Here is a 72,089-nt window from a genome sequence, read left to right as displayed (position 1 = left end):
ATGCATCAGTGGGATATCAAAATAAAGATCGTGGAAATCAACATGTGAGTTCTAAAGCTCAAGTAACTTCCGTCTCGAGCGTTGGCAGTGTAAGAAATAACAAACTCGAGTGCCAATAGTGTGGGAGACGTTATTTTGGAGAGTCCTGGAATAAGAATGTTAAAGCTTGTTTCAAATGTGGCTTGCCAGATCACTTTATCCAAGGCTGCCTAGAGTTATCCGAGAAAAATAAATTTCAGAATGCAAGAATAAGTAATAAGGCTGTGAAAGGGAGACCACCAAGAAATACGGGGAATGTGTCCAGTGGTAGAGGTGTGACTAGGGATTCAACTGTGAGATCCGAAGCTAAAGCACCTACCAGAGCTTACTCTATTCGGGCTCGTGATGAAGTGTCATCGCTAGGTGTTATTACGAGTACATTATCTCTTTACAACACTAATGTGATTGCTTTAATTGATCCTGAATTGACACATTCATATGTTTGTGAGAATTTAGTGTCTAGTAAGAAATTGCCTGCTGAAATTACTAAGTTTATGATTAAAGTATCGAACCCCTTAGGCAAGTATGTTCTAGTTGACAAAGTATGCAAGAACTGTCCTTTAATGACTCGGGGTTACTATTTTCTGGATGACTTGATTCTTTTACCATTTGATAAGTTCAATGTGATTCTGGGTATGGATTGGTTAACTCTACATGACGCCATTGTGAATTGTAGATGAAAGATTATAGAATTGAAGTGTCAGAATAATGAAATTCTTCGGATTGAATCTGATGAGTTGGATGGATTGTCTATATTGATTTCATCGATGTCGACTTAAAGATATGTCAAAAATAGTTGAATGCGTACCTAGCATATGTTTTAGATACCAAGGTGTCTAAAAAGAAGATTGAATTGGTGCTTGTAGTTTGTGAATATCCGGATGTATATCTAGAAGAATTGCAAGGGTTGCCACTAGTTAGAGAGGCTGAGTTTGCTATTGAGTTAGTATCGGGAACTTCGCCAATATCTATAGCTCCGTACAAAATGGCTTCAACAGAGTTGAAAGAGTTGAAAGCTTAGTTGCAAGAGTTAACATATAGAGGTTTTGCATGGCAAAGTTCTTTGCCCCGGGGTGCACTTGTATTGTTAGTAAAGAAGAAAGATGGGTCATTGAGAATGTTTATTGACTATCGTCAGCTCAATAAGGTTACGGTAACGAAAATGTATGTGTTACCGAGAATAGACGATTTGTTTGATCAGTTGAAAAGTGCAACAGTGTTTTCAGAGATTGATTTGAGATCGGGTTATTATCAGTTGCAAGTTAAGTTATGCCTTTTGGACTAATTAATGCTCCTTCCATTTTTATAGATTTGATGAATAGGATCTTTAGACCGTATTTAGACAGATTTGTTGTTGTGTCCATTGACGACATTCTGATCTATTCACAAGATGAGTCTGTGCATGCCGAGCACTTGAGGATTGTGTTGTAAACCTTAAGAGATAAGCAAATATATGCTAAATTCAGAAAATGTGAGTTTTGGCTTCGGGAATTCAATTTTTTGGGACATATTGTCTCGAGGGATGGCATTCGAATTGATCCGAGCAAGATTTCTGCAGTTGTTGAATGGACACTACCTAGAAATGTATCCGAGGTCAAAAGCTTTCTGGGATTAGCTGGTTACTATAAACACTTTGTAAAAGGGTTCTCGATAATTGCTACATTGATGACTAGACTGCTACAGAAAGATGTAAAGTTTGAATGGTCCGAGAAATGTCAACAAAGTTTTGATCAACTGAAACATTTGTTAACTAAGGCACCACTGTTGGTTCAAACTGAGTCGGGTAAAGAATTTTTTATTAACATTGATGCGTAATTGAATGGTTTAGGTTACGTATTGATGCAAGAGGGAAAAGTGATAGCTTATGCTTCTAGATAGTTGAAGACGCAAGAAAAGAATTATCCGATGCATGAATTAGAATTGGCTGCTATAGTTTTTGCATTGAAAATATGGCGTCATCATTTGTATGGTGAAAAATGTCACATCTTTACTTATCATAAAAGCTTAAAGTATATTATGACTCAAAAATATTTGAATATGTGACAATGGAGATGGCTTGAATTACTAAAAGACTATAAGTTAGTAATTGATTATCAACCGGGGAAAGAAAATGTGGTCGCAGATGGTTTGAATAGAAAGTCATTGTTTTCCTTGAGAGCAATGAATATACAGTTGACATTATCCGATGATGGTTCGATCTTAGCTAAGTTAAAAGCTAAACCAATATTTCTTCAGCAAATTTGTAAAGCTCAGAAATGTGATAGTGAAGCTAAAAGAGTGCAATGCGAGTCGACTAGTGATTCAGAGATCCAAATCGGATCTGATGATTGTTTGATGTTTCGAGATAAATTCTGCATACCGAAAAATTCAGAGTTGATTCAAAAAAATTTACACTAGGCACATAGTGGTTGTTTATCCGTTCATCTTGGAAGTACTAAAATGTACAACGATTTGAAACAAATGTATTGGTTGTCGGGTATGAAACGAGACATTTTTGAATTTGTAACGAGATGTTTAGTGTGTCAGCAAGTTAAAGCTGAAGATCAAATACCTTCGGGTTTGCTTCAACCAGTGATGATAACAGAGTGGAAATGGGATAGAGTTACGATGGATTTCGTATCAGGATTGCCTTTTTCTCTAAAAAAGAAAGATGGTATTTGGGTTGTCGTTGATCGATTAACGAAATAAGAATATTTCATTTCGGTACGTACTGACTATTCACTCGATAGATTAGATGAATTGTACATTGCTGAGACCGTTAGTTTGCATGGGGTGCCAATTTCAATTATTTCAGATAGAGATCCAAGGTTTAAGTAATGGTTTTAGAAGAAATAATAGGAAGCTTTAGGTACGAAGTTGAATTTCAGTATAGCTTTTCATCTGCAAATCAATGGTCAGTCTAAGAGAGTAATTCAGATTCTTTAAGATATGCTCAGATGTTTTGTTTTAAAGTTTAAAGGCAACTGGGAGAAATATTTGCTGCTGATTGAATTTGCATATAATAACAACTTTCAATCGAGCATAATGATGGCTCCATATGAAGCATTGTATGGTCAAAAATACCAAACTCCATTGTACTGGACTGAGCTTAGCGAGAAACAGATTCACGGGGTTGATTTGGTTAGAGAAATCGAAGAGAAAGTGAAAATAATTTGCGACTATTTGAAAGTAGATTTTGATTGACAGAAATCATATGCAGATTTGAAACGGAAAGACATTGAATTTTAGATCGGTGATAGAGTGCTCTTAAAAGTATCTCCGTGGAAGAAAATACTTCGTTTCGGTCGCAAAGGCAAATTGAGTCCAAGTTTTATTGGACCGTTTGAGATTATTGAATGAATAGGGCAGTTGTGACACCCCTAATGTGACCCTAGTCGGAGAGTGGTTTCGGGACCACGAAACCGAGTCACAAGAATAATTAAGTGTTATATTCCGTGCTTATTGTATGAGGAATTGGTATGCGTAAATATTTCGTGTCTCGATTTTTATTTAATTAGGTGCTAATTTATAAGAAAGGACCCATGTGCTAGGACTTGAAAATGTGATAGGTGTATTTTTAAGTGGCCTAATAATGCATAAAGTGAAATAAGTGGAGTTGCATGTCAATTATCCCTTTCCTAAGGTGGATGGCCGCCATGACAAATTATGGGCAAGGAAAACATGTTCCCAACATGTTTTACTAATGGATGATGTTAGAAATGATAAAATAAGAGTATGAAAAAAAAGAGAAAAAAATGTTCATTCTTCTCCATAGGCTTGGCCGAATGTCCTAAGGAAAGAAAAGAAAAATTTGTTCATCCTTTCTCATCTTCTTGGCCGAAAATACTAAGGGAAAAGGGGGAGGATTTTTGCTTCATGCTTGGGTTGGAAGAGACCTAGAAGGAGATTTGGCTAAGTTTACATCAAGATTAAGGTATGTATGAGGTTGTGTTGGGAGTTTCATGCATGTTTTGGTTGCTAACTTGATGTGCATGTTAGCCATGGCTCAAATCTTTGGTATGCCATGGAAATGGTATTTGGCCAAAGTTGTTATAGTGATAAAGCCATTGCATGCTAAGTGTGAAGCTTGATGATGATGCATTCTTGAGCATGATTCATGCTTTTTGCATGTTAGTTAAAAATTTGTGTTTTGGATGGCTATGGACACCTTGAAAATTCGGCCATGCTCATATATGCTTATATGTGATTGCACATTATGTTTGGTTATGAACTAAGTGATGAATATATTGGTTTGAAGAAGAAAATGTGGAAGAATGCTTGTGAAATTGCAAGCACAATTCGGCCTAGCACACCTATAAGTGCTTGATGCTATATTATAAGTTTTGGGCCACAATGTGCAAAGCATTAATTAGTAAATTGCATGCTGTTTTTGTGAGGTATTAAGTGCAAAATTGACCTCAACATGTACATGAATATTCGGCCTTGGGTAGCCTATTGAAGGCCTTAGCATTTCCTTGATGCTCAAATAAATTGTATTGAATTGTTTGATGTAGTATAAAATGTGCATGACCATTGTGTATTCAAGCTAAAGAGTGGCCATATGACCATTTAAAATCCTTGTCATATTCGGCCATAAGCAAGCACAATGAGGTTTTAATAAATTGAATTTGTTTGAATTAGCTCAAGAGCTAAGAGGGCCACAATTGGACAAGGGGAAGGAAAAGGTGATCGAATAGCCGAAAAAGCCGCTCGACAACATCCGAGGTAAGTCCTCAAGAAGTGACCTTACTTGAATTATGTGAGATGAAATATGGATGTGTATGATTATTGATTATGTGTGTATGAGCATTTGAATTCCACCCGGCTAAGTCCCAAGGCGAATATGCTAATGATTATAATTGTGTTTGAGCCTTAGTAACGAAAATGAAATATGTATGTCCAATGATTATTGATGTATGTGTGCATGAGAAATTGAATGATATCCGGCTAAGCCCAAGACAATTATGCTGAAATTATATCCGGTTAAGACCAAGGCAAATGTGCTAGTGGCTATATCCGGCTAAGACCAAGGCATTCGTGCGAGTTATTCTATCCGGGCTAAGACCAAGGCATTTGTGCACGTGATTATATCCGGTTATATTCGAAGAATCTTGGGCTGGAGGTGAGTGTTGGTTGCTGTAATGAATTCAATTAGTACACTCGGAAAGCCCAAAGGATAAGGTACGTTATATGTGCATTGGAAAGTCGACATGTTTGAGCAACATTCGCTCAATCGACTAATGAATTTCAGTTATTGAATTGATTGATGCTTTGTGAACTTATATAATGATGAAGTATGAAGTAAGAATGTGTATTAATGAAATGATGCATTTGGCTATGTGAATGTATTGCTGTAATTAGAGTTGATTATATTCCTTGAGACTTACTAAGCATAAAAATGCTTACCCCATTTGCTTTGGCTCTCAGTTTTCTAGATTTCGCTCGAAGCAATCGGATTTGGGATCGTTGAAGTCGAAGTCATCCACACTATCAACGCCTCTATTTTGGTATAAATTTTGGTTGAACTTTGAAATGGCATGTATAGGACTACCCCTTGTTGGTTTGAAAATGTGGTGATGTATATGTATACGGCCATGCGAAAATGGCTCGAAAAGGGAAGCATGAACTTAGACTAATTGTGGGTTGCATGTATATATTTTGTGTCATGATGTGGCTATGGCTTGGAAATGGGAATGTTGGTCATATGATCAGCCATTGGCATGGTTAAAATGATCATATATGAACCTATGTATGGCAAGACTAGTTGAATCATGGAGACTACCAAATAGGTAAGTCCTACCTTAAAACAGACGCTGCCAGCTGCAGTGGCGTGAATGTGAAAAATCACCAAAATTCATAGGAATGGAATTAAATAGTGAATAAGCTATGTAAATGAAGCTTGATGAGTCTATTTTCATATGGAAGAAACGAAATGGTCATAGGAGTTACATGTTAAGAGATATTAAAGCTATTGTGAGACAGGGCCCGAATGGTTTCTGGGTTCCCTGTCGCAACTTTAAAAATTCACTATAAATTATCCAAAAATAATTAGGAGACATACCTTATATGTACAGATTCCATTTTGAGTCTAGTTTCATTAGAAACAAACGACACCAGCATTAAATCCCTGTACAGAGAGATATTCAAGTTATACCGCGCGAAGGTCAGAGCAGTCGATCCCTGTAACATGGGTGACTTTAACTAATAAACTGTACCAATTGGCCCGACCAAAAATTCTAGAAATAAATCCATGGATGGATATATGAGTCTAAATTCAGGGAAAATTTACGAAACCAGTTTCCGAGTTTTGAAACTCGAGATATGATTTTTAAGGCCACAGTGACGCAGTTTTTCCAGCCTGACTGGAAATGTCCAATGGACGGGCAAAACAAGTGAACTTGGCTTGCTAACCCCTCGCGTCCGACACCGGCGATGGTCTCGGGTTCGGGGTGTTACAGCAGTGGCATATCGACTAGCTTTATCAACTGAGTTAGAAAAGATCCACAATGTATTTCATGTGTCGATGTTGCGCTGATATAGATTTGATCTGTCACATGTGATTTCTCTGTCAGAGATTGAAATTTAACCTGATATGATATACTGATTAGAGTTCTAGCTCGAGAAGTCAAAGAATTGAGAAATAAATGCATAGCTTTAGTAAAAGTCCTATGGCATCATCACCGTATCGAAAAGGCTACATGGGAGTCCGAAGAAGCTAGGAGAAAACAATACCCTAATCTATTAACTGGTAAGATTTTCAGGGACGAAAATTACTAAGGGAGAGAGTTGTAACAACCATTTTTATGCAAATTAGAATAGTGGTTTTGAGACCACAAATCTGAGTTTGAAAATTTATTTTAACATTATTTTAAGTGTTTACAGCATGATAGTATATATGTGTGAAAGTTTCGTGAAGAAATTTTATCGTTTGAATAGTTAATTTGATAAAAAGAACTAAATCGCGTAAAGCGTAAATATTGAGTTCTAATAGCTATTGTCTATTAAAGTGAAGTTCCTTATGTTGTAATTATACCATTATAATGATGGGTGGAAAATATGGGCTTATAATAATTGTTTTAAGTGATTAATATTAAAGGTTAAAATAGTAATTATAAAATAACTTAAGTTAAATAACAAAAACATTATGTTTTAACCTTCATTAAGCCACCACCACCGATTTAAGGATAGAAAAACACCATTTTAAAGCTTGAAATTTCAGCAACTTCACTTAGTTATTAAGGTATGATTTTTGACTCGGTTTTTGATGATTTCTATCTTTTTGTGATTGCTGCAATTAGTATTATCTAGCACAGGGACTATTTTGCAAAACTGTTAAAATTTGTGAGAATTGCCATTGATGAATATATGAGTATTTTCATGTTTAATGATAGATTATGAATGTTTGTTGTTAGTTAAACAAGTTTTGTTAAGTGATTTTTAGTGACAATGCAAATTAGGGGCTAATTTCTAAAAAATGTGAACTGTGTAGGGCAAAAGTGTAAATGTGTATTAAAGTGTGTTTTAGATTAAATTGAATGAATAGATGATTAAATAAGTTAATTCTAAATATATTTAGATCAAGAAAAGAGAAATACAGATTTGGATTCGGGAAAAGATAAAGTTATCGACTAATTGACTCGATTCACCATTTTAATATCTGAAGTAAATTCGTATGTTATAATTTCATTTCAAATGTATTTTATGTGCTTTGATATAGCATGAATTATGATTATGTGATTACAAAAAAGTTAGGAAATGATTTGACGAAGATTCGACAACTAGAATCTCAGTTCAACCTTAGGAATAGTTTAGGATGCTAGTGACATAGGGATATCTTGAGTTGGCTCCGGGCCATGATTTAGCACTTCGGGTGCAAGATAAATCGATTTGGCTTCGGGCCATGCATATAGGCTGATTTGGCTTTGGGCCATGATATCAAAATTTCAGATAAGTTACTTTGATTTGGCTTCAGGCCATGGTATAGGTACTTATCGTGTAAGATCCTTGAGTATCCGATTTCTATTCTGAATGGTTCAATGGGTAAATGAAAGATGTGGTTGAGTATGAAGCTGGTACGATATGGTACATGTACGTACGGTAATGAATTGAGTTTTAAAACTATGGAATTGATAAGTTCTTTGGTAAGTTATGCGAATGATCATTTGATAGCTTTGAGATTTAATAGAATTGTTGTATATTGTTTTCTATTATTTAAATGACTAATGAATGGTGATAGTTGCTTATTGTTAACATATGAGCTTACTAAGGTTTAAAGCTTACATTGTTTATTTTTTTCTATGTTTTATAGTGAATTTAAAGCTAACTCGGATTTGGAGATCGTCGGAGACATCGTCACACTATCTACCTATCACTTGGTACCTATGAACTTTGGTATATTAAGTATATGGCATGTATAGGGACTTTGACTCATGTAAATTATCTTTTAGTAATGATTTTGAACAACTGAATTGACTTGTAAATGTTTATATTTTGGTTTGTATATATATAGCCATGTGTGATGGATTATTTTGGTTTGTTTGATATATTTGAATAATGTACATATATGTATAGTTATGTGTTGTGAATTGAGTTGGTTGATAGTTATGTGACGATTGTTGATAATAGGTACTATGAATGGTAAATTAATGAATTATGGTTATTGGTATGCTTGCAAATTTAGGTCAAATAATGCATATTTAATAATGGTCATTCTGATGATTTGAGAAGTCAAGGATTGGTGTGGAATGAGATAGCATATTGTGGTATTTATGTGCCTTGAATTGGTTAGTATGGAAATGGTAGGATTTAGGCTTAGCTTAGTTGTTTTGGATTGCATAATTTGCTATGGTTTGGTGTCATTTGTGTAGGTGAAGATGTGTACCAAACGGGGTGGTAAAATGGCTTGGTAAATAGCCTATTTTTGTCCGCACGAGTAGAGACACGGGCCTGTGTCTCAACCGTTTTTGACACAGGGTCATGTTACACGGCCATGAGTACCCTGGTGTGGTCTTAAAAATCAAGTCAGTATGCTCCACATGGCTTTATACATGGACGTGTGACTTGACTGTGTGGCATAAGTTAGTATACCCTACAGGATTGGCACGACCTAGCACACAGCCTGGTACACGAGTGTGTGTGGCCATTTTTAGGGCATTTGGGCTAGCCACACGAGAGTGTGTGTTGGCCGTGTGACCTAAGTCAGAGAGTTACATGGGGTTGGACACAGACTGGGACATGGCCATGTGCTCCCATTTCGAATGTCTACACGGCCTGTGGCACTCACATAGCCTGGCCACAAGGGCGTGTGTCCCCTGTTTTGAGAAAAATTTTCAAAGTTTTGTGAAAGTTTCTTGAACTATCGGTTTAGTCCCCAACCACTTCCAGAGCATGTTTTCGGCCTTATTGGCTCGTATGAGGGACGATTTGATCTAAATTGAATAATGATTGTGTGAATTGGTTTACATGTATGTGAAAAGTATGATTAAATGTATTATAAGTCCGGTAATGCTCCGTGACCCTATTCCGACATTGAATACGGGTGAGGGGTGTTACATTGTAGAAGTTGGACTAGGGTCCTTGTCCACTCCTATTTTCATGTTGGTTCCCCACATAATACACTGACATAGGATTTGATGGAAAATTCTTAAAACAATGACCTTCCCCACAGTACACACAAGAAACTTCTTCAAACAGACTTGGTGGCTAAGCTGTAAAATTATTAGCACTATTAATGGTAAATTGTTTTAACAAAGAGGAAATAGACGATACCTGAGCTGATAACAAAGTGAGGGCGTCAACTTCATGAACTCTGACTACACGTCTTCCTGAAGCTGTTCGATTTGTAACACCCCTTAGCCGTATTTGACGCCAGAATAGGGTATGAGGTATTACTAGACTTAAACACAAACAAACATACATTTCGAAATCATAATTTTTTGTCCAAACTAAAACCATTCATATACAATCACAGTATCTCTAATACGAGCTATGAGGCCCAAAAATTAGTTTGGAGGTGGTTCGGGACTAAATTGAGAATTGTAGAAAATTTCACATCACTTAGAAAATTTTCCACTAAACAGGGGTCACATGCCCGTGTGGATATGGGAGACGCCCGTGAGGGCAGGCCGTGTGGTGACACACACCCGTGTCCTAACCCCATGTAACTCTCTTTTTGTCACCCAAGAACAAATTGAAGACACACGGCCAAGTCACACGCCCATGTGCTAGGCCATATGGTTGATTTAAAAATTATGATTTTTCATGAAATAGGAGCAAACTTCACATGCCCAGGACACATGCCCGTGCCTAAGGCCATGTCATCCACACGGCTGAGACACACGCCCGTGTCTTCGCCCATGTGCTCAATTCTGAGCATTTTGTTTTGCAAAAATTAGGGTGCAGGGGACACACGGCCTAACACATGCCCGTAGGGTAGACTGTGTGTCACAGACGACCTAGACACACGCCCATATGCCTACCCGTGTGGACAAAAATAAGGCTATTTACCAACCCATATTTCTACCCTTTATTGCACACACATACACAACACAACATAGCACCAATCCAATTGTTTACATACAACCAAATCAGCCACAACCAAGACATCAACACATCATTTACATGCTACTATCTATCATGCACAAATATCATATACTTATCAACTCAATCAAGTAAATTCCCACATCCAAGAAAAGCATCATCATGTAAATTGATTATACCAAAAGTAGCCAATTTTGAATGGCCTATACAAAATGAACTTTCAACCAACAAAAGCTAACACATTTGGCCAAATCAATTATGACACATAACAAAATAACCAAGTCCCCTATATATGCCATAACTCAAAATGTTGAATTCATTTGTACCAAAATATTTTATGATAGTGTGAGTAGATCTCTAACGGTCACCGATCCCCGCTAGCTTGGTGACATTATAAGACAAGGGAAAGGAAAACGGAGTAAGCTTTATCGCTTAGTAAGTCCCTATGTAAATAATAAGCATCATAACCACACATCTAACGTACAATTAGCATGATAAAAATTAACATGAATGATATCAAAATGTTTAGTCTTAACTTACTCAATCATAACCATACCAAGGGTTCATCACTTATCGAGCTCATTACGTATGAGTTTTACGTACATATCTGTACCGATTCGTAACATACCATAGTCTTTCACAACTTTGACATTCCCATTGAACACTCAAAAATCTTGCACATAAGTTCCACATATGCAGCCAAGCTACCACATATCTCGTAGTACATATAGACTCGTTTTCGAGCTACTCACTGGCCTGTTCACACAAGCTGTCAGTCAAGAAATAGCTACACAGTACTGCTCACACAAGCTGTCAGGTATCTACAACTCATGCTGAACTACCCAACCATTAGTAGGACGTACGAGACCAGCACCCGGATCACATAAACACATGGGTTCCTAGTGACATGTCACTCGTATCCTATTCTATTCCTAAGGCTCAACTGAGAATTCTCACTTGTTGAAACTTGCTGATACGTCCAAGCAGTCAATCACAATTCATACAATATTAAAGTATTTAAAACATAAATATAACAATGCATTATTTACATGCGAACTTACCTCGATACAAAAATAATAGAATTTGACCTAATCGTCAAACACTTTGTTTTTCCCCCAATCTAGTTCTGAACCTCGTTTATCTCGATCTATAATAACAAATTTAACTTATTTAATACACACATTATTCAATTCAGTCCAAAAATCATATCATGGCAAAATTATATTTTTGCCCCTAATGTTTTACATTTTTACAATTTAGTCTCTAGTCTCGTAAATTGAAATGTATTCAATTTCTTCAAAACCCAAGCCTAGCTGAACCATTTTCATACTTATAACAGCCCACATTTTCCACTCAATCACACTATTACTACTTATTTTATAACTTTTATAAATAGGTCCTTTTTGACATTTTTATCGAAAATCACTTAGCAAAAGTTGTTTATCTAACACTGATAAACACCAAATTATACATATTTTTACCCTAAATACTTAGCATATTTATGGATGTTTATTACTAGATTTTTGAATTTTGGTGCTCTTAATCCGGTTATTTCATATTTTGTACTCAAGAGAGCACCAAGACTCAAAATGAGCCAAAAACGAGAAAAAAAAGGGACAAAATGGACCAAATCGAGAAGATGACACGGCTTAAGCCTTGCCACACGGGCAGCTCACACGCTCGTGTCTTTCGAGGGTGTCGACCAAGGCTTTCATGATTTACACGGCCTGGCCATTGACCCACACGACCGTGTGCAATTTAACGGATCGAACATGGCCTGGCAATCACGTCACATAGCCGTGGCACACGGGCGTGTCCCTTTTTCAAGAAGCTATATTTTACACAGAAAAGGATACTTAGGGAGGAAGAAAGCCAATCCAAAGCCTATATAAACACCCTAAGTATGACTTAGAAAGGGGGCCTCCCTCTAGAACTTTTTTGGAGTACAAAACCGCATGCCGGGAATTACTTGAAGGAAGCCAGACGATCTATCCAAAAAGCCAGAGCTACTTCAAGACTGAAGATCTCTCTCAGAATTCATTCAGGGGTTTTAAAGTTTTCTTTATGTTTTGTTATTTTCATACTTTTGAGATGTACTCTTATTTTATTATGAACTAAACCCCTTAGATACCTAAGGGGGCTGAAACCTATGATGGATCTTGTTATTATTATCTGAACTGTATGATAAATACTTGATTTGTTCTTAATTATGTGTTCTTAATGCTTGAGTTAATATTCCGGGTATTGATTCATGATTTAATGTGCTTATGTAGAGGAGTAAAAGTCCTTGTCTAAGAGTAGATTTGGCATAATTAAGCGGAGTTGATCGAACGCCTGGAAATAGGGTTACTAGATTTTGCCGGATTAGGGTGAAACCTAATATGGGAGTCCATAGATCGATTTACTGCTTCCCTAGGGGTTTTAATTAAGAAAAAGATTTCAATTAATTCAATTAAGGGTTAGACGTTATTAGTCTCGAAAGAGATAATAATATAGGTTAGGGAATCTCACGGATCAAGTCAAGTGAATAAATCGTCTGGTTTAGAGTCAGATAACAAGTGAAATCTAGGTGGATTCCTCCTTGGGTGTCGTCTTTATCAATTACTCTTCTTCAAGTCTTTTTCCAAATTTTCTCTTTGCTTTAGTTTAATTAGTTAAATAGTTTAGTTAATTAGTTTAATAAACAACCCCTATTTATTTCTAGGTTAAATAATAAAAAGATAGTTATTTCTAGTACTTTTGGTTCCCTTGGGTACGATATCCCGGTCTTGCCATTACTATACTATTGTTCGATAGGTGTGCTTGCCTTTTCGTCGTGATAATAGTTAGTCTAGGTTTGATCTTCATTATAAATATCTATTACTTGTTACGAATCACGCGATCAAACACCAAACATTCATTTTCTACCATTAGACATAAAAATACAAGAATATCTATGATGGTTCAAACCTTAAACCTTAATCATACCTCAAATTAGTGCTAAAATAGGTAGATCGAGTTACAACGACTTCAAAAATGTAAAGAGCATTAAAAACGGGGCAAGAACAGACTTACAATCGAGCTTAAAAGCTTGAAAAACCCTAGATATGTCTTCCTCTTATAAATTTTGGCCAAGGGGTAGAAGATGAGCAAAAATTGGCTTTTAATTTGCTTATTAATTCATTTAATTACCAAAAGACCAAAATGCCCTTTTCTTAAAACACTAAAATTTCTTTTAGTTCATGTCCATTTTTGTCCAATAACTTAACAAATGGTCTATTTACCATCTAATGACCTTCAATTTAAATTTCATAGCAATTAGACACGTCTAGCTTCTAGAACTCAAGTTTTGTACTTTTTGCAATTTAGTCCTTTTTACTAAATTGAGTGCTCAAATGTCAAAATTTTCAAATGAAATTTTCACAGAATCATTCCATAAAACTGTAGACCATAAAAATACAAGAAAAATAAAATTTTCTAGGTCAGATTCCTGGTCTCGAAATCACTATTCTGATTAGGCCCAAAACTGGGTTGTGACAGCCCAAAATTGACCCTAGTCGGAAGGTGGTCTCGGGACCACAAAACCGAGGCATAAAAATAATTAAAAATTTATTTTGATGCCTATAATATGTGTGTGCTCATGTATGACATTTTATGATGATTGATTTAGTGTTATAAGGGTGAATTCCACAAGAAAGGACTTAGTAATGAACTTTGAAAGTATGATAGGAAATGTGTGATGACTAATTAAAGCATGCATGCAAAATAATGGACTTGCATGTCAAATTCCCCTTTTATAGGTGGTGGCGGCCATGACAAGGAGGATGGGCTAAACATGTCATGAAACATGTTTTGTTGGTGCATTAGGGTGAAATAATAAACAAAGGTGTATGGGTGATAAAAAATGAAAAAAAAATGTGTGTGAGTGTGGTAATCCCCCATTGCCGTGAGTTGTAGAGAAGGAAAGAAAAAATTTTGTTCATCCTTTCTTTGAGCCAAAACTAAGGAAGAAGGAGGATTTTTGCTTCATGCTTGGTTTGGAAGAGATCTAGAAGGAGATTTGGCCAAGTTTGCATCAAGATTAAGGTATGTATGAGGTTGTGTTAGGAGTTTCATGCATGTTTTGGTTGCTAACTTGATGTGCATGTTAGCCATGGCTCAAATCTTTGTTAAGCCATGGAAATGGTATTTGGCCAAAGTTGTTATGGTGATAAAGCCATTGCATGCTAAGTGTGAAGCTTGATGATGATGCATGCAATGATGGATTGTCTACTCTTGAGCAAGATTTTGAGCCTTCTTTTGATTTATCATGATTGAAGTTGAAAAGGAGCATGATTGTCATATTCGCCATTCATGAGCATGGTTCATGCTTCTTGCATGTTAGTTAAAATTTGTATTTTGGATGGCTATGGACACCTTGAAAATTCGCCATGCTCATATTGTATATATATGTTTGCACATGATGTTTTGGCTATGAAGTAAGTGATGAATAAGTTGGTTTAAAGAAGAAGATGTTGAAGAATAATTGTGAAATTTCAAGCACAATTCGCCTAGCACACATATAAGTGCTTGATGCTATATTATAAGTTTTGAGCCACAATATGCAAAGCATTAACTAGTAAAATGCATGCTGTTTTTGTGAGGTATTAAGTGCAAAATTGACCTCAACATGTACATGAATATTCGCCTTGGGTAGCCTATTGAAGGCCTTAGCTTTTCCTTGATGCTCGAATAAATTGTATTGAATTGCTTGATGTAGTATAAAATGTGCATGACCATTGTGTATTCAAGCTAAAGGGTGGCCATATGACCATTTAAATTCCTTGTCATATTCGCCATAAGCTAGCACAATGAGGTTTTGATAAATTGAATTTGTTTGAATTAGCTCAAGAGCTAAGAGGGCCACAATTGGACAAGGGAAGGAAAAAGTAATCGAATAGCCGTAAAAGCCGTTCGACAACATCCGAGGTAAGTCCTCAAGAAGTGATCTTACTTGAATTATGTAAGATGAAACATGGATGTGTATGATTATTGATCATGTGTGTATGAGTATTTGAATTCCACCCGGCTAAGTCCCAAGGCGAATATGCTAATGATTATAATTGTGTTTGAGCCTTAGTAACGAAAATGAAATATGTATGTCCAATGATTATTGATGTATGTGTGCATGAGAAATTGAATGATATCCGGCTAAGCCCGAAGACAATTATGCTGAAATTTATATCCGGTTAAGACCAAGGCAATTGTGCTAGTAGCTATATCCGGCTAAGACCAAGGCATTCGTGCAAGTTGTTAAATCCGGGCTAAGACCAAGGCATTTGTGCAAATCGTGATATCCGGGTAAAGTCCCGTTGGCCTTGGTGCGGGTTACCATAACCGGCTATGTCCCAAGGCGATTGAACGAGTACCGACATCCGGATAAACTCCGAAGGTATGTGATTTGAAAATTATGAGCTTGCTGGAAAATTTCAGCTAATGCACTTGTGAAATTTCCCAATGATAAGGTAAGTGCGGTGTGTGCTTATGCTGCGCTAGGAGTAAGAGCGTATGAATATCCGCTCCTATGATGGAGCTAGTTATCGGCCTTAATGAAGCCGTTATTTGTGTATGAACATAAGAGTTGGGATGGTAAAGTAAGTATGATTATGTGAATGTGCATTAATGAAATGATGCATTTAACTATGTGAATGTATTGCTGTAATTAGAGTTGATTATATTCCTTGAGACTTACTAAGCATAAAAATGCTTACTCATTGCTTTGGCTCTCGCTTTTCTAGATTTCGCTCGATAGCAATCGGATTCGGGATCGTTGAAGTCGAAGTCATCCACACTATCAAGCCCCCATTTTGGTATAAATTCTTGGTTGAACTTGAAATGGCATGTATAGGACTACCCTTGTTTGTTAAATATGTGGTGATGTAAGTATGTACGGCCATGCGAAAATGGCTCGAAAAGGAACATGAACTTAGAATAATTGTGGTTTGTATGTATATATTTGGTGTCATGATGTGGCTATGGCTTGAAATGGGAATGTTGGTCATATGATCAGCCATTGGCATGGTTAAAATGATCATATATGAACCTATGTATGGCAAAGACTAGTTGGTTCATGGAGACTACCAAATAGGTAAGACCTACGTTAAAAACAGATGCTGCCAGCTGCAGTGACGTGAATGTGAAAAATCACCAAAATTCGTAGAAATGGAATTAAATAGTGAATAAGCTATGTAAATGAACCTTGATGAGTCTATTTTCATATGGAAGAAACGAAATGGTCATAGGAGTTACATGTTAAGAGATATTAATGCTATTGTGAGACAGGGCCAGAACGGTTTCTGGGTTCCCTGTCGCAACTTTAAAATTTACTATAAATTATCCAGAAAGAATTAGGCGACATACCTTATATGTACAGATTCCATTTTGAGTCTAGTTTCATTAGAAACAAACGAAACCAGTATTAAAGCCCTGTACAGAGAGATATTCAAGTTATACCGCGCGAAGGTCAGAGCAGTCGATCCCTGTAACATGGGTGACTTTAACTAATAAACTGTACCAATTGGCCCGACCAAAAATTCTAGAAATAAATCCATGGATGGATATATGAGTCTAAATTCAGGAAAATTTACGAAACCAGTTTCCGAGTTTTGAAACTCGAGATATGATTTTAAGGCGACAGTGACGCAGTTTTTCCAGCCTGACTGGAAATGTCCAATGGATGGGCAAAACAAGTGAACTTGGCTTGCTAACCCCTCGTGTCCGACAATCGGCGATGGTCTCGGGTTCGGGTGTTACAATTTTATTGGTATCGAGCCACGGTTTAGTCGATTCTAGGACTACCGTGAGGTGTTTGGGGTCTAGCTATACATGCCATTAAATGATGAATCGATAGTGTGGTGATTTCTGACAATTTGACTTTGAGTTTGTTTATAGCAATGGGTCCCGATCCCAACCGAGCAATAGCTGATGATGTGGAGAGTGTGGCGCCTGCTCCCGCACAAGGGACAGCGCGGTGGACTCTCAACCTATGGCCAGCAATCCGAATGATGAGGCTAGGCAAGCCTTTTATAGTGTGATGAACGAATGGTTTAATCAATACATTCGAACTAACACGGCTGTCCCACGACCTCCATTCCCGACAAATGCAACCCCACACCTACAATACCTCCGTGAATCGACCAAATAAGGTCAAGTAAGCCCCAATCGATAGGATTCAAAACATGGGGCCACTGAATTTAAAGCTACAGATGATGATGATGCCGAACGAGCTGAATTTCGGTTGGACAACACTATCCGGTGCTCGATGAGCTATCTTGTACACCGATGAATGCTTAAAGTGTACCATCTCCTTGCTACGTGATTCCACCTACTATTGGTGGAGTACTCGACTTCTGTGGTACCTAGAGAGCAAGTGACTTGGGAATTTCTTGATCTTAAGCAAGGTTCTATGTCCGCTACCGACTACTGAACGAAAGTTTGTGAGGCTTAGCCAGGTACACGCGAGAATGCATTTCGTCCGAAGCTATTATGTAAACGCTCGAGGATGGGCTGAATGATGATATAAGGATGTTCATTGGCATTCTCGAAATACGAGAGATCGTAGTACTTGTTGAGCGAGCTTGTAAAGTCGAAGAGCTTAGAAAGGAGAAACAAAAAGTCGATATGGGAACCGGAGAATTCGAAGAGGTCCTCGGAAAGTCTCTTCAACAGCAATCAAGAGATTTCGAGATGATGTGAACCGGTCTAGAGGCGCTTTGGGCTTTTCTAGACGAGGACGCGATCGACCCCTGTGACCACACGAGTCACTTCGATCGCCCGATGGTGGAAATGATCGCCGAGAGAGGCGGAGTGTCAACATTGTGGCAAATGGCATTCGGGAGCTGTTGGTTTCGTGATCGCCTCCGCTATAAGTGTGGATCGGCCGACCACTTTAGGAAGGATTGCCCGAGGAAGCTTGAATGAATGTGAGTCGAGTGGAAACTCGGGTGCTACCATCGCCGAGGTAGGCCACCTAGAAATATGGGCAATGTCGCTGGCGGTCGGGAGGATCTAGAGATGCTACCATCGATCCGAGGCTCGTGCTCCTGCGAGGACTTATGCCATACGCGCACGCGAGGATGCTTGCCTCTCCGGATGTCATTACGGTGCTTTCACCCTTTTCAATACTAAAGTGATTGCGTTGATTGACCCCGGTTCTACTCAATCTTATATATGTGAAACCTTAGTATCCAAAGAAGACTTTGCCTATTGAGTCTACTGAGTTTGTAATTCGGGTGTCAAACCCCTTGGGTCATTACGTGCTTGTCAACAAAGTGTGCAAGAAAAGTCTCCTAGTGTTCCGAGGTTCTTGTTTCCCGGCGGACTTGATGCTTTTGCCGTTCGATGAATTCAACGTTATTCTTGGTTTGGATGGGTTGACCATGCACGATGCGGTCGTAAATTGCAAAAGCAAGACTATCGATTTGAGGTGCGCGAATAACGAGATAATTCGGGTTAAGTCTACGGACTTAAAGGGGTTGCCAGCTGTAATATCAGCAATGTTGGCCCGAAAGTATGTAAGAAAAGAGTGCGAAGCGTACCTGGCGTACGTGCTCGATGACAAGGAATCAGAAAAGAAACCCGAATCTGTGCCCGTGGTTTGTGAATACCCGGATGTTTTCCACTCAAGAATTGCCGGGTTTACCACCGTTCGGAAATAGAATTTGGCATCGAATTGGTACCGGTACCACTCAATTTCGATAGCTCCGTATCGTATGGCACTAACGGAATTAAAGGAGTTGGAAGCTCGGTTGCAAGAATTGGTGGATAGAGGTTTTGCTCACCCGAGTTTTTCGCCTTGGGTGCGCCAGGTGTTGTTCGTGAAAAGAAGGATGGAACCAATAATGTGCATCGATTATCGTCGACAATAAAGCGACAATAAAGAACAAATATCCGCTGCCACGTATCGATGACTTGTTCGATCAACTAAAGGGGCCTCGGTGTTCTCGAAAATAGATTTGAGATCGGGCTATTATCAATTGCGAATCCGAGATTCGGACGTACCCAAGACCGCCTTGAGCGAGATATGGTCACTATGAGTTCCTAGTGATGCCGTTTGGGCTCACTAATGCCCTGCGGTGTTTATGGATTTAATGAATAGAATTTTCAGACCATACTTGGATCGGTTCAGTAGTTGTATTTATCGATGACATTTAGGTCAATTCGAGAGATGAAACCAACACCGAGGCTAGTGTTGCAAATCTTACGAGATAAGCGCTTATACGCAAAGTTCGGTAAATGTGAATTTTGGTGAAAGAGGTTAGTTTTTTGGGGCATGTGGTGTCCGTGACGGGTGTCGTGGTGGACCCGAACAAAATTTCGACCATAGTCAATTGGAAACCTCAAGGAATGTTACCGGTTAGGAGCTTTTGGGGCTTGCCGGATACTATCGACGATTTGTGAAAGGTTTTTCGATGATAGTGCGTCGATGACGAAACTACTCCAAAAGATGTTGAGTTCGAGTGGTCGGAACGCTTGTCAAGAAAGTTTCGATCGACTAAAACTTGTTTAACCGAGGCCCCAGTGCTAGTACAAATAGAGTCCGGTAAAGAGTTTGTCATATCTGATGGCGCATCCTTGCTTGGGTTAGGTTGTGTGTTGATGCAAGAAGGTCGAGTTGTGGCTTACGCGTCGAGACAACTAAAGCCGCATGAGAGAAACTATCCGACCCATGACCTTGAACTAGCAGCCATAGTGTTCGCCTTGAAGATATGGCGGCATTACTTGTTTAGAGAAAGGTGTCATATTTATTCGGACCACAAGAGTCTAAAATATTTGATGACTCAGAAAGATTTAAACCTGCGACAACGACGTTGGCTTGAGTTGTTGAAAGACTATGAACTCAGCATTGATTATCACCCGGGAAAGGCCAACGTGGTGGCCGATGCTTTAAGTCGCAAGGCACTGTCTGCTTTGAGAGCGATGGATGCTCATTTATCCGTTTCACCCGAGGAGGTGCTAGTAGTCGAATTAGAGGCCAAACCATTATTGATTCATCAAATACTTGAATCTCAAAAGGTCGACGTTGAATTGGTCGCTAAGCGAGCCGAATGTGTTTCGGATGAAGAATCGGAATTTCAGATTGACGACAATGACTGCTTGATGTTCAAGGGTCGATTATGTATTCCAAGGGATTCGGAACTTGTTTCGATGATTTTGAGCGAGGCTCACAGTAGTCGAATGTCAATCCACCCGGGTAGTACTAAAATGTACAATGACCTGAAACGCCAATTTTGGTGGCCCGGTATGAAATAAGATATTTCTGAATTTGTTTCAAGGTGTCTGATATGTCAACAAGTGAAAGCTGAACATCAAGTGCCATCGGGATTACTTCAGCCAATCATGATACCTGAATAGAAATGGGATCGAGTGACAATGGATTTTATATCTGGATTACCAGTGTCGGCAAGTAAGAAAGATGCGATTTGGGTCATTGTTGATAGATGACCAAGTCGCTCATTTTATCCCCGTCTCGCACGGATTTTTCGCCGATAAATTGGCGTAATTATACGTCTCCCAAATTATTCGATTGAATGGGGTGCCTATTTCTATCGTGTCGGATAGAGACCCAAGATTACGTCGCGATTTTGGAAAAAAAATTACAAGAGGCTTTGGGTACCAAGTTGCATTTCAAAGACCGCTTTTCACCCCCAAACCGATGGTCAATCCGAGCGGATAATTCAGATACTTGAGGATATGTTAAGATGTTGCGTCCTCGAGTTTAGTGGTTTATGGGAACGGTATTTGCCATTGATTGAATTCGCCACAACAACAACTTTCAATCAAGTATTAAGATGGCACCCTACGAGGCCTTGTACGGTCGTAAATGCCGTACACCATTGTTTTGGACTGAGCTCGGTGAAAGCAAGATTTTCGGGGTGGATTTGATTAGGGATGCTGAACAGGAAGTGAAAGTAATCCGTGAAAGTCTGAAGATAACCTCCGATCGTCAGAAGTCGTACGCGGATCTGAAGCGTAAGGATATCGAGTATCAGGTGGGTGATAAAGTGTTCCTCAAGGTATCGCCTTGGAAAAAGATACTCAGATTCGGCCGTAAGGGCAAGTTGAGCCCGAGGTTCGTTGGGCCATATGAGATATCTGAGCGAAGTCGATCCATGGCATATCGTTTGACTTTGCCCCTGAACTCGAAAAGGTTCACGATGTCTTTCACGCTTTGATGCTTGACGTTATAGATCCGATCCATCGCACGTGATTAGTCCATCAGAAATTGAAATTCAAGCTAATATGAGTTATGAGGAAGAACCGATTCATATCCTATCACGAGAAGTGAAAGAGTTGTGAAACAAGCGGGTTCCGCTAGTAAAAGTGTTATGGCTCAAGCACGGGATAGAAGAAGCTACTTGGGAGACCGAGAACTCAATGAAAGAGCGATATCCAAACCTATTTACGGTAAGATTTTCGGGACGAAAATTTCTTAAGTGGGGAGAGTTGTGACAGCCCAAAATTGACCCTAGTCGGAAGGTGGTCTCGGGACCACAAAACCGAGGCATAAAAATAATTAAAATTTATTTTGATGCCTATAATATGTGTGTGCTCATGTATGACATTTTATGATGATTGATTTAGTGTTATAAGGGTGAATTCCACAAGAAAGGACTTAGTAATGAACTTTGAAAGTATGATAGGAAATGTGTGATGACTAATTAAAGCATGCATGCAAAATAATGGACTTGCATGTCAAATTCCCCTTTATAGGTGGTGGCCGCCATGACAAGGAGGATGGGCTAAACATGTCATGAAACATGTTTTGTTGGTGCATTAGGGTGAAATAATAAACAAAGGTGTATGGGTGATAAAAAATGAAAAAAAAATGTGTGTGAGTGTGGTAATCCCCCCATTGCCGTGAGTTGTAGAGAAGGAAAGAAAAAATTTTGTTCATCCTTTCTTTGAGCCAAAACTAAGGAAGAAGGAGGATTTTTGCTTCATGCTTGGTTTGGAAGAGATCTAGAAGGAGATTTGGCCAAGTTTGCATCAAGATTAAGGTATGTATGAGGTTGTGTTAGGAGTTTCATGCATGTTTTGGTTGCTAACTTGATGTGCATGTTAGCCATGGCTCAAATCTTTGTTAAGCCATGGAAATGGTATTTGGCCAAAGTTGTTATGGTGATAAAGCCATTGCATGCTAAGTGTGAAGCTTGATGATGATGCATGCAATGATGGATTGTCTACTCTTGAGCAAGATTTTGAGCCTTCTTTTGATTTATCATGATTGAAGTTGAAAAGGAGCATGATTGTCATATTCGCCATTCATGAGCATGGTTCATGCTTCTTGCATGTTAGTTAAAATTTGTATTTTGGATGGCTATGGACACCTTGAAAATTCGCCATGCTCATATTGTATATATATGTTTGCACATGATGTTTTGGCTATGAAGTAAGTGATGAATAAGTTGGTTTAAAGAAGAAGATGTTGAAGAATAATTGTGAAATTTCAAGCACAATTCGGCCTAGCACACATATAAGTGCTTGATGCTATATTATAAGTTTTGAGCCACAATATGCAAAGCATTAACTAGTAAAATGCATGCTGTTTTTGTGAGGTATTAAGTGCAAAATTGACCTCAACATGTACATGAATATTCGGCCTTGGGTAGCCTATTGAAGGCCTTAGCTTTTCCTTGATGCTCGAATAAATTGTATTGAATTGCTTGATGTAGTATAAAATGTGCATGACCATTGTGTATTCAAGCTAAAGGGTGGCCATATGACCATTTAAATTCCTTGTCATATTCGGCCATAAGCTAGCACAATGAGGTTTTGATAAATTGAATTTGTTTGAATTAGCTCAAGAGCTAAGAGGGCCACAATTGGACAAGGGGAAGGAAAAAGTAATCGAATAGCCGTAAAAGCCGTTCGACAACATCCGAGGTAAGTCCTCAAGAAGTGATCTTACTTGAATTATGTAAGATGAAACATGGATGTGTATGATTATTGATCATGTGTGTATGAGTATTTGAATTCCACCCGCTAAGTCCCGGCGAATATGCTAATGATTATAATTGTGTTTGAGCCTTAGTAACGAAAATGAAATATGTATGTCCAATGATTATTGATGTATGTGTGCATGAGAAATTGAATGATATCCGGCTAAGCCCCAAGACAATTATGCTGAAATTTATATCCGGTTAAGACCAAGGCAATTGTGCTAGTAGCTATATCCGGCTAAGACCAAGGCATTCGTGCAAGTTGTTAAATCCGGGCTAAGACCAAGGCATTTGTGCAAATCGTGATATCCGGTAAAGTCCGTTGGCCTTGGTGCGGGTTACCATAACCGGGCTATGTCCCAAGGCGATTGAACGAAAACCGACATCCGGATAAACTCCAAGGTATGTGATTTGAAAATTATGAGCTTGCTGGAAAATTTCAGCTAATGCACTTGTGAAATTTCCCAATGATAAGGTAAGTGCGGTGTGTGCTTTGCGCTAGGAGTAAGAGCGTATGAATATCCGCTCCTATGATGGAGCTAGTTATCGGCCTTAATGAAGCCGTTATTTGTGTATGAACATAAGAGTTGGGATGGTAAAGTAAGTATGATTATGTGAATGTGCATTAATGAAATGATGCATTTAACTATGTGAATGTATTGCTGTAATTAGAGTTGATTATATTCCTTGAGACTTACTAAGCATAAAATGCTTACTCCGCCGCTTTGGCTCTCGCTTTCTAGATTTCGCCGATAGCAATCGGATTCGGGATCGTTGAAGTCGAAGTCATCCACACTATCAAGCCCCATTTTGGTATAAATTCTTGGTTGAACTTGAAATGGCATGTATAGGACTACCCTTGTTTGTTAAATATGTGGTGATGTAAGTATGTACGGCCATGCGAAAATGGCTCGAAAAGGAACATGAACTTAGAATAATTGTGGTTTGTATGTATATATTTGGTGTCATGATGTGGCTATGGCTTGAAATGGGAATGTTGGTCATATGATCAGCCATTGGCATGGTTAAAATGATCATATATGAACCTATGTATGGCAAAGACTAGTTGGTTCATGGAGACTACCAAATAGGTAAGACCTACGTTAAAACAGATGCTGCCAGCTGCAGTGACGTGAATGTGAAAAATCACCAAAATTCGTAGAAATGGAATTAAATAGTGAATAAGCTATGTAAATGAACCTTGATGAGTCTATTTTCATATGGAAGAAACGAAATGGTCATAGGAGTTACATGTTAAGAGATATTAATGCTATTGTGAGACAGGGCCAGAACGGTTTCTGGGTTCCCTGTCGCAACTTTAAAATTTACTATAAATTATCCAGAAAGAATTAGGCGACATACCTTATATGTACAGATTCCATTTTGAGTCTAGTTTCATTAGAAACAAACGAAACCAGTATTAAAGCCCTGTACAGAGAGATATTCAAGTTATACCGCGCGAAGGTCAGAGCAGTCGATCCCTGTAACATGGGTGACTTTAACTAATAAACTGTACCAATTGGCCCGACCAAAAATTCTAGAAATAAATCCATGGATGGATATATGAGTCTAAATTCAGGGAAAATTTACGAAACCAGTTTCCGAGTTTTGAAACTCGAGATATGATTTTTAAGGCGACAGTGACGCAGTTTTTCCAGCCTGACTGGAAATGTCCAATGGATGGGCAAAACAAGTGAACTTGGCTTGCTAACCCCTCGTGTCCGACACCGGCGATGGTCTCGGGTTCGGGGTGTTACATGGGTTGTTACACGATTTGTTGGCCATTGATAGTTATTACTCGCGATCCTCTCGATGATCTCATAAGCCTCATTATAAGACTTAGACAAAATTGCACCATTCGTAGAAGCATCTACCATCAATCTTGTATGTGTATTGAGACGATTATAGAATGTCTCCAACTGGATACAATGAGGAATCCTATGATGAGGACACTTACGAAGTAACTCATTGAATCTCTCCCAAGCCTCATACAAAATTCGTCATCCAATTTTTGGACAGTTGTGATCTCGTTCCTCAACTTAGCGTTTTTGCTAGGTGGGAAATACTTAACCAAAAATCTCTCTTCTAATTCTTGCCATGTAGATATGGAAATTGGTGGCAATGAATTGAGCCATGCTTGTGCTCGATCTCACAACAAGTACAGAAACAACTTCAAACTCAATGCATATTCAGCCACATCGGCTATCTTAAATGAACACTCACCTCCATAAACAATTGAAGGTGGAGATGTGGATCATCCGTGGGCATACCATTGAATTGGCCCACCGTTTGGAGCATTTGAAACACCACTGGTTTCAATTCAAATTTGGTTGCCTCAATATCCAGCCTTTTAAGTCCTGGATTTAACTTGCTGAAAAATGGCACAACATATTGTCTGATGCATCGATCCCTATCATCGGCAATTAGGATAGGGTTCCGTATATGATCGGCTTCATTACCTTGGTCTTGATTCTGATTTCCAAGGTCTATATCGACTAGTCTTTGAGCTATTTGTTCACATCTTCCTTATCTGAAAGTTCACTCAATTTCAAGGTCTACAGCGAGTAAATCAATAATCTGATCTATACTCATAAACACCTGAAAAGAAAATCACACAATTAAAAAGAATAAGTTAGTAATGTTAGAAATAAACCAAATTGGAAGTAAATAATTTCACAGCAAAAAAAAAAATGATATGAAAATAGTTAACAATCCCCAACAACAACGCCAAAAACTTGTAACGCATAGGTTTGTGCAAGTATACATAGTCATTATCAAGTAGTAAGTAAGTATCAAGTTATTGTCTCCACAAAGATTGTATTTGTGTTAAATCACTTAATTGTAAAATTATACTAACAACTTGGTAAATAAAAACACAACATGGTTGAGAAGTGATGCTTAAAATTAAATATATTAAACTAAATGCAATGATCCCTAATGTAAATTACCCTATGTATGCAAACTATATGAATGAAATAGATTTTAGCAAAATTAAACACAATTTGCAACAATTATAACATAAATAACTAGGACAATTGCTTTAATTAAACTTAATTTATTATCAACATGCTTAATAACATTTGGAAAAACATTCCATGGCAATTTGATCTTTCATGAGTTTGAAAACCACATTAGGTCCTTTCGGAATCCTTTACTTAGTAAATACACATTTTACTTATCCTTATTTACTAAGGGTTTCTTAGCATTCATGTGAGGTAATAGAGACGTGTTAGGTTTGAAACAGTTTAATCACACAAATCTAAAAAATATGCAGATAACAGAGATTGGTTAGAGTTGTTATGCAACTTGCAATTTAATCGGGTTAAGATCTAAATTGAGCATGCACATTCCAATTATGCATCCACTAGTCGTCGCTTGCTTAGGATCGCTCAGCTAATTCTAGTGCATTTCAATCACGAATGGACAAAATACAAGCTTGATTTTAATTGAAAACATGTTCGATTGAGACACAAACATTATAAGCATGAATCAAATAATTTAATCAAAGCAATCATCCTAGCTTAAATAAAATTAAGCTAACATTGTTGTAAATAAGAACAAAGAACACATACCAACCATTTTTAGATTAAACTAAAGAAAAGAAAGATTAAACCCAAATCAAAGTGGCTGTCACCTAAGACTCTAACTTACGAGGCCCCTTCACTCCTTTGCTTTGCTCCTTTGCTAATGGCTCTCCAAGGTGGCCGACCAAGGGCTCTTTAAGAGGCTTAATTGCTAAAATCCCTATGAAGAGATGATGCTTGGCATGGGGAATGGAAAATGCTAAAGAGAATTGAGAGAGAAGAGAGAATGATGAGGGATGAGGGGTTATTGATGAGATCAAATGAAGTCTTATTTGTAGGTGAAGAGAGGAGAGTATTTTGCTAAAAATAGAGAGGTTTAGTCTCTTCAAGCTTTTCCAATGAGCGTCGACCATGCTTAGTGGATTTAAGTTGAATTTTGCTTGATTTTTAAGCAATTTAAATGCCATAACAACTCAGGACTTAGACTCAGTCAAATGTAAATCTTTGGGCAAATCTCTAATTTCTTCAACATTGCAAGGACCTTGTGTAATTAAACAAAAAAGTGGTTTATGTGGACAGCCATGTGTAGCCAAAATTGGGTTGACTTGGTCTTCAATTTGGATAGTTTTTGTAATCAAACAAAGCTATCAGACCTGTCCAAAATAAATCAATGAATTAATGGGCCAAAGAATAAAATTTATCCAATTTAAAAAATTAATTAAAACCAAAATTACTAATAAAATATTTTAAAATGAATTATTAAATATAATTTTATATTTTATTATTTAATTTAATCATACATTGCCCATTTTATGTCTTAAAAATATAATATGTTTAAATAAATATAAAATAAGTCATTTTATGCATGAAAACTATGTAATAAAGCATAAATTCACATTTTAATAATTTCTATGCCATAATTTCATAATTTCACATATTTCATTAATTTATTAAACAATTACTTAGTTTTAAGAACAAATTTAAGTAAAAATGTAATAAATTACATCGGAAAAATCCTATATATTTTTCAGTTTACATTATATAAGTTGTTTATTCATATGACCAAATGTTTGAATTGTATATTTTGGTAAGTTGAGTTAATTTTCATATGAGCTTACTAAGCTTTATAGCTTACTCAGTTTATTTTCCGTGTTTTATAGTGTAATCAAAGCTAGCTTAGATTTGGGAATCGTCAGAGACCTCATCACACAATCAAGCTATCACTTTGGTACTTTTGAATCTATTATTTTGGTTATATGGCATGTATAGGAGCTTTGGTCATTTTTTTAAATATTTTGGTAATGAATTTAGCTATTTGAATTGGCTTGCAAATGATATGTGTTTGGTTTTGTTTATAGCCCTGTGAATTGGCTTATTTTGTCATGCTTGGTGATGTATATATATATATATCTGTGTGTGTTAAAGGCATTGGTTATGTGATTGGTATTTGCTATATAAATGTTTATAGTGAAAGGTTGATTTGTGAGATATGGCATGTTTGTGGTAATAAACAAGTAATATATGTTTGTAAGTGACCATATGGATGTTTTGTGAATATGCACTTGATATGAAATTGAATGACAAATAATGATACTTGTGTAACTTGTGGATGATGGTATAGAATTAGTATGAATTAAGCTTGGTTGAGATTGATTTGAATGTTTATATATGGCATGTTTTTGTGCCAATTGGGTTCGTATAGGTGTGTGCAAATTTGGGCGGCAAGATGGCTTGGTAAATAGCCTATTTTTGTCCACACGGGCAAAGACACGGGTGTGTGTCTCAGCCTTGTCTGACACACGGTCAAGTTACACAGCCGTGTGTCCCCTGGTGTTGAATTATAAATCAAGTCAGGATGCCCCACACAGCCCAGCACACGGGCGTGTGACTTGGCCCTTGGGCATAATTTAGTATACCTTACAAGTTTGGCATGACCTAGCACTCGGCCTAGCACACAGGCGTGTGTTACCATTTTGATGGGCACACGGGCATGTGGTTGGTTGTGTGACCCAAGTTAGAAAGTTACACGGGGTCAGACACATGCTGAGACACAACCATGTGATTCCTTTTTGAATGTCCACACGACCTGTGAAACGGACATGTATTTGGCCGTTTGAGACACACGACTGAGCCACACAGGCTTGTGTCCTCTATATTTTGTAAAAATTTCTAAGTTTTGTAAACTTTTCCTAAGTTATCGGTTTAGTCTTGAACCACCTCAAATGCATGTTTAGGGCCTCATAGACTCGTATTAGGGACAATGTGATTGTTTATGAATGATATTTGTATGAAAATGGAAAATGTATGTGAAATGTATGTTCAATTGTATAATAAGTTCAGTAATGCTCCGTAACCCTATTCCAGCGTTGAATACGGGTGAGGGGTGTTACAACTCCCCTATGGAGGCTGAATATCTAGATGTTTTTTATTCTACAAAAAGAAGCAATATGGCTTTGAAAGTTCCTTATGGATCTTGAAGCCATTCTTAGTACGGAAAAGGCTATCACACTATATTGTGACAATAATACAATAATAGTTAATACCAAGGAAACTAGAAACCACTAAAGGACAAAACATATTGATAGAAAGTATCATATCATAAGAGAGATCGGTGTAGACAAAATTGTGGATCTAGTTAAAGTCGCATCTGAGGGCAACGTTGCGGACTCGTTTACCAAGACTCTACTAGCTAAAAGATTTGAGAAACACGTGAAGAGCATGGGAATACATAATACGACTCATCTACTTCACTAGGGTAAGTGTGAGACTTTTGGATCAAGTGCCCTGAGTGTAGTATATTCATTTATAAACTTGTAATTTTTTCAAATAGTTTGGTTAATAAAATAATTAATGGATTACATTAATATTCTTTATATAATGTCCTAAAGTGGTTTTTCCATGTAAAGAAAAATAGAAGCAAATATTGGCTCAGTATTGGTTGTCAAATGTTTAAACTAACACTAACTGGTGTTACGTGGTTAGATCATAATACTGAAAGAGAACTTATATTAGTAGATGAACCTAAAACTGTCCTTAGTCTAATTGAAGATTTAGTAAACTGATTGAAATATTAATATATAATCTATCAAGTCTAATTGGAATGATGCTTTATCTTGGGCATTGGAGCAGATGACTCTTAGAGGATAGAGACATAGACGTGACTGACTAAAGTAACAGTACATCAAACTGGACCAAGAAGAATAGATCCTGAATCTGTTTCTAGATTTATTCACTTGTGACATTTAAAGTATGGCACACCTTGATCTTGAGTGGATGATGCGTGACTCGTATACTTTGATGTATGTAAAAGTCTGAGTTCAAATAGATAAGAAACAGAAAGCTGGTGCATTGGGTATACGATTTCTACAATATGTGGCATCATTCACAATAGAGGAATTCTTAGCCCAAGACATGGGTAAATGATATCCTCTCATTGGCATTATATGATAGATGAAAAGTAAACATGGCCACGGGTCATTCGTCTTTGTGATGAATGACTTAATTACTATTTGATAGTAATTAAATTTTCATGAAGAAAGATGTAATTGCTATCGCAAGATAAAATAGGATCATATTGAGAGAACATATTTATCAAAAGAATATTAAGGATATCCTATGAGGGTTACACACTTATGAAAAGATCATTGGACATGCATTGATCGAGTTGTTTTCGTAATGGTATGTTAGAGAAAGGTCAATCATGATATATAGTGGAATGACTTTTTGACAAAATGAGTTTATAATTAATAGGTGAAATGCTGGAACATAATTATAAATCATTTGAGTCCTAATTACATATGTCCAATTGGTCCCTCCACTAGCTCATTGAAACAGGAAATGAATTACATTTTAAATCGAATGAATATAAATTGATAGAAATGGTAAAGTTGGAGAAATGTGAAGCATTTGGAAATGTATGTGGTTCTGTCACCAAATGGAAATGACCTGGAAAATTAATTTATGGTTTTTGAATTATTAATTAATTATTTTATGTTTAAAAATTAAATTAAATTAATTGGTCATTATGAACCTGTTGAACGTAGAAATATCAAATATGTTTTCTTATAGATTCTTTTACAGCAAAGTTTGCATGTTTTTACAGAATTAGAATTAGATTGAGAAAATTATTTAATTGGGAAATTAATTTATGATTTTTATTTTGGAAAATAAAAAAGCATATATTGGGTTGAATTTAATTATATAGTGTTGGGTTAAAAGTCCAAGAAGTACTTATAATTGGACTCGATACGGGAGAGACCCAAAAGCCCTTCATGTTAATACATGGGACAAAAACCCCTAGTATATTTAACTAGGGTTATCATCCCTCTCTCTTCTAATTAAACTAGGATTTTATTTTTCTATTGAAATAAACTTCTACTAATTCAACATGAGTTTCACTACTTCTCCCTATAAATAGATGGCACCGGTAGTGCTAACACATAACTTTGAGATATTGTTATTCTGCCTGAAAATTGTGAGAATTTATTTTCTAGGTATAAATTCTATTTTCCAGAATAATAATTCCACTAGTTTTTATTAAAGAGAGAATTTTGTTTTCTCATTGAAAGTAAAGTAAATAATTTTTTGTTTAGTTTTTTATTTGAATCTGTTTGAGCCTACACTCGAAGCAGTTCATCATACGAGAATAAAGGAGAAAGTTGTTCAGTTGAAAGTCGGAAATTACAATGATCCATCTAGCTAAAAACACAGGTGCGATTTTGGGAAAGGTTTCTTGCTATAAATATCACAAATTGGCTCGATTTTCAAAATTTTAAGTTTTCATTATGCAAGAACACCGTTTTCGAATCAGATCTTTTTCCAACAAATGGTCTATCTTGCTTAATGCACAGGTATATTTTAGGAAAATTTTATTGCTACAAATATCATAAACCAATTTAGTTTTCAAAAATTTTATTTTTCTGCTATGCAAGAAATTCTGAACCGGAATTTTTCCAACACTTTTGTTATACATAATTTTTGGAAATTTAAAAGTGGTGGTACACAATGACATAGCATCTCTGTGACAGCCTTAAAGTGACCCTAGTCAGAAAGCGGTTTCGGGACCGCTAAACCGAGTCACCAAATTATTTGAATATGATATTTATTGTCTAAAATATGTGAATATGAATGTGTGAAAGTTTTAAGCTTCGATTTAGTAAATTGCATGTGAATTTAGTCAATAGGACTTATGTGTGACACTTTTGAAATGTGGTAGGTCAAAACATAAGGATCTATTAGTGCATGTAATAAAAATGGTGGACTTGCATGTCAATTTCCCCCCTAATTAGTAGTGGCCGGCCATGACAAATAGGGTGGACAAAGTGTGATGGGCAAAACATGTCATAAACATGTTATGTTGGTGTTTCATGGGAGGAATGATAAAATAAGGAGCATGGTGATAAAATAATGGAGGGGAAAATGATGAAAACAAAGAAAAAAAAAGTGTCCATCCTTTTACATTTTTTGGCCGAAAGTTCTAAGGAGGAAGGAAGAAGGAAGGTGCTCTCTTGCTTCATGTTCGGCTTGGAAGAGGATTAGGAAGAGGTTCGCCATACTTGTATCTAGGTTAAGGTATGCTGATGTTGTTCCATGAGATTCATGCATGCTTTTAGTTGTTAGCTTGAGTTCTACCTAGCCCATGGTTCAAATCTTTGCTATGTCATGGAGATGATATTCGTCTAAGGTGGATTGGTGTTGATGTCATTTGCATGCTAAAAGTGAAGCTTTGTAAGGATACATGTGAGGTGGATTGATGACTTTTGAAATTTATTTTAGCATTTTGAGTTAGACATTAAGTTCTTTGTTTAACCATGACCAAAATTGAAATGGTATGGTGTTTTGATGCATTCGGCCATGGTAGGAAGTAGAAGAGAAATATGGTTGTTGTTCACGTTATTTGGATGAGAAATGGTAGTAAGGTGAAGTGCAATTGTTAGTGTTTGATTTACTAGTGTATATAGTTGTACTAGCCGAGTTTTGAAATTGAAAAAGGGCTTGAGCACCATGTGTGGTATTGAGATTGTTTGAGTAAATTCATAGTCATTTATATGATGAATTGGTTGTAGATATACATGCTTGAATAAGATGCACGCATGAATGAATAGATGGATTGGTGTTGCATGTGTTCGGTTATAGGTAAGCATGATGATGAATCTATCTTGACTTGGATAATCAGCTCAAGGAGAAATTGCTAAAGTGCTTAGTAATTGATATTAGGTTAATGATGTGTGTTTTCGGTCATAAAGGTGCAAATGAGGAAATGTTAGATTAATTGTATTAAATTACTCAATGTGATTAAAAATGCGTATGACCATTTTGTATTTGAGCTAAAAGTGGCCATATGACCTATCAAACTCCTTGTCATATTCGGCCATAAGCTACCATAATGAGACTTTAATAAGTTAAATTTGTTTGAATTAGCTCAAGAGCTTAGAGGATCAAAGTTGGATAAGGGAAAGGAAAAAGTGATCGAATAGCCGCCGAAATCGTTCGACAACATCTGAGGTAAGTTTTCGAGTAACGAGACTTAGTTTACGATTTGATTAAGTCATGACGTATGAGCATAACAAATATACGGTGATATGATGATTCTACTTGAATTATATGTTGAGTTAATTAGTCTATACGTATGACGGGTAGCCGTATGTGCATAGAGATCGTGTCATAAAGCAAACTAAACCATGCTGGTTGTATATGGCTAGTGTAACACCCCGAATTTGGGCCTAGAAGTATTGGGCCTTGAGTGTGGGTCCGTAAGGAGGTTTTATATAGGTATTTAATTGTGTAATGAAATGACACAATTAAATGTCCGCTTTAATGGTTAATGGCCCGAGAAGTGTTAAAGAAATCTTGGGTTCAAACTTGGGCTTTAGCAAAATTTTGGTATTAAGTGAAAAAACCGGATGCTTGGATGAGGGTTTTAAATTATTGTGTTAAATAAATGACACAAGGAAGCTTGTAGTCTAGTGGTTGTGGTGTCATTAAGGTTGTATGGGAGCCTGGTTCAAGCCTTGGCTCTTGCAATTTATTTTGTTTTTTTTAAAGGAAACTGGACTTTGGCCTTTAGACCTTATAATTAATTGGGGATAAAATATGACACAAAAAGCCTTGTGGCTTAGTGGCAAGTAGCGTGTGGAGCATTTAAGGGAGGCATAGGTTGAATCCCATGGCAAGCAAAGAGCATTTATTTTGCTAACAGGGGGTGGCAAGAGTTGGTGTTGACTTTAAACTCTAATGTTGGAGGATCCCACATCGGAAGCTAATATAAAAGTGGTTGTGAAGCTGGCTTTAATTAGAGGAACCATGAAGGGAGTAAATGTACCTTTCTTGGTGATCCCTTTCATTGTATGGCGTGCTCGTTTGGGTTGGGCGTCGGCTAAGAGTGCTCGGGCGTGGATTAACTCCAGTCTCCTATCAGGTGTGTATTTTCTCGCTACTCTAGCTGTAGGATGGCTACTTCGGGCCGCGATGGGTCGAAAGGGGTCATGTGGGCCTAATGGGCCTACAAGCCCAATTGGATAAGTTGTTTGATTGTGTAGTAAATATTGGGCTAGGCTAGGTGAATCTAATATTTGTGACTAGATTTGGGCTAAAAGGGCCACACGAGCGTGTGGGCCCATTTGGGCCGAGAATGGGCTTTAGAGCCATTAGTATCGTTATCCATGTTTAGAATACTTTAGTTTACTAAAATTACCGAAATACCCTTAGTTTGTAAAAATACTAAAATACCCTCGATTTGTAAAATTACTGAAATACCTTCGACTTGTAAAATTACCAAAGTACCCCCGATTTACAGAATTATTGTTTTACCCCCGATTTACATAATTACCGTTTTACCCCTAATTTACATAATTATCGTTTTACCCTCGACTTACAGAATTACCGTTTTACCCTCGATTTACAGAATTACAGTTTTACCCTCGATTTATAGAATTACTATTTTACCCTTGATTTACAGAATTACTGTTTTACCCTCGATTTACAAAATTACTAAAATACCCTTAGTTTGTAAAATTACCAAAATACCCCTAGTTTGTAAAATTATCAAAATACCCTTGGTTTGTGAAATTACTGAAATACCCTCAATTTGTAAAATTACCAAAATACCCCTGATTTATAAAGTTACAGAAATACCCTTAACTTTCTAAAAATTATAGAAATACCATTGGTTTACAAAATTACTGAAATACCCTTGGTTTGTAGAATTACCAAAACACCTTTGTAGGATGAAATGACTAAAATACCCCTATTAGGTAAAAAGACCGTAAAGCCCCTGTAGGGTAAAGTGACCGTAATACCCCTGTATGGTAAAATGACGAATATGCCCTTATGTTCCGTATGACTGATGTGCTTAGGATTTACATATATTGATATTGGAATAGTTAAGTTTGAGTGACGGTGGTGGTTATCGTAGGTGATTGATTATGGAAGCGTTTCAACTTCAACCCGTAATGTGTGTACTAACCTCGTAATAGCTTAGATTAATATTTCTTTGAAAAGCCGAAAGCTTCATATTTTAGTGATTTGGGAATTAATATTTAGATCTATTTTCACGCACGTTTAAGTTGGATTCTAACGGATATGGGGTAGGAAGGTATTTGGAACGTTCTTCAACGAGTAGATCTCTTGGTAAGTATTCAACCTTCTTTCCATTTGTATCTTGTGGTTTAAGAAAACTGAAAACCCTCCGTCGACTAAGGCTAAAAGGGTTTTGGTGTTATTTGGTTTGTTGGTGCTAGTGAGGATTAAAGGCTACCAATCGAGGTGTGTGAAAAGCTTGGATCATCGGAGTGACTAAATCTAGTCATCAACTTTGGCAAAGGTATGAACCCAAGGGCCATTGTGGATGGTGGCGAATGTGTAAGTGATGATAATAGGTAGTTTTCGATTTGGTTTAATATTAACATGGTCTAATCTATAAGTGGTTGATTATAGGAGAAATCGCATAGGAGATCTCGTCAAGGAATATCGCAAATCAAAGCGAATTTAACCCTTTTCATAAGCTTAAAGCGATAAATGCGAAAAGCCAAATGCCAAAATTCGGCATTTCGAGGACTCGTGAGCAATTAACGCTCATTAGCTAGTTAGATTCGTTGAGATGATGATCGGGAACATTGGAAACGGTAAGAATGTGATTTTGGCATTCACGTAAGTTGGGCCTCGAGGTCGCAATAGGGCCCAATAGGCTTTCGGGCCCATTTGGGTAAAATTGGTAGAAAACGAAATCATTAAATTGCATGTTAAGACCATTAATCTTGTTGTGGATATAGGGTAAATGGGTCTAGATGACGAAATTGGCTAAGTAGGGCCCATTAGGGTTTTAGGCCCAATAACTCGATTTCGCTAAAAATGGGCCGAATCACTTGTTGCACCCATGAATTGTTTGTAACAGTTAATGAACATGGAAACCCTAATTTTGGTAAAATTACAAGATTACCCTTATAATATGAAAATGACCGTTTGCCCCTAGGTAAAAATAACCATTATACCCCTAGGGTTTATATATGAACTTAATGCATGGGATTTTGATAAACATGATATGTATGATATGCACATGATATGTATGATATGCACACGAGATGTTCATAAATGCATTGGGTTGGGTTTTTTATATGAATGGAGGAAGTGAAAAGGGCTTATGCCCTGTTATTAAAGGGCTTATGCCCTGCTTATTAAAAGGGCTTTGCCCAGTTGTTAAAAGAGGCTAGGCCTCCAATTATATGATAAAGCACTATCTTGCCAAAGGGAGAGTTTGGCGGGGTGGGTCGAGTTAATCCCCACATGGTGTGTTGGTTGGTACGGGTGGAGAGTAGCGGATGGTGGGTTGAGTAGTCTCCCCAAATGGGTTGCATTCTTTCATTGAAATTATATGTGACATTGAAATGGGCCTAAGGGCCATACTGCTTCTGATAAAAGGCTTGACCCGATAATATGAAATATGAAAAGGCTTCGGCCCAGTAATGTGAAATATGAAAAGGCTTCGGCCTAGTATTATGAAATATGAAATATGAAAAGGGCTACGGCCCAGTGCATGATTGAGATTGGATTTGGGCTTAGACCCAACAGGCTGCTATTGTTTTGGGCTCTGAAAGGGGCTTGTTGCACACTGAGTTTCCAAACTCACCCCCTTTCCTTAACCTTGCAGGTGAGCCTTGATATGGGGACTTAGGCCGGAGGGGATTCAAAGTGGCCACGGTGATCGCTTTTGGACCTTTAAATAAGCTTTGGTTTTCATTTAATTTCCTTTATTTATTATTTATTTTTGGGTTGTAATAAGGCCATTTTTAACTTTTCTTTTATTTCTTCTCGGGATTATTTTATTTTTAATAACTTCAAACCTGGTTGATAATTGTTCAAATGGGCTAGACTTAGGACGTGTTTTCAAAGCGATACTTGTTTTCAAAATATCTTAACACCACGATTAATCAATTTATCAAAGACGTCCACTTAAACAAATTTAAACTCGATATAACAAAGTGTGGCTATGGTTGTGGGCATGTCAGGATTGGATCCAATCAAAGAGCTTGGTACTTAAGCGACCTTCATGGCTCACCTCCTCTATCTCGGATACCTACGGTGCCCAACTTCCATACACTTTGTTAACTCAACAAAATATATGGTTTTAAAACACTAAAACGGGCGTGGGTTTTCAACTCCAATGTGGCACGTCGATTCGGCCATAACGTCTGGGCCGGGTTTGGGGTGTATGTGGCTAGTGAGCCGAAAATGGGATTGCTTAATACGTGACTTGTGTTTGAACTCTAATTATGAAAATGAAATATAGATGTGTCATGATTTATTGATATGTGCATGAATATTTGGATGATAACCGGGCTAAGTCTCAAGGCATTTTATGCTAGTGACTAGTTCCGGCTAAGTCCCAAGGCATTTGTGTGAGTTATTACATCCGGCTAAGTCCGAAGGCATTTGTGCGAGTTACTATATTCGGGCTAAGCCACAAGGCATTTGTGCGAGTTACTATATCCGAGCTAAGTCCCAAGGCATTGGTGCTAGTTACTATATCCGGCTATGTCCCAAGGCATTGAGCGAGTAGCTATATCCGGTTAAATCAAGGTACTTGGCTTGGGAATGAGCGACCTTGCTGTAATAGTTTCAATTAATATACTCGTAAAATCCCAAAGAATGAGGTATGTTTCATATATGCATTGATTTAGTTGATCCTTACAATTAGTATTCGCCAATCGATAAATGAGCTACCGCCTTTGGCTAAGTTGATCTTTTGTGTATGAATATAAGGGTTGGTAATGTGAAGTAAGTATGATATTGAGAATTTGTGCATATGAAATTATCCGTTTAGCCATATGAATGCTACACTTTAGTTGTGTCTAATTTTATGGCTCAAACTTACTAAGCATTAAATGCTTACTCCGTTCTTTGAATCTCTGTTTTATAGATTTTGGTTCGTCACCATCGGACTCGGGATTATTGAAGTCGAAGTCGCCCACACTATCAAAGCCCCCTTGGTACACTTTTGGGTGAACTTTGAAATGGCATGTTTAGGACTACCCGTTTTGTTGGCTGGTCATGGACCCTTTGGTTTTGTATAAATTTGGATAGCCATGCGAAAATGGCTTATATACACTTTGAGCTTAGTATTATAATCGTCTTGTATGATGTTCGTTAAGAGGTATGGAAATGTTTGGGAATGATTAGCCATTGGAATGGTTAATCATGATCATATTTTGTGCTATATATGCTAAAGGGCTAGTTGAATCATGGAAACTATGTAATAGGTAAAGTCTACCTTAAAAATAGATGCTGATAGCAACAGTGATGTGAATGTGAAAAATCACTAAAAATAGTAAGAATGGTATTAAATAGTGAATAAATTATGTAATCGAACCTTGATGAATCTATTTTCATAGGAAAGTAACGAAACAATCATATAAACAGTATATTATGAGATATTTATGTTTTCGAGAAACAGGGCCAGAATGGTTTCTGGATTCCCTGTTCCGACTTTGGAAATTCATTATAAATTAACCAAAGATAATTTGAAGTCATACTATATATGTATAGATTCCTTTTCAAGACTAGTTTCTATAGAAACAAACGGAATCAGTATTGAAGCCCTGTACAGGGAGATATCCAAGTCGTAATTCACAAATGTCAGTGTAGTCGAACCCTGAAATAGGGGAGACTTTAACTAATAAACTGTACTAATTGGTTCAACCAAAAATTCTAGAAAAAAATTTGTAGATGGACATATGAGTCTAGTTTCAGGAAAAATTTATGGAACTGGTTTTAGAGTTTTAGAACTCGAGATATGATTTTTAAGGTGACAGTGACGCAGTTAGCCAGCTCGTCTGGAAATTTAAAATGGACTGTGCAAATAAGTGATTTAAGTCTGCAAACCCCTCGTGTCTGACTCCGACAACGGTCTCGGGTACGGGGTGTTACAATTAAATTGGTATCAGAGCTACGGTTTAGTCGATTCTAGGACTACCGTAATACGTTTGGGTCTAGCTATACATGCCATTATGTGATTATTTGATAGTGTGGTGATTTCTGACATTTGCAAATGTGTTTACTTATAGTAATGGATCCCGATCCCGACCGAGCAGTAGCTGATGATCTTGAGAGTGTAGCGCCTGCTCCTGCACAAGGGACAGCGCCGGTGGACTCTCAACCTATTGCTAGTAATCCGAATGATGAAGCTAGACAAGCTTTTTATAGCGTAATGAATGATTGGTTCAACCAATACATTCGGACTAATACGGCTGTTCCACAACCTCCATTCCCAACAAACACAACCCCCGCACCTACGATACCTCCGGTAGCTGACCAAATAAGGTCAAATAAGCCCCCAGTTGACAGAATCCGAAAGCATGGGGCTACTGAATTTAAAGCTACGGACAGTGATGATGCCGAGCAAGCTGAATTTTGGTTGGACAACACTATTCGGGTACTCGACGAGCTATCTTGCACACCCGATGAGTGCCTAAAGTGTACTATCTCCTTGCTACGTGATTCTGCCTACTATTGGTGGAATACGTTGACTTCTGTTGTGCCCAGAGAGCAAGTAACTTGGGAGTTTTTCCAAACCGAGTTTCAAAAGAAGTATATCAGTCAGAGATTCATTGACCAAAAACGGAAGGAATTTCTTGAACTCAAACAAGGTTCCATGTCGATTACCGACTATGAACGAAAATTTGTGAGGCTTAGCCGATGCAGCGAGAATGCATTTCTTCGAAGTCGTGATGTAAACGTTTCAAGATGGATGAATGATGATATAAAGCTGTATGTTGGCATTTTAGAAATTCGAGAATTTGTGGTACTTGTCGAGTGAGCTTGCAAAGCCGAGGAGCTCAGTAAGGAGAAAAGGAAAGCCGATGTGGGAGCAAAGGAGTTTCGTAAGAGATCTTCAGGAAAGCCCTTTCAACAGTCATCGAAGAAATTTAGAGATGACTTAGGCCGGTCTAGGGACACTTTGGGTTTTTCTAGACGAGATCGTGATCGACCCCCTATGAGCACACGCGTCACTTCGATCACCAGTGTTGGAAATGATCGTTGAGACAGAACGGAGTGCCAGTATTGTGGTAAATGGCATTCGGGGAGTTGTAGATTTCATGATCGCTCCTGTTACAAGTGCGGATTAGTTGACCACTTCATTAAAGATTGCCCGAGGTTGTCTGAACAGAATGTAAATCAGAGTGGGAAACCGGGTGCTACCACTGCTCGAGGTAGACCATCTATAAATACGGGCAATGCTAGTGGTGGTCAGAGAGGATCTAGAGATGCTACGACTAGATCTGAGGCTCGTGCTCCTGCTAGGGCTTATGCTATACGCGCACGCGAGGATGCTTCCTCGCCGGATGTTATTACCGTACTTTTACTCTCTTTGATACTAATGTGATTGCTTTGATTGACCCCGGTTCTACTCATTCTTATATATGTGAAACCTTAGCATCCAGTAAGACTTTACCTATTGAGTCTACTGAGTTCGTAATTCGGGTGTCAAATCCCTTGGGTCGTTATGTGCTTGTTGACAAAGTGTGTAAGAAATGCCCCCTAGTAATTTGAGGTTCCTGTTTTCCGGCGGACTTGATGCTTTTGCCGTTTGATGAATTTGATGTTATCCTCGGTTTAGATTGGTTGACCGTGCATGATGCGGTTGTGACTTGCAAAAGCAAGACTATTGATTTGAGGTGCGCAAATAACGAGATAATCCGAGTTGAGTCTACGGACTTAAAGGGGTTGCCAGCTGTAATATCATCAATGTTGGCCCAGAAATATGTAAGAAAGTGGTGCGAAGCATACCTTGCGTATGTACTTGTTGACAAAGAGTTAGAAAAGAAACCCGAATCTGTGCCGGTGGTTTGTGAATACCCGAATGTTTTTCCCGAGGAATTATCGGGTTTACCACCTGTTCAAGAGATAGAGTTTGGTATTGAGCTTGTACCTGGGACTACGCCGATTTCGATAGCTCCGTATCATATGGCACCAACCGAGTTAAAAGAGTTGAAAGCTCAGTTGCAAGAATTGACGGATAGAGGTTTCGCTCGACCAAGTTTCTCACCTTGGGGTGCACCAGTATTGTTTGTGAAAAAGAAGGACGGAACCATGAGGTTATGCATCGACTATCGCCAATGAATAAGGTGACAATAAAGAATAAATATCCGATGCCACGTATTGACGATTTGTTTGATCAACTAAAGGGAGCCTCAGTGTTTTCAAAGATAGATTTGAGATCAGGTTATTACCAGTTGCGAATTCGAGATTTGGATATACCCAAAACTACTTTCAGAACGAGATACGGTCACTATGAGTTCTTAGTGATGCCGTTTGGGCTCACTAATGCCCCTGCGGTATTTATGGATTTGATGAATCGGATCTTCAGACCGTATTTGGATCGGTTTGTAGTCGTGTTTATCGATGATATTTTGGTTTATTCGAGAAATGAAATCGGTCATGCTGAACACCTGGGATTAGTGTTGCAAATTTTACGGGATAAGCAGTTATATGCTAAGTTCGGTAAGTGTGAGTTCTGGTTAAGAGAGGTTAGCTTCTTGGGTCATGTGGTATCCGTGACGGTATTCGAGTTGACCGAGCAAAATTTCAGCCATACTTAACTGGAAGCCTCCGAGAAATATTACTGAGGTTCGAGCTTTTGGGACTTGCGGTTACTACCGACGGTTTGTGAAAGGTTTCTCGATGATAGCCACACCAATGACGAAACTACTTCAGAAGGATGTTAAGTTTGAATGGACAGAAAAGTGTCAGAAAAGTTTCGAACAATTGAAAACTCACTTGACGGAAGCTCCAGTACTAGTGCAGCCCGAATCAGGCAAGGAGTTCATCATTTATAGTGATGCTGTAACACCCCGTACCCGAGACCGTTGCCGGAGTCGGACACGAGGGGTTAACAGACTTAATTCACTTATTCACAGTCCATTTTAAAAATTTCCAGACAAGCTGACTAACTGCATCACTGTCACCTTAAAAATCATATCTTGAGTTCCAAAACTTGAAAATCAGTTTCGTAAATTTTCTCTGAAACTATACTCATATATCCATCTACAAATTTTTTTCTAGAATTTTTGGTCAGGCCAATTAGTACAGTTTATTAGTTAAATTCTCCCCTGTTATAGGGTTCGACTGCTCTGACCTTCTTGCATTACGACTTATATATCTCCCTGTACAGGGCTTAAATACTTATGCCGTTTGTTTCTAATGAAACTAGACTCAAAAAGGAATCTATAAATATATGGAATGACTTCTAATTATCTCTGGTTAATTTATAATGAATTTCCAAAGTCAGATCAGGGGATCCAGAAATGGCTCTGGCCCTGTTCCACGAAAACTTAAATATCTCTTAAAATCCGACTCATATGACTGTTTTGTTTCTTCCATATGAAACTATATTCATCAAGGTTCGATTATGTAATTTATTAACTATTTAACTCCATTCTTACTATTTTTAGTGATTTTTCAAATTCACACCACTGCTGCTGTCAGCATCTGCCTTTAGGGTAGACTTTACCTATTACATAGTTTCCATGATTTAACTAACCCTTTAGCATATATAGCACAAAATATGATCATGATTAACCATTCCAATGGCTAATCGTTCCCAAACATTTCCATACCTCTTAACGAACATCATACAAGACGATTATAATACTAAGCTCAAAGTGTATATAAGCCATTTTCGCATGGCTATCCAAATTTATACAATACCGAAAGGGTACATGACCCACAACAAAAAGGGTAGTCCTATACATGCCATTTCAAAGTTCAACCAAAAGTGTACCAAAGGGGGCTTTGATAGTGTGGGCGACTTCGACTTCAATAATCCCGAGTCCGGTAGCTGACGAACCAAAATCTATAAAACAGAGATTCAAAGAAACGGAGTAAGCCTTTAATGCTTAGTAAGTTTTGAGCAATGAAATTAAACACAACTGAAGTATAGCATTCATATAACTAAACGGATAATTTCATATACACATATTTTCAAAAATCAGTCCTACTTCACATTTCCAGCCCTTATATTCATACATAAGGGATCAACTTAACCAAAGTCCGGAAGCTCATTAATCGACTGAGCGAATAATATTCAAAAGGAAGCAACTATTCCAATGCACATACGAAACATACATCATTGTTGGGATTTTACGAGCGTATTAATCGAAATTATTACAGCAAGATCGCTCATTCCCCAAATCAAGTACCTTCGAAATTTAACCGGATATAGCTACTCGCTCGAATGCCTTCGGGACATAGCCCGGTTATAGTAACTCGCACAAATGCCTTCGGGACTTAGCCCGGATATAGTAACTCGCACGAATGCCTTCGGGACTTAGCCCAGATATAATAACTCACACAATTGCCTTCAGGCTTAGCCCGGAATTAGTCACTAGCACAAATGCCTTCGGGACTTAGCCCGGTTATCATCCGAATATCTATGCACATATCAATAAATCATGACACATCTCTATTTCAATTTCATAACTAGAATTCAAACACAAGTCACTTATCAAGCATTATCATTTCAGCTCAATAGCTACATACAAGAGCATGATTTTGATTTACTTAAAACATGATCTAATAGAATCATAATCTAAGCTCCATTACTCAAAGACTTACCTCGGATGTTGTCGAACGATTTCGACGGCTATTCGATCACTTTTTCCTTCCCTTTATCGGATTTAGTTCCCCTTTGCTCTTGAGCTTAATTTAACAAGTAAATTGATTTAATCATTTGAACATCAAAAAGAGAAACTCAAGGTACTTAACCCATATATACATTAGACATTAGAGTCACATATATATGAAATCATGAATCAAACTCAACATATTAGCCCACACTCTCTTTTAGCTGATTATCTAAGCCAAGATAAAAGCATCAATATGCTTGCCTCTAACCGAATACATGCAACACCAATCCATCTCATGTGGCCGAATATGCATGTCTATGTTGAGGCCAATTATATACTTAATACCACATATAAATGGCATACATTTTACTAACTAATGCATTACATATTATAACTCAATACGCATCCATCATTTTCTCCATAACTGAAACACCATCATCTATAAATATATACCTTGAGATAATATACATGTCATACCAATACATCATGTGCAATTATATATATATATATATGTGCAAGAGCCGAATCACAAAGTTGATTATAACCACCTCATATATTTTCATCATATACCCGAATGCACAAGTACATTATAATAACTTCCAACTCAATTCATGTTACAAATTTATACTTCACAAGAACAAATCATTAACCAAATATAAACATATATCCAAAACACAAATCTTACCTACCATGTAATAAGCATACCAAACTAAACTCTTTCTATGTTCGAATATAACCTAATATCATTTAATACCAAATCATGTATATTTTATTTTTACATGAACCATAGCGAATCATTTTAACCATGAGTAACATAACAAACATAAATCATACTTATGGACCTAAGGTAGAACCAAGAAAGGAACTCATAAATATCAAGATGTAAGCAACTACCATTGTTCATCTAGATTTAGCATGAAACACAACCATCACCCTTATTAATCTCCATAGCCGAAAACCTTACTTATTCCAAAATCACAATTTCAACATGGGTTACCAACAATAACTTGATATCTCACTCAATATCAACTAGGATTTCAAGAACTAGTATCAACTTCCTTACCTTAATATTGACCTAAGATGACCGATTGCTTCACTCCTTTCTTCTTCCTTTCAATTTGGCTAAGAATAATCAAAGAACACAACTTGTTTTCATCACCGAATGCTCTTGTTCTCTCTTTTTTTTTCTTTAGAATCAGCTAGGAAGAAACATGGATGATGATCTCTTTTTTTTTTCTTTCATCATCCTACTAACCATTATTATTTTATCATTTCTAACATCAACCATTAGCACAACATGTTTTATGACATGTTTTGCCCATCACCCTTTGTCATGGCGGCCACTAGTAATTAAATGGGGAAATTGACATGCAAGTCCACCCTTTGATTACATGCACTAATAGATCCTTATAGATTAACCTATCACATTTCAAAAGTGTCACACATAAGTCCTATTGACTAAATTCACATGCAATTTACTAAATCGAAGCTTAAAACTTTCACACATTCATAATTACATATTTTAGACAATAAATATCATATTCAAATAATTTGGTGACTCGGTTTAGCGGTCCCGAAACCGCTTTCCGACTAGGGTCACTTTAGGGCTGTCACAGATGCATCCCTACTTGGGTTGGGTTGCGTATTGATGCAAGAAGGTCCAGTTGTGGCCTATGCATCGAGACAATTAAAGCCACATGAGAAAAATTATCCGACCCATGATCTCGAACTAGCTGCCATCGTATTCGCTTTGAAAATATGGCGACACTACTTATTTGGTGAGAAGTGCCATGTATATTCGGATCACAAAAGTCTCAAATATTTGATGACTCAAAGAGACTTGAATCTGCGACAAAGACGTTGGCTCGAGTTGTTAAAACATTATGAGCTTGTCATTGACTATCACCCGGGAAAGGCCAATGTGGTTGCGGATGCCTTAAGTTGTAAATCACTGTTTGCTTTACGAGCGATGAATGTACACTTGTCTGTTCTATCCGACAATGTGTTAGTGGCGGAATTAAAGGCCAAACCATTGTTGATTCATCAAATTCGTGAAGCTCAGAAAGTCGATGATGAATTGGTTGCAAAACGGGCTGAATGTGTTCCGAATATGGAATCAGAGTTTCAAATTGATGATGACGATTGTTTGAGGTTCAGAAGTCGGTTGTGTGTTCCAAGAAATTCAGAACTCATTTCGATGATTCTGAACGAAGCTCATTGTAGCCGAATGTCAATTCACCCGGGGAGTACGAAAATGTACAACAATCTGAGACGTTAGTTTTGGTGGCATGGTATGAAACGAGACATTTCCAATTTTGTTTCGAAGTGTTTAATATGTCAGCAAGTAAAGACGGAACATCAAGTGCCTACGGGTTTACTTCAGCTGATCATGATACCTGAATGGAAATGGGATCGAGTCACGATGGATTTTGTATCTGGGTTGCCATTGTCGACAAGTAAGAAAGATGCGATTTGGGTTGTTGTTGATAGACTGACTAAGTCGGCTCATTTTATCCCCGTACGTACGGATTTTTCATTGGATAAACTAGCTGAATTGTATGTTTCTAAGATTGTGAGATTACACGGGGTACCGATTTCTATTGTGTCGGATAGAGATCTGAGATTCACCTCGCTATTTTGGAAGAAATTGCAAGAAGCTTTGGGTACCAAGCTGCATTTTAGCACCGCTTTTCATCCACAAACCGATGGTCAATCCGGCGGATAATTCGGATACTTGAGGATATGTTGAGATGTTGCATCCTCGAGTTTAGTGGTTCATGGGGCGGTATTTACCTTTGATTGAATTCGCTTACAACAATAGTTTTCAATCAAGTATTAAGATGGCACCTTACGAGGCTTTGTACGGGCGTAAATGCCGTAACGCCATTGTTTTGGACCGAGCTCGGTGAAAGTAAATTTTCGGAGTGGATTTGATTAAAGATGCTTTGAATGTAAAGTAAAAGTAATTCGTGAAAGTCTGAAGGCGAGATCGATCGTCGAAGTCGTATGCGGATTTAAAACGAAGAGATATTGAGTATCGGGGAGACAAAGTGTTTCTTAAGGTCTCACCTTGAAAAAGATACTCGATTTGGCCGTAAGGGCAAACCGAGTCCGAGGTTCATAGGGCCATATGAAGTATCCGAACGAATTGGTCCATTCGCTTATATAGATTGATTTTGCTCCTGAACTTGAAAAGATTCACGACGTCTTTCATGTTTCGATGCTTGACGTTATAGATCGATCCATCACACGTAATTAATCCATCGAGGTTGAAATTCAATTCGATATGAGTTATGAAGAAGAACCGATTCGTATCCTAGCTCGTGAAGTGAAAGAGTTGCGAAACAAAAGGGTTCCGTTAGTAAAAGTGTTATGGCTCAAACACGGGATGGAAGAAGCTACTTGGGAACCCGAGAACTCTATGAAAGAGCGATACCCAAACCTATTTACCGGTAAGATTTTCGGGGATGAAAATTTCTTAAGTGGGGGAGAGTTGTGACAGCCTTGAAGTGACCCTATGTGACAGCCCAAAATAGACCCTAGCCGGAATGTGGTTTCGGGACCACTAAACCGAGTCATAAAAATAATTAATTGTTATATCTATGCTTACTATAAGTGTGCATGCATATGTGGAAATTTCATTCTCTAATTTTACCCATTTGTATGAGAAAGTATTAAATAGGGATCAAAGTGAAACATGGTGAAATATGATAGGCTAATTTTAAATGGCTTGTTAGTACATGTTAACAAAAGGTGGAGTTGCATGTCAAATAATCCCTTCCTAAGGAGGAGTGGCGGCCATGACAAGGTTATGGGCAAGGAACATGTTTCCAACATGTTTTGCTAGTGGTGTATGTAGGAAGTCATAAAATAAAGACTAGCATTAAAAAAAAAAATTGTTCATCCATTCTAAACACTTTGGCGAATGTCCTAAAGAAAGAAAAGAAAATTTTGTTCATCCTTTCTCATCTTCTTGGCCGAAAATACTAAGGGAAAAGGGGGAGGATTTTTGCTTCATGCTTGGGTTGGAAGAGACCTAGAAGGAGATTTGGCTAAGTTTGCATCAAGATTAAGGTATGTATGAGGTTGTGTTGGGAGTTTCATGCATGGTTTGGTTGCTAATTTGATGTGCATGTTAGCCATGGCTCAAATCCTTGTTATGCCATGGAAATGGTATTTGGCCAAAGTTGTTATGGTGATAAAGCCATTGCATGCTAAGTGTGAAGCTTGATGATGATGCATGCAATGATGGATTGTCTACTCTTGAGTAAGATTTTGAGTTTTCTTTTGTGTTTAACCATGATTGAAGTTGAATGGAGCATGATTGTCATATTCGCCATGATGCATTCATGAGCATGGTTCATGCTTCTTGCATGTTAGTTAAAATATGTATTTTGGATGGCTATGGACACCTTGAAATTCGCCATGCTCATATTGTATATATATGTTTGCACATGATGTTTTGGCTATGAAGTAAGTGATGAATATATTGGTTTAAAGAAGAAGATGTGGAAGAATGCTTGTGAAATTGCAAGCACAATTCGCCTAGCACACATATAAGTGCTTGATGCTATATTATAAGTTTTAATACAATGTGCAAAGCATTAACTAGTAAAATGCATGCTGTTTTTGTGAGGTATTATGCAAAATTGGCCTCAACATGTACATGAATATTCGCCTTGGGTAGCCTATTGAAGGCCTTAGCTTTTCCTTGATGCTCAAATAAATTGTATTGAATTGCTTGATGTAGTATAAAATGTGCATGACCATTGTGTATTCAAGCTAAAGAGTGGCCATATGACCATTTAAACTCCTTGTTATATTCGGACATAAGCAAGCACAATGAGGTTTTAATAAATTGAATTTGTTTGAATTAGCTCAAGAGCTAAGAGGGCCACAATTGGACAAGGGGAAGGAAAATGTGATCGAATAGCCGAAAAAGCCGTTCGACAACATCCGAGGTAAGTCCTCAAGAAGTGACCTTACTTGAATTATGTGAGATGAAGTATGGATGTGTATGATTATTGATTTATGTGTGTATGAGAAATTGAATGATACCCGGCTAAGTCCCAAGGCGAATATGCTTGTGAATATATGTGCGTTTAAGCCTTAGTAACAAAAATGAAATATGTATGTCCAATGATTATTGATGTATGTGTACATGAGAAATTGAATGATATCCGGCTAAGCCCAAGACAATTATGCTGAAATTATATCCGGTTAAGACCAAGGCAATTGTGCTAGTGGCTATATCTCGCTAAGACCAAGGCATTCGTATGAAGTTATTCTATCCGGCTAAGACCAAGGCATTTGTGCACGTGATTATATCCGGTTATATTCAAGAATCTTGGGCTGGAGGTGAGTGTTGGTTGCTGTAATGAATTCAATTAGTACACTCGAAAAGCCCAAAGGATAAGGTACGTTATATGTGCATTGAAAGTCGACATGTTTGAGCAACATTCGCTCAATCGACTAATGAATTTCAGTTATTGAATTGATTGATACTTTGTGAAAGTATATAATGATGAAGTGTGAAGTAAGAATGTGTATTAATGAAATGATGCATTTGGCTATGTGAATGTATTGCTGTAATTAGAGTTGATTATATTCCTTGAGACTTACTAAGCATAAAAAAAATGCTTACCCGTTACTTTGGCTCTCTGCTTTTATAGATTTCGCCGATAGCAATCGGATTCGGGATCAATAAAGTCGAAGTCATCCACACTATCCACACCTCTATTTTGGTATAAATTTTGGTTGAACTTTGAAATGGCATGTATAGGACTACCCCTTGTTGGTTGAATATGTTGTGATGTATATATGTACGGCCATGCGAAAATGGCTCGTAAAAGTGAAGTATCGACTTAGACTAATTATGGTTTGTATGTATATATTTGGTGTCATGATGTGGCTATGGCTTGAAATGGGAATGTTGGTCATATGATCAGCCATTGGCATGGTTAAAATGATCATATATGAACCTATGTATGGCAAGACTAGTTGGTTCATGGAGACTACCAAATAGGTAAGACCTACCTTAAAAACAGATGCTGCCAGCTGCAGTGACGTGAATGTGAAAAATCACCAAAATTCGTAGAAATGGAATTAAATAGTGAATAAGCTATGTAAATGAACCTTGATGAGTCTATTTTCATATGGAAGAAACGAAATGGTCATAGGAGTTACATGTTAAGAGATATTAAAGCTATTGTGAGACAGGGCTAGAACGGTTTCTGGGTTCCCTGTCGCAACTTTAAAAATTTACTATAAATTATCCAAAAATAATTAGGAGACACACCTTATATGTACAGATTCCATTTTGAGTCTAGTTTCATTAGAAACAAACGGCACCAGCATTAAAGCCCTGTACAGAGAGATATTCAAGTTATACCGCGCTAAGGTCAGAGCAGTCGATCCCTGTAACATGGGTGACTTTAACTAATAAACTGTACCAATTGGCCCGACCAAAAATTCTAGAAATAAATCCATGGATGGATATATGAGTCTAAATTCAGGGAAAATTTACGAAACCAGTTTCCGAGTTTTGAAACTCGAGATATGATTTTTAAGGCGACAGTGACGCAGTCTTCCAGCCTGACTGGAAATGTCAAATGGATGGGCAAAACAAGTGAACTTGGCTTGTTAACCCCTCGTGTCCGACACCGGCGATGGTCTCGGGTTCGGGGTGTTACACCCTAGTCGGAAAGCGGTTTCGGGACCGCTAAACCGAGTCACCAAATTATTTGAATATGATATTTATTGTCTAAAATATGTGAATATGAATGTGTGAAAGTTTTAAGCTTCGATTTAGTAAATTGCATGTGAATTTAGTCAATAGGACTTATGTGTGACACTTTTGAAATGTGGTAGGTCAAAACATAAGGATCTATTAGTGCATGTAATAAAAAGGGTGGGCTTGCATGTCAATTTCCCCCCTAATTAGTAGTGGCCGGCCATGACAAATAGGGTGGACAAAGTGTGATGGGCAAAACATGTCATAAACATGTTATGTTGGTGTTTCATGGGAGGAATGATAAAATAAGGAGCATGGTAATAAAATAATGGAGGGGAAAATGATGAAAAAAAAGAAAAAAAAAAGTGTCCATCCTTTTACATTTTTTGGCCAAAAGTTCTAAGGAGGAAGGAAGAAGGAAGGTGCTCTCTTGCTTCATGTTCGGCTTGGAAGAGGATTAGGAAGAGGTTCGGCCATACTTGTATCTAGGTTAAGGTATGTTGATGTTGTTCCATGAGATTCATGCATGCTTTTAGTTATTAGCTTGAGTTCTACCTAGCCCATGGTTCAAATCTTTGCTATGTCAAGGAGATGATATTCGGCTAAGGTGGATTGGTGTTGATGTCATTTGCATGCTAAAAGTGAAGCTTTGTAAGCATACATGTGAGGGTGGATTGATGACTTTTGAATTTTCCTTTTAGCATTTTTGAGTTAGACATTAAGTTCTTTGTTTAACCATGACCAAAATTGAAATGGTATGGTGTTTTGATGCATTCGGCCATGGTAGGAAGTAGAAGAGAAATATGGTTGTTGTTCACGTTATTTGGATAAGAAATGGTAGTAAGGTGAAGTGCAATTGTTAGTGTTTGATTTGCTAGTGTATATAGTTGTACTAGCCGAGTTTTGAAATTGAAAAAGGGCTTGAGCACCATGTGTGGTATTGAGATTGTTTGAGTAAATTCATAGTCATTTATATGATGAATTCGGTTGTAGATATACATGCTTGAATAAGATGCACGCATGAATGAATAGATGGATTGGTGTTGCATGTGTTCGGTTATAGGTAAGCATGATGATGAATCTATCTTGACTTGGATAATCGGCTCAAGAAGAAATTGCTAAAGTGCTTAGTAATTGATATTAGGTTAATGATGTGTGTTTTCGGTCATAAAGGTGCACATGAGGAAATGTTAGATTAATTGTATTAAATTACTCAATGTGATTAAAAATGCGATGACCATTTTGTATTTGAGCTAAAAGTGGCCATATGACCTATCAAACTCCTTGTCATATTCGACCATAAGCTAGCATAATGAGACTTTAATAAGTTAAATTTGTTTGAATTAGCTCAAGAGCTTAGAGGACCAAAGTTGGATAAGGGAAAGGAAAAGTGATCGAATAGCCGCCAAATCGCTCGACAACATCCGAGGTAAGTTTTTGAGTAACGAGACTTAGTTTACGATTTGATTAAGTCATGACGTATGAGCATAACAAATATACGGTGATATGATGATTCTACTTGAATTATATGTTGAGTTAATTAGTCTATACGTATGACGGTAGCCGTATGTGCATAGAGATCGTGTCATAAAGCAAACTAAACCATGCTGGTTGTATGTGGCTAGTGAGCCAAAATGGGATTGCTTAATACGTGACTTGTGTTTGAACTCTAATTATGAAAATGAAATATAGATGTCATGATTTATTGATATGTGCATGAATATTTGGATGATAACCGCTAAGTCCCAAGGCATTTTATGCTAGTGACTAGTTCGGGATAAGTCCCAAGGCATTTGTGCGAAGTTATTACATCCGGCTAAGTCCCAAGGCATTTGTGCGAGTTACTATATCCGGCTAAGTCCCAAGGCATTTGTGCGAAGTTACTATATCCGGCTAAGTCCCAAAGGCATTGGTGCGAAGTTACTATATCCGGCTATGTCCCAAGGCATTGAGCGAGTAGCTATATCCGGTTAAACTCAAGGTACTTGGCTTGGGAATGAGCTACCTTGCTGTAATAGTTTCAATTAATATGCTCGTAAAATCCCAGAATGAGGTATGTCTCAGATATGTATTGATTTAGTTGATCCCTTACAATTAGTATTCGCCATCGATAAATGAGCTACCGCCTTTGGCTAAGTTGATCTTTTGTGTATGAATATAAGGGTTGGTAATGTGAAGTAAGTATGATATTGAGAATTTGTGCATATGAAATTATCCGTTTAAGCATATGAATGCTACACTTTAGTTGTGTCTAATTTTATGGCTCAAACTTACTAAGCATTAAATGCTTACTCCGTTCTTTGAATCTCTGCTTTATAGATTTTGGTTCGTCACCATCGGACTCGGGATTATTGAAGTCAAAGTCGCCCACACTATCAAAGCCCCTTTGGTACACTTTTGGTTGAACTTTGAAATGGCATGTATAGGACTACCCGCTTTGTTGTTGGTCATGGACCCTTTGGTTTTGTATAAATTTGGATAGCCATGCGAAAATGGCTTATATACACTTTGAGCTTAGTATTATAATCGTCTTGTATGATGTTCGTTAAGAGGTATGGAAATGTTTGGGAACGATTAGCCATTGGAATGGTTAATCATGATCATATTTTGTGCTATATATGCTAAAGGGCTAGTTGAATCATGGAAACTATGTAATAGGTAAAGTCTACCTTAAAATAGATGCTGATAGCAGCGAAGACGTGAATGTGAAAAATCACTAAAAATAGTAGGAATGGTATTAAATAGTGAATAAATTATGTAATCGAACCTTGATGAATCTATTTTCATAGGAAAGTAACAAAACGATCATATGAACAATATATTATGAGATATTTAAGTTTTTGCGAAACAGGGCCAGAACGGTTTCTGGATTCCCTGTTCCGACTTTGGAAATTAATTATAAATTAACCAGAGATAATTTGAAGTCATGCAATATATGTATAGATTCCTTTTCGAGACTAGTTTCTACAGAAATAAACGGCATCAGTATTGAAGCCCTGTACAGGGAGATATCCAAGTTGTAATGCGCAAAGGTCAGTGTAGTCGAACCCTGAAACAGGGGAGACTTTAACTAATAAACTGTACTAATTGGTTCGACAAAAAATTCTAGAAAAAAATTTGGACATATGAGTCTAGTTTCAGGAAAAATTTACGGAACTGGTTTTCGAGTTTTGGAACTCGAGATATGATTTTTAAGGTGACAGTGACGCAGTTAGCCAGCTCATCTGGAAATTTAAAATGGACTGTGCAAATAAGTGATTTAAGTCTGCAAACCCCTCGTGTCCGACTCCGGCAACGGTCTCGGGTACGGGGTGTTACAATCTCCTTATTCAAAGGCTCATTTTTATATTTCTTAACTAATCCTGATGACTCAGATTTTTGAAAGTTCTAACTGTTTTTCTCTAACTGCTCTATTTTCTCCTCTAACATGTTCTTACTTAAGTTCTAACTTTTATTATCATCACTAGAGGTGTTCATGGGCGGGGCCTGGCTGGGCTCAACTAAAAAATTATGCCCATTTATTGGTCCCAGATCGGGCCGGGCCCAAAAAAGGGCATAAAATTTTGCCCAAGCTCGACCCGGATAAAAATACTAAAACACAGGCTTCTGCCCTACCACCATATTAATTTTTATATTATTTCTAAATATATATAATACATCAAAATACTAAAACATCAAAATAAATATTTCCCAACAAATTGAAAATAAATTTTAAAAAATATGTAGACTTAAATAACACTAAGATAGATACAACTTAACAAGAAAATGCCTTTAAAATAATAAAAAATTAACAAATGCCTTTAAAATAGTAACAAAATTAACAATAAAATAAGTTTTATACAATATCCAAACAATAACAACAAAATAGTAGCAACATAATAATAAAATGGTAGCAAAATATGAAGAAAAAAAACAAGAAAATAACATTCAAAAAGAAAAAAAATGCAGATTTTTTTTGTCCTTTAGTGAATTCGGGCTAGGCCGGGCCTGGGCTAAAAATACCTTACCCGAGGCCCAGACCATTTTTAAATGGGCCTTATTTTTTTATTCAAGTCCATTTTTTGGGCCTATATTTTTGCCCAAACCCTCCCACATTTTGGGCGGGCCTTCGGGCCAGGCCGGGTATTCTGACCCATGAACACCTCTAATCATCACCATCATCATCATCATTCCATAAAATATCATCAAAATCATCATTACCTTGATTTGCATGTCACTACCTATGTGTAGAGTCGACAACTCTTCGTCTCTTTGTAATGGATTTTGTCCTTAAGTTGCTCCCAACTCCTCAATAAGCTTCTCATTCCATGTACTTCTCTCATTAGCTTGTGTCTGTCTATCCATATGGTCCTAGATGATTTTTTTTTGTTCTTCATATCTCCTTTATTTTGAAGATATTTTCTCCTCCAAAGCTTTCATTCTCTCATTCGTGTCGCTATATTACTAAAATCTTGATTAATGGGTTGTGAACTCTAATCAGCTAGTGAAGCTCCAACATGATGTTAGGTTGGGTGGTTATATTACCTCTAGGGGTATTGGTAGAATTGTTAATTTGAGTTAAACTAATAAGACTTTTGTTGATTTTTTGGGTTAGTGTTGGTTTGATTTTTCTGTTGGAGATTTTGGTTAAAATGCAATGGATCTTGAGTCTGGATTGTTTGAGTTTAGGTTAGTATCTCTTGGGTTATTGCATCTCCTTGAGTTTTTGGGTTGGTAGGTTGTTAGTATTGCCGAGCTCAATGTTGGGAGGGTTGTTGGTACCTGGATTAATCATGGTTGACCACACTAATTGCACCAATTGTTAACCAGTCAGATTAATAGAGGAAAAAAATGTGGTAGTTGGGTGGTTCACTTCTGGATAAGCAAAGAGCCACTAAGAATAGGAAGCATTTTGAGAAGGTCTTAGGAAGAAGAAGAAGAAGAAGAAGAAGTGTGTTAGAAGTGTGTTGTGAGCTATTTCATGGGCCCTTTTATAGTGGAAGACAAGATTATCTACGTGTTTAGAGACTACTGACATGAAAATTTAATCTAGTTTCCTAGTAATGATGGTGATGTAACATCCTAGGATAGGGTGTCTCAAGACAACTAGGTAATCAATGATTCTAAATTCTCCAGGTGTGTCTCACATATGTTTAGCAAATGTGTGTGTTTTGTGAGGTTTGCTAGATTCACATTCGCCTTGGATAAGGTATACTAGCTTAGGCAAGTTCATTAGAGATTTATTTGGTTTGCTGAAAGATCAAATCCGCTAAAAAAAAATTGTTGAAGTCCGCATGAAACACATGTTAAAGTTTACGATGTAGGTATAACAGAGCCCATAAGAATTGTTAAATATGACTCCTATTTTTAGTCAAATTTGAGAAATAATCTTTCAATTAAACTCTGTTTATTTGTTTCAATCTATAACAACCCGATTTTGGGCCTAGTCAGAACAGTGGTTTTGGAACCACTATTCTGAGGCCGGAGAAATTATTTTCAATATTATTTTATGTGTTATAGCATGTTTATATAAGTGCATGAAAATTTTGGTGAATTAATTTTAGCGATTGTGAGCTTAATTACGAAAAAGGATTAAATCACGTAAGGGGCAAAAGTTTTGTTTTGCTAGCCAAATGTGTTAAATAGCTAGAGAACCATAATTGGGGGTATTTAAAGTGCAAATAGACCCTTAAATATAGGCTAGCCGGCCATAGAGACAAAGATAAGATAATTTTCAAAGTTAGATGGAATTGGATGGCTTATTTGACAAAAAATAAAATAAAATAAAGAGGGAATGATATCATATTCTTCCCATCTCTTTCTCCATTGAAAATACCAGCAAAGAGGGGGTTTTTGAAGCTTTAAAATTTCAGCTAGGTATCCTCTTGCAAGTAAGTAATTTTCATAGCCATTCTTGGTAATTTTTATACTTTTGGGACACTTGTAGCATAATCTAGCTAATGAGGGGACTATTTTGCAAAATAGTTGAAAGTTTAGGGTTTTTCCATGAGAATATTCATGTTGTTTACTGAATTTTTATGGAAGAAAATGAATTTTGGTTGTTAAATAAACAACTTTTTTGAAGTGGTGTTCATGAAAAACACCTAAAAAGGGCTATTTTGTAAAGTTGTAAAATAAGTTGTAAATGTGTGAAATAATTGAAATTTTGAGTTGCTATAGTTATAAAAATAATTCGGCTAGGCTTGGTAAAGGAAGAAATTCGATAAAAATCGATTTACGAGCCTAAGGGCAAAATCATAATTTTTGTAAAGTTAAGGGCAAAATGGTTATTTTGCCAAATTGTGAATTATAGAATGTTTTAATTAACGTAATGATTAAATGAATGAAGTTCATCATTTAAGATCAAGAAAAATTGAGATTCGGGCTTAAATCAAGAAAGTACGTGGTTAAGGACAAAAAGATAATGATTAGCCGAAATTGCATTTGAGGTAAGTTCGTATGATAATAATAGTGCAATGTTATGTTTGAATTATAATTTTTTACTATTATTGCATATATTGTATGTTTTAATATATATATTGGAAAAGTTGATGAGATGATGTATATGATGTGGAAATATGACATGGAAGAATATTACATGAAATGCAAGAAAATGTTGATCCATGACAAGTGATATATGCAATATATGATATGTGTTATATAAATTCTTAAAAGCTTATTTGCTATTTGAGTTATGCCTTATTATGCTATGAAAGGGCAATTGATACTATGGATAGTGAGATCGACACTTTGAGTAAGTTCGACAGAGATAGAGTATCGAAAAATCTCATCTGAACCTTAGGAGTAGTTTAGGGTACATGTGACATGTCACTAGGAATTAAGAAATCTAAACTTGTTGGGTTAGTCCAAGTTCATGATATATATGAGGCATCTGAGCTCGTTGAATTGGTCCGAGTTCATAATGGATGCGATACATGTAATTGGGTTACAAACAATGGTTTTGTGTGTCTTGCCGGTGGCTAGGTAGTCCTTGAGTTGGCTGAATACCTGACAACTTGTGTCAGCAACCCGTGTAGCTACACATTGACCGATAGCTTTTATGAGCACACTCGTGAGTAGCTCCGTTGTGAGCGTTACATGTTATGAGGTAGCTTTGGCTACGTATGTATATGTGGCACTCATTTGCAACTTTTCTGCATATCCATTAGTATTCCGAGGGTTCAACGGGTAATGCAATAGATTTCATGGAAGTCTTAAAGAGGACATGTTAAAGAGGTATGGTTACATGATATATTACGATGAGTACATGTATGTACACCAAACTTATGGTTATTGAGACTTTGAAATGTTGAGACATCAGTGAGCTAAGATGTATGAATTATGATTATAAATTTTGTTGCAATATCATGTTAACTTAAATTGTGCATTTGAACATGGAATTCATGAAATGGTGAGTCCATGATTAGTCAAAAGTGAACTTATGATGTTATCATTATATTGCACCAAAACAGTGTTGGACAGTAGCAGTTGTATGAATTTGAAAATCCTCAAAAAATTTTGAAAATTGAGTTAGAGGCTGAATAAAATATGAAATTAAAGCTTAATGAATCTAGTTTTACATAGAAGAAACGATGTAAGAAAAAGAGTTTTATATTATGAAATATTTAAATATTTTGAGACAAAGCCAGAATAATTTCGGAATCCCCTGTTATGATTTGAGAAACTCATTGAAAATTGTACAAAAATATTTATGGGTTATAATTTATATTCTTAGAATTCTTAATGACTCTATTTTCAAGAGAAATAGAAGAAAATGTCATCCATGTCTAGTATTATGAGAAAATTAGTTTTTAGTGAAGAGGGGTCGGAACTATCAGATAGCGAAAAAGAAGTAATATAAGGAATAAACTGTACGAATTGGCTAAACAAAAAATTTTGAAATTTTTATGGTAAGAATATATGTGAGTCTAGTTTCTGGAAAAATTAGTGGAGCTTAATTTGGAGTTCCGAAACTCTAGATATAACTAATTTAGTGATTGAGACTCGAGAAAATAACTTAACCTGGACATAGGTAAAAAGACAAATGATGATAGTATTACTTTGAGAGCATGTTGCAAGAATTGGTGGAAGCATATTGATAAGTTGCTTATTATTTTCATATGGACTTACTAAGCGTGAAGCTTACTCCCTTATTTCCATTTCTTTTAGCTTTGTCAGGTTAGCATTACACTATCAAGTCACTACCATTGGCATAATGAAGCATATATTAGTAATTTCAAGTGAGTGGCATGTATAGGGATATAGTTTATTGACATGAATTATTATGCTTTGGCCGAATGTATTGGCTTATATTGAGTTATATGTATATGGCCATGTGGTGTGGCTCATATTGATTATGGCTTGTAAATCTAGCTATTCATGTCATATCTAATGTTTATGATGTGATTATGTTTGTTTGCCATGCATGGTTGGTAATATGACATGTGTGTTGGATGTATGCTCTATGATCAATTGAGATGGTCATAGCCATATAGTAATTTCATGTTATAAAAACAACGTGACAATGGTTGGACATGAGTGCTTGATGGGTAAGTTGGTAACCATAGTATAATGGTAAAAATGATCATCAAAATGACAAGTCTTATGAATGTGAATTAAGGAAGCTAGACTTGATATTGCATGAGTGGATACATTGGTTGTAAGAGGCCATGTTTATGTTATGAATATGTCCTAATAAGGAGTGTTTAATCACTAAAATGATGCCATGAATTGTGGTTTTAATATGTATAAGGTTGTAAGTGTTTCTGGGTAACATGAAGGCTTGGAAAATAGCCTAAGTGGTGACCACACAAGCCGAGACACGGTCGTGTGTCTCAACCGTGTAAGGGACATATCTGGAGACACGGGTGTGTGGTCTGGCCGTGTAGTTCAATTTGTGTGCTAAAATCATAAACAGATAGTTACACGGCCTGAGGACACGGGCGTGTCAAAGGCACACGGGCGTGTCCCTATGTCCACATGGGCGTGTGACCCTGTTTCATGGAAAGAAATTTTCTAAGTTTTCCCAAAACTTCCTAAGGTTCTCAGTTTAGTCTCTAACTACTTTCAATGCATGTTTAGGGCTTCGTAGGCCCGTGTCTGGGACATTATGCATGTATGTGAAAATTTTTGAATTAAAAGAAATTTTGTGGCTTGATTTGTGCATGTTGTGAATGATTAAGTCCGGTAATGCCTCATACCCTGTTTTGGCATTGGACATGGTAAAGGGTGTTACATTTAGTGCTATCAGAGTTATGGTTTAGTCGGTTCTCGGACTAACCTAGCACATATGAGAGTCTAGCTATACATGCCACAGATATATGATAGTGTGATGTCTCACGATGCGAATGAGAACTATCTTGCTCAGACAAAAGTATTCTCCAACCGAGCTACACCCAACTATGTTGATAGTAATACCAAAGTATTTGAATAAAGTGAAGTTATAAGGAGTTGAAGCTCGGAAAGGTACGAATAAGAATTCATGAAATGTATATGTACATATTTGTGATATGAGAAACATGAAATAAAATGTGTACATGGCATAATGAGCTTATCTATGATTGATTTGTGTGAGTGAATGCATGTGTTTAGATAACTTACTAAAAAAAATACAGGTAGAAAGAATGTTCAAGTATAATTATTTGAATGGTTACGATTGGCAAGCTCATATAACTTAAGTCAATGTGTTAAATTGTTCGGATAGATTTATACGATTATAATGACATGCATATGATGATGTGCAAAATCAAATTTCAATTGTAATGTATATGCATCCATGTTTGTTGGCCCTCATATGATATGATGTGCTTGATATGTTTAATTAAGAGAATATGACGAGAAAAGTTATTCAGAATTCATAGAGTGCATGTCTAAGTGTACTAGTCTAAATGAGATAACTAGGAAGTTGGCATAAAACAAATATGAATGTCAATTTGTCTTAAATGAATGATATGATTTTGATAATGTTGCTATGATGATGAAAGTTGAGTCACATGTATATGTATATGAGAGTCGAGTTAGAGGCCCTTCGACCTTTCCCCCTTACTAGAGTGGTGTTTTATAATGGAATTTCATAAGACTTACACAGAATAAACTCACAAGTTTGAAACCAAAGATTTCAGTGGAGGAATAACTATAAACATGATTAAAGATTGAGAATGAGTTGATAAGTAAGCCAGAGCTAGAAAAGTATTAGGTTGACATAAAGATTATTTGCGTATTGCACTGCCACAGTTAGAGAAGAAATTTAGAAATTTATTTTGGTAAACCAAATTACTCAGGTACGAGGTCGAGAAAATGTAATGATTGAGATCTTCTCAGAACTGATCTTCTTTAGTGAAAAGAATAATATGGGATTTGTAATGATAGAAATAGTTGGAGAAATAATATTTGAAATATAATATGTCTGAGTATGAAAATTAAAGTGAACAGGTGATGACTGCCTCTCTTGATATATTCTAAAAGGATTATTGTTCTCGAAAGTGTTATAGTAGCTATCTATCTTTTGATGAAATTCTTGTTATATGAGAATGCTATCTGATTTAAACGTCAGACGAAGACATTTTCAGTCAGACCGGTTTATAATCTATTTTGCTCTACTTCCCTCTAGTATTTTGTTATATTATGTCTGATGGGAACTTATGAGGAAATGCATATGATGCTATGATTCTGTTTCTCTTAATTATCGTATTTGATTCCAGTGGGATTAAATTATACTTTCTTCTAGACTTTTTCCCTCTGAGGAATTATCGAGGTTTTTCATATTTTTTTAAAAGTTTGTTTTCGGTCTTCTGATATAGTCTCGTATCTTGGGATTTCTCTATCCTGGATTTCTTTACTTGGTTTTCTTGTTATCTTTGTTCCATAATCTGTCAATCATGACTCATGTTCAAAGTGTGTTCTTTAGCTTATGATAATCATGTCAAGTGTGACTATGCACCTGATTTGATCGTGGTAGTGTGGTGATTTTAGTATTTGGATTTCTCTAATTTTTGTGTAAGGATTTGACACTGGCAAAGGCATAACTGGTGAAATTTCGAATTTGAATTGGTATGATGGATCTCTTTTCTCAAGTAAGTTAATCAAAACTAACGTCTTCAATTGAGATATATTGGTTATTTGAGCTAATGCAAGTGAAATGGTCTTTGATTAGCATGATGAGTGAATTCTAAATGATTGTATGATAAAATTTTCATCTTATGAAAATTGAATGGCTTATTCAATGTTAGTAAAACTTGGATAGATGAGACTATTGTTAACTGAAGCATTTGAACTGGTCTAGTCTGCACTTGGGCAGAGACTTCTTAATTTTCAGTGATGCACTGTTGTATGAATTGTGATGTATTTTAAGACCATAAGATAAAGTGATAGCTTAGAGCTTTTGATGTTACAGAAGGATCTAAATTGTTAATGGGGATTAGAGCCGAGCATCAGGTTTTACCGAAGCTATATTCTCTAGTGCTGATATTAGAATAGAAATGAGAAAGGATTATTCTCAAGGCCATATCAGAATTATTCCCGTCTTGGAAAGAGAAAAAATGTGATGTAGTTTATTGCTAGATGTTTGACGAGATCTGTGAATCATGCCGGTCTGTACTGAATCCTCGCTCATCAGATTTATGAAATTTCGTGTCTATATGATTGTTGGATTTCTTGGGATACTAGTCTCCAGTAATCAGACTGAAATCTGGGTTATATACTGTGATTTCTGGAGAAAGCTAAAGGAAGCTTTGAAATTTAAAGGTAACTGAGAGTTGATTTGGTAATCAATTGGACTGTATAAAGTTATAAAGAGTGTAAGGCCAAGATGAACTGGCTATTTTATTATTAAAATTCAAAAAGATTCAAGTATGCGCGTATATGTGACATGATGGCATAGATCGGACCATTGTGTATATAAACTCTCTGATGGAGGTTGAAATTCAGATGAGATGGGGTATAGCAATGAACCACTTATGACACTAATATCAAAAAGTAAAGAGATAAGTATTAGAGGCACAGTCGAGTGAAAGTTCTTTAGCGATGATTATGGGAAAGAAAAGTTTATGTGAATACCAAAACCACTTTTCTGGTAAGATCTTCGGGGATGAAAATCCCTAAGGGAGAGAATTGTAATAGCCTAATTTTAGGCCTAGTCAAAACAGTGGTTTCAGAACCACTATCCTGAGGCCGAAAAAATTATTTTCAATATTATTTTATGTGTTATAGCATGTTTATATAAGTGCATGAAAATTTTGGTGAATTACTTTTAGCGGTTATGGGCTTAATTACGGAAAAAGACTAAATCGCGTAAGGGGCAAAAGTTTTTTTGCTAGCCAAATGTGTTAAATAGCTAGAGAACCATAATTAGGGGTCTTTAAAATGCAAATAGACCTTTCAATATAGGCTGGCCGGCCATAGAGACAAAGATAAGACAATTTTCAAAGTTAGGTGGAATTGGATGGCTTATTTGGATAAAAATAAAATAAAATAAAGAGGGAATGATATCATCTTCTTCCCATCTCTTTCTCCACTGAAAATACCAGCAAAGTGGGGGCTTTTGAAGCTTTAAAATTTCAGCTACGTTATCCTCTTGCAAGTAAGTAATTTTCATAGCCATTCTTGGAAATTTTTGTACTTTTGGGACACTTGTAGCATAATAATCTAGCTAATGAGGGGACTATTTTTCAAAATAGTTGAAAGTTTAGGGTTTTTCAATGAGAGTATTCATGTTGTTTGCTGAATTTTTATGGAAGAAAATGAATCTTTGTTGTTAAATAAACAACTTTTGTGAAGTGGTGCTCATGAAAAACACCTAAAAAGAGCTATTTTGTAAAGTTGTAAAATAAGTTGTAAATGTGTGAAATAATCATTCAACTAGGCTTGGCAAAGGAAGAAATTCGATAAAAATCAATTTACGAGCCTAAGGGCAAAATTGTAATTTTTGTAAAGTCTAAGGGCAAAATGGTCATTTTTCCAAATTATGAATTATAGAATGTTTTAATTAATGTAATGATTCAATGAGTGAATTTCATCATGTTAGATCAAGAAAAATTGAGATTCGAGCTTAAATTGAGAAAGTATGTGGTTAAGGACAAAAAGAGAATGATTAGCCGAAATTACACTCGAGGTAAGTTCGTATGATAATAATAGTGCAATGTTATGTTTGAATTATAATTCTTTACTATTATTGCATATATTGTATGATTAAAATATATATTGGAAAATTTTATAAAATGGTGTATATGATGTAGAAAGATGACATGGAAGAATATTACATGAAATGCAAGAAAATGTTGATTATGTGATATGTGTTATGTAAATTCTTAAAAGCTTATTTGCTATTTGAGTTATGCCTTATTATGCTATGAAAGGGCAATTGATACTATGGATAGTGAGATCGATACTTCGAGTAAGTTCGACAGAGATAAAGTATCAAAAAATCCCGTCTGAACCTTAGGAATTGTCTAGGGTACATGTGACATGTCACTACGAATTAAGAAATCTGAACTTGTTGAGTTAGTATGAGGCATCTGAGCTCATTGAATTGGTCCAAGTTCATAATGGATGCGATACATGTAATTGGGTTCCGAGCAATGGTCTTGTGTGTCCTGCCAATGGCTAGGTAATCATTAAGTTGGTCGGATACCGGACAGCTTGTGTGAGCAGCCCGTGTAGCTACATATTAACCTATAGCTTTTATGAGCACACCCGTGAGTAGCTTCATTGTGAGCGTTACATGTTATGAGGTAGCTTTGGCTATGTATTCCAAGGGTTCAACAGGTAATGCAATAGATGTGATGGAAGTCCTGAGGAAGGCTTGTTAAAGAAGTATGGTTATATGATATATTACGATGAGTATAGGTATGTACACCAGACTTATGGTTATTGAGACTTTGAAATGTTGAGACATCGGTGAGCTAAGATGTATGAATTATGATTATAAATTTTTTTGCAATATCATGTTAACTGATATTGTGCATTTGAACATGGAATTCATGAAATGGTGAGTCCATGATTAGTCGAAAGTGAGCTTATGATAGTTATCATTATATTGCACCAAAACATTGTTGGACAACATCAGTTGTAAGACTTTGAAAATCCACCAAACATTGTGTAAATTGAGTTAGAGACTAAATAAAATACAAAATTAGAGCTTAATGAGTCTAGTTTCACAGAAAAGAAACTATGTAAGCAAAAGAGTTTCATATTATGAAATATTTTAATTATTCTGACACAGAGGTAGAATAATTTCGAAATCCCCTATTATGATTTGATAAAATCATTTAAAATTATACAAAATTACTTATGGGTTATAATTTATATGCTTAGAATTACTAATGAGTCTATCTTTAAAAAAAATTGACAAGAACATCATCTGAGTTCCGTATTATGAGATAATTAATTTTTAATGAAGAGGGGTCGAAACTATCAAACAGCGAAAAAGTGGTAACTTTAAGGAATAAAATGTACTAATTGGATAAACCAAAAATTCTTAAAATTTTATGGTAAGAATATATATGAGTCTTGTTTCTGGGAAAATTATCAGAGCTTAAATTGGAGTTCCGTAACTCTAGATATAACTAATTTAGTGACTGTGACTCGAGAAAATAGCTTAACCTGAACATAGGTAAAAAGGCAAATGATGATAGTATTACTTTGAGAGCATGTTGCAAGAATTGGTGGAAGCATGTTGATATAACTAAGCGTGAAGGTTACTCCCTCCTTTCCATTTCTTTTAGCTTTGTCAGGTTAGCTTCGGGTTGGAGATCGTCAGATGTAGCGTCACACTATCAAGTCACTACCACTGGGATAATGAAGCATTTATTAGAAATTTCAAGTGAGTGGCATGTGTAGGGATCTAGTTTATTGACATGTATTATTATGCTTTGGACAAATGTATTGGCTTATATTTAGTTATATGTATATGGGCTCATATTGATTATGGCTTGTAAATCTAGCTATTCATGTCATGTCTAATGTTTATGATGTGATTATGTTTGTTTGCCATGCATGGTTGGTAATTTGACATGTGTTTTGGATGTATGCTCTATGACCAATTGAGGTGGTCATAGCCATATAGTAATTGCATGTTATAAAAAAAACATGATAATGGTTGGACATGAGTGCTTGATGGATAAGTTGGTAACCATAGTATAATGGTAAAAGTGATAATCAAAATGACAAGTCTTATGAATGTGAATTAAGGAAACTAGACTTCGTATTCCATGAGTAGATGCATTGCTTGTAATATGTTTTAATAAAGAGTGTTTAATCACTAAAATGATGCCATGAATTGTGGTTTTAATATGTATAAGGTTGTAAGGGTTTCTGGGTAACATGAAGGCTTGGAAAATAGCCTAAGTGGTGACTACACTGGCTGAGACACGGTCGACTGTCTCAACCGCTTGAGGGACATGGTCTGGAGACACGGGCGTGTGGCCCGGCCGTGTAGTTCGATTTGCATCCTGACGTCATAAATAGATAGTTACACGGCCTGAGGACTCGGGCATGTCAAAGGCACACGGGCGTGTCCCTATGTCCACACGGGCGTGAGACCCTGTTTCATGGAAAAAAAATTTCTAAGTTTTCCCAAAACTTCCTAAGGTTCTCGGTTTAGTCCCTAACTACTTTCAATGCATGTTTTAGGCTTCGTAGGCCCGTGTATGGGACGTTATGCATGTGTGTGAAAATTTTTGAATTAAAAGAAATTTTATAGCCCAATTTTTGCATGCTGTGAACGATTAAGTCTGGTAATACCTCGTACCATGTTCTAGTATCGAACACGGGTAAAGGGTGTTACATAATCAAACACCGATTAGTTTAGATTATTTAATTATTTAACCTATGAATTTAGCCTATAAATAGGCTCTTTTACAACCTTAGAAAATACACCCATTAGATATTAGAACTCATAACACATTTAGAGAATTTTGTGTTTACGTTTTGAGGGTTCTTTGTTTTCGGGTTTTCGGGGTTTAGTTTTATCTCCATCTTTTGTACTCTTCGTTCTTTTTCCATTATAGTAAAATTATTTTTTCCCATGGTTTTTTATCCTCTTTGGAGGGGTTTTTCTACGTTAAATTTGTGTGTTTAATTTCTCAATTTATTTCGCTATTTTTTTACATGTTGCTTAATTGGTTTAATCCTAACAACTAGAGTTAGAGCTAGTTAAATTTTTATACATTTGTCCATTTAGATATGGCAACAACAAGGTTTGAAATTGAGAAGTTCAATGGTGAGACAAATTTCAATCTGTGGCAAGTTCGGATGATGGCAATTCTAGTTCAAATCCACTTGAAAAAGGTTGTTATCGGGAAAAAGCCCGAGAATCTAAATCGCACAGAATGGGAAGAGCTTGATGAAAAGGCCTTGTTTGCAATCCAATTGTTCCTCGTGAATACGGTATTGCAGGAGGTATTGATGGAGAAAACCTTATCTGCCTTGTGGAAAAAGTTAGAAACTCTTTATGCGACTAAGTCTCTGGCTAACCATTTAGTGTCGAAACAACGTCTATTTACGTTTTGCAAGAATGAAGGTGATTCATTACTCTTTTAAATGATTTAAAGAATGTTGAGGTTCATATTGACGATGAAGATCAGCTATGCTATTATTGTGCTTTTTACCCCCTTCATACAAATCTTTCAGGGAGACCCTGATTTATGGTAGAGACACACTCTCGTTCGAAGATGTGAAGGGTCAATTGTTGAGTAGAGAAAAACTAGACAATGAGTTTGGTTTGAATAGTAAGGCAGATAAAAAAGCTTCCATTTGGTAGCATCAAAGAAACGAGACAAAAGGTGTCGCTATTGTAAAAAGTTAGGCCATGCCAAAGCAAATTTTTATAAACTGCGAAATAAAAGAGCTGCTGAGAGTAACAAGGAAGATGTAGCTGGTGCTAATTTGGCCGATGAAAACGGTGATGATTTCTTATTAGTGTCAACAAGCGATAACTCCAAGCTCACGTCCGAGTGGATCCTAGATTCAGGATATTCTTTCCACATGTGTCCCAATAGAGAGTGGTTCTCCACATACAGTTTGGTTGAAGGTGGAGTTGTGCGCATGGGAAACGATTCATCTAGTAAGGTAATTGGTATTGATACTATTAAAATTAGGATACATGATGGGACGATTAGGACACTCTTAGATGTTAGATATGTACCTGATTCACAAAAGAATCTCATCTCATTGAGTATTTTAGACTTGAAAGGATACAGAATCAACATCGAGTCAAGTGGCATTAAAGAATCTCGTGGAGCTCTTATTTTGTTAAAAGGTAAAAGAACTGCCAGTCTTTATATTCTGAAAGGTTCTATAGTGGCTGGTGAAATTGGATGTCCCTCGTCCATTACAGAGTTGAAGTCAACTCGTTTGGAGGGAGGCAACTTGGTCATAGGAGGGAAAAATGTATGACCGTTTCGTTGAGGAGAGGTTTTCTTTTGGATGCAGGTTTTGAAAAGTTAGGGCACTGTGTTCGTGAAAATCAAACTCGGGTTAGTTTTGATTTGGTAGTGTACAAGTCAAAGGCTAGAAGTCTTCTAGTTTCTAAGCACAAATTCGACTCAGTTAACTCCCTGCATAGTTCAAGATAGGCTCGTGGCAGGCTTTGGCAAAGATGGTGTTGTGGAAATATTAGTCAATGTGGAGATTTGTTAAATATGACTCCTATTTTCAGTCAAATTTGAGAAATAATCTTTCAGTTAAACTTTGTTTATTTGTTTCAATCAAACACTGATTAGTTTAGATTATTTTATTATTATTTGACATATGAATTTAGCCTACAGATAGGCTCTTTTACAACATTAGAAAATACACCCATTAGATATTAGAACTCATAACATATTTAGAGAATTTTGTGTTTACGTTTTGAGGGTTCTTTGTTTTCGGGTTTTCGGGGTTTAGTTTTATCTCCATCTTTTGTACTCTTCGTTCTTTTGCCATTATAGTAAAATTATCTTTTCCCGTGGTTTTTTATCCTCTTTGGAGGGTTTTTTCACGTTAAATTTGTGTATTCAATTTCTCAATTTATTCCGCTATTTGTTTTACTTGTTGCTTAATCGAGTCGATCCTATCAAGAATTAATAGAAAAAAAACTCCTTGAATGTATGTTATTGAAATGCATCAAAACAAAGTATTTAATTCAATTTCCTTTATTTTTAATTTAAATAAAATGTTTCCTTTTATTAATAGATCTAATCTTCATGACATTGACAAACATGCCTATTGCAATTTGGAAAAGGGAAATCGAATATAGTAAAATTTTAGAGCTTAATGGAATCTCTCTGCTTTTTTATCAATATACGTGAATTAGGATGAAACTTCGAAAATCTTTAAAAAGACGAGCAGAAAACGTGGGGAGCAAACTATAGAGAAAATAAGCTATGGAGATAGGACTAGAGTCCAACCAAACTCTAATTATTTCGTTTGGTTTGTTTATGTATAAATAGGTATTACTTAAAAGGAACTAAGACTTATTAGGTCAATGTCTAAGCTTTTAAGGGGTCGTGGATCCCGCCTGGTCTGCTATCATTGCCAAATTTTTTAACCCTAAGTTTGAGTGTCATTATAAGGTATTATACACATGGATCCTTTACACCCACCGTTTCGAAAAGAAGAAAAAAAAATAGAGTCTTATAACTAGATGTGTTCATGGGCCGGGCTGGGTTAGGTTCGGGCCAGGCTCAACTAAAAAATTATGTCATTTATTGGGGCTGGGCCCAAAAAATGGCCTAAAATTTTTCCCAAGCCTGACCCAGATAAAAATACTAAAACCCGGGCTCGACCTGGCTCGGTCCGGCTGTATTAATTTTTGTATTATTTTTATATATAATATATCATAAATACTAAAAACATCAAAATAAATATTTCCCAACAAATTGAAAATAAATTTTAAAAATTTGTAGACTTAAATGACACTAAGATAGATGTAACTTAACAAGCAAATGCTTATAAAATAATAAAAATTAACAAATGCCTTTAAAATAATAACAAAATTAATAATAAAATAAGTTTTATACAATATCCAAACAATAAAAACAAAATAGTAGCAACATAATAGTAAAATGATAGCAAAATAGGGAGAAAACAACAAGTGAATAACATTCAAAAATTTTAAAAAAAAATGCAGATATTTTTTGTCTTTTAGTGAATTCGGGCCAGGCCCGGGCTAAAAATACCTTACTTGAGGCCCAGCCCATTTTTTAAATGGGTCTTTTTTTTTTCCAAACCCATTTTTCGGGCCTATATTTTTTCCCAAACCTTCCCACATTTCGAGTGGCCCTTCAGGCCGTGCCGGGTAGCCCGGCCCATGAACACCTTTACTTATAACTCAAGATGAATTTTCGAGTGATTTACCGGGAAAGACTTATTTAAAAAAATTTATAAAAATATGTTACTTTTGTTGAAATTTACGAAAATGGACCGATTATATAGCGTTGTTTTTAGCGGAAAATCAGAAAAGCGTATCCAGCTTAACTCTTTTTCTCGACAGTCAAATGTGTCCAAGTCAGTGCACTAAAGAAAAATGTGTCCAGATCAGTGCGTTCCCACCTCCCATGTTCACTTTCAAAACTATTTCAAATAGTCGTTCCCCCTCCCCAACAGTAAAAAAAACTATAAAACCCCCCACACTTTCTCACTCACATTTCTCACAATTCTCTCTTAAATCTCTCAAATTTCTCAATCAACTCTCAAAAATCTCTCAAATTCTCTCTTAAATTTTTTTCATAAATTCTATTTTTTATTTTTATTAATATTTTCAAGAAATAATTTTTTATTAAAAATTTGTTCATGTTGAATATAATTTAGCACCGGTCTCTTGACAATAAGCACATCTCCGTCAACCAATTGCAAATGGTAAGAATAACTTTTAATATTTTTTATTTCATTTTTATATTTTAACATAATATTTTTTATAATTTTTACGTAAATATTCGAATGATTGAATTTTACACTTTCATATTCATAATCTACCCAATCCTCCATCACTGTTGATCGAAACATACTTGAGGGGAATCGATTTTTGGCACGTGGCCCTTGTAGGCCGAAGGTGTAAATTGGACCCGAAACTCATAAGTGCATTGGTGGAAAGTTGGAACCCAAGACGCACATATTCCATCTTCCATGCTGTGAGTGTACTATCACTCTAGAGGATGCACATTTACAGTTGGGGTTCCCCGTGAAAGGTTTGTAGTCACCAGGTCTGTTCAGTCTGCTGATTTGGGAGTCGTATGTTTAGATCTTTTGGGTGTGGTTTCGAAGATGATTTACGAAGGTCGAATTGAAATGACTTGGATATGAAAAAATTTCACAGAGCTAGTTGAGGATTCGACTGAAGTTCAAAAAGAACGATACTCTCGAGCATACATCCTTCAGATCATCGAGGGTATATTGATGCCGAATAAGTCACAAAATCTCGTCCATCTAAGGTGGCTGTTGAAACTTTTGAATTTTAAAGGAGCGGGCGAACTCAATTGGGGGTTCGTCATGTTGGTGACATTATACTGGGAGATATGTCGGGCGACGCAACTTGCGAAAATCAAAATTGGTGGTTTCCTTTTACAATTACAATCATGGGCTCGATTCTGATTTCCATTTTTATGTCCTTAAGCAAACTACCCATATACATTCCCACTCGTAACCAGGTAAAATTTAGTAGATACACTCATGATTAAATTTATTTAAATTTAAATTATTATACTAATAAATTATTTAAATAGGTAGAACCATGCACCTGGTCAAATGAGATTACCTATTGAGCTTCAAGATATATGACTTCTATTAGACCAATGATCAGAAGGAGAGATATTCATTTATTTAATTTTGAACTATATACAAATAACATAGTCGATTTCATATTTAGTAGTGTATATATAACTAATGTTTTTATCACATTAATATAGTTTGAACGGACACCATACGAGGATCCGACAATTTGAGCTGTAATCCCTAAGGAATTATTTCTAAATCCCAACACCTGGTACATTAAAGTCTCATTGGTAGTGTATGCTACCGTCGAGATGCACGAGACCGATAAAGTGTTGCGGCAGTTTAGATTCTGACAATCGATTCCTATGGCACCTCAAGAGCTTGATGATCTACATCATATCAACTTATGGCTACCGAATGAGAATTGGCCAGTATTTTCCTTGCAATATATCAACATGTGGAATAATCAGTATGATTTTTTACATACTCGTAAACCTATTATCATTCTGGAGTTAGCATGCAATCCAGAGTACAT

At 36.6% G+C, this 72,089-nt stretch overlaps 1 non-coding gene across 1 annotated transcript; it reads left to right on the top strand.

Annotated features, from left to right (window-relative positions):
* Nucleotides 1-25,451: 25,451 nt before the first annotated feature.
* On the top strand, nt 25,452-25,557 carry LOC128290818 (small nucleolar RNA R71). Its single transcript, XR_008280603.1, has one exon. It is a non-coding gene; the product is annotated as a small nucleolar RNA R71 (small nucleolar RNA).
* Nucleotides 25,558-72,089: the final 46,532 nt, after the last annotated feature.

The sequence above is a fragment of the Gossypium arboreum genome, chromosome 3, assembly GCF_025698485.1.
Source record: "Gossypium arboreum isolate Shixiya-1 chromosome 3, ASM2569848v2, whole genome shotgun sequence".
Classification (NCBI taxonomy): domain Eukaryota; kingdom Viridiplantae; phylum Streptophyta; class Magnoliopsida; order Malvales; family Malvaceae; genus Gossypium; species Gossypium arboreum.
This window is presented reverse-complemented; position numbering and strand designations above follow the sequence as displayed.